Source organism: Staurois parvus, unplaced genomic scaffold (assembly GCF_062004578.1).
Source record: "Staurois parvus isolate SC_StPar_1 unplaced genomic scaffold, SC_StPar_1.0 ptg000025l, whole genome shotgun sequence".
Lineage (NCBI taxonomy): Eukaryota > Metazoa > Chordata > Amphibia > Anura > Ranidae > Staurois > Staurois parvus.
Genome location: NW_028317821.1, coordinates 3384607 through 3456695, shown reverse-complemented (window position 1 = coordinate 3456695; position 72089 = coordinate 3384607). Strand labels below are relative to the sequence as shown.

Below are 72089 nucleotides of genomic sequence, written 5' to 3'. Positions count from 1 at the left end.
CCTCTCCAATCAACTTTTTAATCAAGGTACGCTGTTCTTCTGAACAATGTCTGGAACGACCCATTTTCCTCAGAATTTCAGAGAGAAATGCACTGTAACCAGCATGTACAACATTTGCTGCCTTCCTTCCTTAAATAAGGGCAATAATTGCCACCTGTTTTTCAAAGAATGAATGACCTCACTAATAGAACTCCACACTGCTATTATTTTGAACATGCCCATTTCAATTAGTGATTCAATTACACAGAATCAGCAGCATGCATGTCATGACTGTTGGGTCTGTTGGATTTCTATTACTCTACTACACCTGCTAGTAAATTATTTGCCATGTAGAAATATAATTTCTACCAAAAACAGTGATTGATCAGGTTAGTGATGTCTGACTGCTATTATTGTGAACACAACTGTAGGTCGGTTCCTGACTAACAGAGTGCCCACTAAAAGGTCCCACAAAGAAGAAGTTCTTGTACCTTTTTAGTATTCCGTCAGAACTCAGCCTTTTCACCCAGCAGCTCACAAATAAAAAGGTCTGTGGGCAGCTGAGACTAAGAGATCTGGCTTACAAGTATGTGGACCTGGGGATGGTGGCTTTATTCCTCCCAAAGATCTACAAAGCCTCTGGTTTCCAGGACCCAGATAGAACTTACTAAAGCTGAAGCTTTGCAAAAAAAATATAGCTTTAGCGACCTAACTTACTGTGAAAAGGAGCTTGCTGACTGCATCTTTGCAGAAGACCAAGATGGAAGTTCACCAGCAGGATGAGGACATGCACCTCAGAAGATTTCTACAGGATTCAGCTACTTGCACACCATCCACATTGGACCATACTTCACTACAGATACATTATTATAAGGTCACTAAAGTTACAGAACCTAAACTTCAAGTTTAAAGTATAACTAAAGGCAAATCTTTTGTTTTGCATAAAGTGGAAAGAGAGTAAAACACCTATTTTCACTGCTGTCTATGAATGTATTAGGGAGCTTCACATTCTCTATTTGTTTCAGGTACTTATATAGCGCCGTCAATTTACGCAGCGCTTTACATATATATTGTACATTCACATCAGTTGCTAACCCTCAAGGGGCGTACAATCTAAGGTCCCTAACTCACATTCATACATACACATACTAGGGCCAATTTAGACAGGAGCCAATTAACCTACCAGCATGTCTTTGGAGTGTGGGAGGAAACTGGAGTACTCTGAGGAAACCCACGCAAGCACAGGGAGAACATGCAAACTCCAGACAGGTGGTGGCGTAGCTGGGATTCAAACCAGCAACCCTAGAACTGTCAGGCAGAAGTGCTAACCACTAAGCCACTGTGCTGTTTACTGTTATGACTGAAAGTAAAAAACAGGAGTAGAGGAGATCTCTTCCAATGGAAACACTAGTTCTGGTGATCCTAGTGACAAAAAGGTGGTCATGGAATAGAAAGAAAAGTGAAATCTCCCCAATGGGACAAAGATGGCAAAAAAAATAAGATAAAACTGACATAGGTTATTACCCTCCTATAACTCTATCAAAAAGAGAAAAAAAAGTTGTCTTTGGTTCTACTTTAGGGTCTGAGAAAACAAACATTTGTTTTCTCCATTACAATCCATGTGTGAGAAACCTAGATGACGCATATACACCTTCCATAACCCTGCCAGTGAATGTATATACTGTATATATATATATATACATACACACACTGCTCAAAAATAATCAGGAACACTTTTTAATCAGAGTACAGCATCAAGTCAATTAAGCTCCTGGGATATTGATCTGATCAGTTAAGTAGCAGAGGGGGTTGTTATTCAGTTTTAGCTTTAATGAAATTAACAATAGGTGCACTAGATAGGCAACAATGAGACAAAACAGGAATGGTCTTACAGGTGGTAGCCACTGACATTTTTTTCCCTAATCATCTTTTCTGACTGTTTTTCACTAGTTTTGCATTTGGCTACGGTCAGTGTCACTACTGGTAGCATGAGGCGATACCTGGATCCTACAGAGGTTGCACAGGCAGTCCAACTCCTCCAGGATGGCACATCAATACCTGCCATTGCCAGAAGGTTTGCTGTGTCCCCCAGCACAGTCTCAAGAGCATGGAGGAGATTCCAGGAGACAGGCAGTTACTATAGGAAAGCTGGACAGGGCCATAGAAGGTCCTTAACCCATCTCCAGGGCCGGTATCTGCTCCTTTGTGCAAGGAGAAACAGGATGAGCACTGCCAGCAGGCCACTGGTGTGAATGCACAATAGAGCTCGATTGACATTTGCCATTGAACACCAGAATTGGCAGGTCCACCACTGGTGCCCTGTGCTTTTCACAGATGAGAGCAGGTTCACCCTGAGCACATGTGACAGACGTGAAAGGGTCTGGAAAAGCCATGAAGAACGTTATCCTGCCTGTAACGGTCTGGGGAGGCATTTCCATGGAGGGACGCACAGACTTCCCCAGGCTAGACAATGGCACCCTGACTGCCATTAGTTATCGGGATGAAATCCTTAGACCCATTGTCAGACCCTACGCTGGTGCAGTGGGTCCTGGGTTCCTCCTGGTGCACGCCAATGCCCGGCCTCATGTGGCAAGAGTATGCAGGCAGTTCCTGGAGGATGAAGGAACTGATACCATTGAATGACCCCCGCGCTCGCCTGACCTAAAGCCAATAAAACACCTCTAGGATATCATGTTTTGGTCCATCCGACACCGCCAGGTTGCACCTCAGACTGTCCAGGAGCTCAGTGATGCCCTGGTCCAGATCTGGGAGGAAATACCACAGGACACCATCCATCGTCTCATTAGGAGCATGCCCCAACATTGTCAGGCATGCATACAAGCACATGGGGGCCATGCAAACTACTGAGTACCATTTTGTGTTGCTGCAATGAAAGTTCATCAAAATGGACTAGCCTGCTGCATCATTTTTTCACTTTGATTTTAGGGGTGTCTTTGAATTCAGTCCTCTGTAGGCTGATAATTTTAATTTCCATCAAACAATGGGGCATCCTTACGTTCCTAACACATTACCTAGTTCATATCAGTATAGATATCCATTGAGATCTGATGTGTTTTTAAAGTGTTCCTTTACATTTTTTGAGCAGTGTATGTGTGTGTATATATATATATACACGTACACAGGGGTTAGACAAAAAAATTAAAACACTACACGATTTGCAGGTGTGAAAGTGATGACATGTTTCGCACTGAAAGCGGAAGTGATGTAACATTTTTTTTTCTTCCGCTGTGTAATGAGACACCTAGTTAACAGGTGGGAAGCCTCACTTTCATCATTCACTGTGCGCTGCTAGTAATACGGAGTCTAGTCAGATCTTACTGAGCTTCAAAGAGGGCAAATTGTTGGTGTCCGCTTAACTGATGTCTCTGTGACTGAAGTTACCAATTTACTTGATGCATCACAAGGCACAGTATCAAAGGTTTGGACAGCATATACAGTTTCTGGGAAAATTTCCTCTGATAAGCATAAGTGCGGTCGACATGGTCAATTGGCTGAAAGAGACAAAAGGACATTGCGTGGGATTGTGACCCGGAATAAGAAAAAAAACTGCTGCAAAAGTGACCACAAAGCTCAATCTCAGTCCCGTGAAGACTGTCATCACTTTCACATCTGCAAATCAGTGTTGCCATTTTTTTCTATGTATGTGTGTATGTACAGTCTATGTGTATATATACACACATATACATATATATATATACTGTATATATACAGTGAGGAACAGAAGTATTTGAACACCCTGCGATTTTGCAAGTTCTCCCACTTAGAAATCATGGAGGGGTCTGAAATTCACATTGTAGGTGCATTCCCACTCTGAGAGACAGGATTTAAAAAAAAATTCAGGAAATCACTTTGTATGATTTGTAAAGAATTTATTTGTCTTGCACTGCTGAACATAAGTATTTTTACACCTGACAAAATCAGTGTTAATATTTGGTACAGAAGCCTTTGTTTGCAATTACAGAGGTCAAACGTTTCCTGTAGTTCTTGACCAGGTTTGCACACACTGCAACAGGGATTTTGCCCCACTCCTCCACACAGATCTCCTCTAGATCTGTCAGGTTTCAGAGCTGTCGCTGAGCAACATGGAGTTTCAGCTCCCTCCAAAGATGTTCTATTGGATTTAGGTCTGGAGACTGGCTAGGCCACTCCAGAACCTTGATATGCTTCTTACGGAGCCACTCCTTGGTTATCCTGGCTGTGTACTTCGGGTCATTGTCATGTTGGAAGACCCAACCATGACCCATCTTCAATGCTCTGACTGAGGGAAGGAGGTTGTTGCTCCAAAGCTCACAATAAATGGCCCCATTCATCCTCTCCTTAATACAGTGCAGTTGTCCTGTCTCCTTTGCAGAAAAGCACCCCCAAAGCATGATGTTATACCCTTTCCCTGCTGGCTAGCACATTGGAGCACTCAAGATAAATTCCTCCTAATCCAGGTATAAGTTTCTTCACTGTGTCCCAAGCAAACAATACTGTTAAAATGTAATGGAGTGCAATACAGTTAATTACCCATGGTTAATTACCCATGCTTCACAGTAGGGATGGTGTTCTTAGGATGCAACTCATCCTCCTTTTTCCTCCAAACACGACGACTGAAGTTTAGACCAAAAAGTTCTACTTTGGTCTCATCTGACCACATGACTTTCTCCCATGCCTCCTATGGATCATCCAGATGGTCATTGGCAAACTTCAGACGGGCCTGGACATGTGATGACTTGAGCAGGGGAACCTTCCGTGCAATGCATGATTTGAAACCATGACGGCGTAGTGTTCTACTGACAGTGAACTTTGAAACTGTGGTCCCAGCTCTCTTCATGTCATAGACCAGCTCCTCCCTTGTAGTTCTGGGCTGATTCCTCACCTTTCTTATCATCAGTGATACCCCACGAGGTGAGATCTTGCATGGAGCCCCAGTCCGAGGGAGACTGACAGTCGTCTTTAGCCTCTTCTATTTTCTAACAATTGCTCCAACAGTTGATCTATTTTCACCAAGCTGCTTGGCAATTGCCCCATACCCCTTTCCAGCCTTGTGGAGGTCCACAATTTTGTCTCTGGGGTCTTTTGACAGCTCTTTGGTCTTGCCCATGGTAGTAGTTGGCGTCTGACTGACTGTGGGGTGGACAGGTGTCTTTAAAGAGCTCAGACAGGTGCTACTAAGTTAGATTAATGAGTGTAGTAGAGGTGGACTTTTTAAGGCACAGTAACAGGTCTTTGAGAGCCAGAATTCTTGCTGTTTCTTAGGTGTTCATATACTTATGTTCAGCAGTGCAAGACAAATAAATTCTTAAAAAAGCATACAAAGTGATTTCCTGAATTTTTTTTTTTAAATTCTGTCTCTCAGAGTGGGAATGCACCTACAATGTGAATTTCAGACCCCTCCATGATTTCTAAGTGGAAGAACTTGCAAAATCGCAGGGTGTTCAAATACTTCTGTTCCTCACTGTATATACACACACTGGCCACTTTATTAGGTACACTGAATATCCCCCACATCTATCCACCACCACCAGCCTGGACCGTTGATACAAGGCAGGATGGATCCATGCTTTTATGTTGTTCACACCAAATTCTGACCCTACCATCTGAATGTGGCAGCAACCAGTCTGCCCATTCTCCTCTGACCTCTGAGATCAACAAGGCATTTTTCTCCATACAACTCCAGCTCACTGGATGTTTTCTCTATTTCAGACCATTCTCTTTAAACCTTATAGATGGTTGTGCGTGAAAATCCCAGTAGATCAGCAGTTTTTGAAATACTCAGACCAACCCGTCTGGCACCAACAGCCATGCCACGTTCAAAGTCACTTAAATCCCCTTTCTTCCCCATTATGATGCTCGGTTGGACTTCAGCAAGTCATCTTCACTAGATCTACATGCCTAAATGCATTGAGTTGCTGCCGTGTGATTGGCTGATTATCAATTTGTGTTACCAAGCAATTGAACAGGTGTTCCTAATATAGTAGCAAGGTGAGGAAAACCAGGAGTTAAAAAATTAAACATACACATATGACACCATTTATCAAAAGACTGTATTCCATATACCCTTCTGATTAAGTGTGACATACACTTGAGCCCCATTCATACCTGTGTGTTTTGTATCTTGAAACTCCACACTTTAAAACTCTCAAAAAACAAAATCCCCTGCAGCCAAATGTCCGAAGCTCCAAAAAAGTACACAGGCTACCTTTGAGGCAGATTTGAGCATTTTTTGGCCTCATAGACTTCAATTGGAACACCTGAAAACACTCAAATTATTTGTTTTTGAGGCACATTTCTTTGTACAAAGAAATATGCTTCTAAAATGCTTGTATACGTACACAAAAATGCTCAAATAAATGCCTGAAAATGGATCAGGTGAGAATGCAGCTTCAATGGCTTTTTTTTAGCACCCAAAAATAGTTCTTATCTGTATAACATGTGGGGCAGCACCTCTGCCTGGTAGCACCAGGGTCATTGGTTCAAATCCCAACCACAGCACTACCCGCTTGGGGCCTGCATGTTCTCCCTGTGCCTGCATGGGCTTCCTCTGGGTACCCTGATTTTCTCCCACACTCCAAATACATGCTTGCAGGTTAATTGGATCCTGTCAAAATTGGCCCTAGTATGTGTATGAATGTGAGTTAGGGGTCTTAGATCGTATGCCCCTTGAGGGTTAGGGACTGATGTGAATGTACAATATATCAAGTGCTCCATAAATTGACAAAGCTACTTAAGTACCTGTAATAAATAACATGTATGCATGCATGTACAAAAGTACATGCAGTATAAAAAGAATGGCATGTGTGCCACCTGCTGGCCAAATGCTGCATGTGCAAAACATAGTGTAGACCAGTTCAATCAAAATCTATTCACGATTACAGTTTTCCACTTTAAACAATGTTATCTGACAACTTAAAGGGGATCTTCAGTCTGACAAAAAAAAATTCAAAGTCAGCAGGGAGACTTTTAATAAAAAAAAAAAAGATACCAGCCCAAGCATCCAGCTCCTGTGACCTGTCCCAGAAGGCTGTGGGCAGGGAGGGGGAAAAAAACATCCAGTGGAATTGGTTAGGTGATTCCAGCAGAAGTGAGAGCGAGTACCTGATAAAACTACATACCCACTCCACCACAAAAACAAAAAGTTCTAAAAGTAAAAGGGGAGGAGGACATCATGTAAAACTCCCCCTATTAAGTGAAGTTGTTATTTAAATACCCTGACAGTAACACTCAGTATGTCATTTTATTTTGTATTTTTTACATATCTTATGTTGGCATTCTTTTACAAACAGCTATGCCAAAAAACAAGTGGCATATTCCTAATCAGAGTGCAGAACTATTGTAATGACCATTTTATGCCACAGTGAAACATTGCTGTAGTGTACCAGTCAACCTATTCTCTTCAGTCTCCAAACTGGGAATCCTGAAACACTGTCTTTGTTGTCTCACTCACAGAAAGAAAAAGAAAAAGAAAAAGGAAAAGGAAAAAAAAAAGCCAGCACTGAGCCTCTCAAGATTTAAACCTGCTATGTAAATTGTAATGTGATTGTTATTGCTACAAGTAAAAAAAAAAGTAACTTTACACCTACTGCCTTCTATGGATTTTGTGATACTGTTCTGTAGTGTATTGCATAGAACTCAGATAAATGTACAGAGAAGGAAATAAGTATTTGATCCCCTGCTGATTTTGAATGTTTGCCCACTCATACAGGTAACAAGCTGAGATTAGAAGCAGTCTCTTAAAAGGGAGTGCTGCTAATCTCCACAGGAGCAATCAATCAGATTCCAAACTCTCCACCATGGCAAAGACCAAAGAGCTGTCCAAGGATGTCAGGAACAAGATTGTAGACCTACACAAGGCTGGACTGGGCTACCAAACTATCGCCAAGCAGCTTGGTGAGAAGGTGATAACCGTCGGTGCAATCATTCGCAAATGGAAGAAACACAAAACAACTGTCAGTCTCCCTAGGTCTGGTGCACCATGCAAGATCTCACCACATGGAGTGTCAATGATCATGGGAACAGTGAGGAATCATCCCAGAACTACACGTGAGGATCTTGTCAATTACATTACATTACATTACATTACATTGAGTTTATATAGCGCCAAAGGGTTTGCTCAGCGCTGTACAATAGAGGGGGGGACAATACATGAAACATTACAGCAGCTACGAACAGCACACGAGGGGTAAGAGGGCCCTACTCTTTCGAGCTTACAATCTGGGAGGGAGGGGGTAGTGGTACAGGAGGAAGTGGCTGTGGGGGATGGAGTGGTAGGAGGAATGAAGGAGAGCAGCAGTTAGGTGAGGGTGGGGTAGGCTTCCCTGAAGAGGTGGGTTTTCAGGGAGCGCCTGAAGGTGAGGAGGGAAGGTGACAGTCTGATGGATTGGGGTAGTGAGTTCCAGAGGATGGGGGAGGACCTGGAGAAGTCTTGCAGACGTGCGTGTGAGGAGGAGACCAGGGAGCAAGATAGAAGGAGGTCCTGTGAAGAGCGAAGGGTACGGGTAGGGTGGTACTTGGGAATCAGGTCGGTGAGGTAGTTAGGGACAGTGTTGTGAATAGCTTTGTAGGTCAGAGTGAGTAGTTTGAATTTGATGCGTTGGGCGATAGGGAGCCAGTGGAGGGAGAGGCAGAGGGGGGTGGCAGAGGTGGAGCGGCTGGTGAGGTGGATGAGTCTGGCAGCTGAGTTCAGGATGGTCTGAAGCGGGGAGAGTTTGCACTGGGGTAGGCCGGTGAGGAGGGAGTTGCAGTAGTCAAGGCGTGAGATAATCAGGGAGTGCACAAGTAGTTTAGCGGTGTCTGGGGTAAGGAAGGTGCGTATTTTGGCGATATTGCGGAGGTGGAGCCTGCATGTGTTTGTCAGTGATTTGACATGAGGTTGGAAGGAGAGGCTAGAGTCCAGAATGACCCCAAGGACTTTGGCTTGCGGGGCGGGATTGATGGTGGTGATGTTAGTAGTGATGGATAGGATGGGGGGGGGGCGCGGGCAGGAGGGAAGACGAGAAGCTCGGTTTTGGAGAGGTTGAGTTTGAGGAAATGGAGCGACATCCAGTCAGAGATGTCGTTTAGGAGGTGAGTGATGCGGGCGGAGAAAGTGGAGGTGAGGTGAGGGGTGGAGAGGTAAATTTGAGTGTCATCAGCATAGAGATGGTAGTTGAAGCCGTGGGAGTGTATGAGTTTGCCAAGGGAGGAGGTGTAGATGGAGAAGAGAAGGGGTCCAAGGACAGAGCCCTGGGGGACCCCAACAGAGAGGGGGAGGGAAGGGGAGGTGGCACCATTGTAGGAAACGCTGAAGGAGCGTCGGGATAGGTAAGAGGAGAACCAGGAGAGAGCGGTGTCTCTGACGCCAAGGGAGAATAGTTTATTAAGGAGGAGGGGGTGGTCAATGATCTCCAGGCAGCTGGGACCACAGTCAACAAGAAAACAATTGGTAACACACTACACCAACAAGGATTGAAATCCTGCAGTGTCCACAAGGTCCCTCCAGAAAGCACATGTCCAGGCCTGTCTGAAGTTTTCCACTGAACATCTGAATGATGCAGAGGAGGACTGGTTGAAAGTGTTGTGGTCAGATGAGACCAAAATTGAGCTCTTTAGCGTCAACTCAACTCGTGTGTTTGGAGGAGGAGGATTGCTGCCTATGACCCCAAGAACACCATCCCAACTGTCAAACATGGTGGTGGAAATATTCTGCTTTGGGGGTGTTTTTCTGCTAAGAGGACAGGACAACTGCACCGCATCAAAGGAACGATGGATGGGGCAATATAACATCAAATCTTGGGTGAGAACCTTCTTCTCTCAGCCAGGGCATTGAAAATGGGTCATGGATGGGTGTTCCAGCATGACAATGACCCAAAACACATGGCCAAGGCAACAAAGGAGTGGCTCAAGAAGAAGCGCATTAAGGTCCCGAGTGGCCTGGCCAGTCTCCAGATCTTAATCCGATTGAAAATCTGTGGAGGGAGCTGAAAGTTCGAGTTGCCAAACATCAACCACCAAACCTTAATGACTTGGAGAGGATCTGCCAAGAGGAGTGGGCCAAAATCCCTCCTGAGATGTGTGCAAACTGGTGGCCAACTACAGGAAAGTTCTAACCTCTGTGATTGCCAACAAGGGATTTGCCACCAAGTACTAAGTCATGTTTTGTGAAGGGGATCAAATACTTATTTCCCTCATGAACATGCAAATCAGTGCATAATTTGTTAGAAGTGCATTTCCTTTGAAATTGTTGTTGCTATTCTCACTCTCAATGTTACAACACACCTACCATTTGTTAGACCAGGGGTGTCCAAACTTTTTTCAAAGAGGGCCAGATTGTATGAAGTGAACATGGTGGAGGGCCGAACATTTTTCCGAACATTCTTTGAACCATTACAATTAAATGCAAATAAATTATTTTATGCCAAGTTAATTGCAAACGACATACTTTTCATTTCATAACATTAAGATCAACTGACAGCTGAGTTTTCACAATGTATTGAAAATAAATGTAAAAAAAACTTACCTGCACTAATGTGAAGGATGAAAAAGGTAGCTGGAGCTGAAGTCTCTGCTCGTCAGCCGGGAGGGGAAGAGACTTCACGCTGGAAGCCCGGCCCTGACATCACCGCCCTCTGTCGCTCCCAGCGCGGCGCAGTCACGTATGCGAACTACTCTCAAGCAGAAGACTGTCTGCCACAGAAGGGAGGGCTGTGGGGGGGCCACATTACACAGAGCAGGGAGGGCTGTTGGAGGGCCGTATTAAACCGACCCCCGGGCCGTAAATGGCCCGCGGGCCGGACTTTGGACATGCCTATGTTAGACTGATCATTTCTTTGTGAGTGGGCAAACATTCAAAATCAGCAGGGGATCAAATACTTATTTCCTTCACTGTAAACTGAACATTACATTAGAATAGTGTCTGGGTTTACTGTATAACATTTGTTGCTCTTGGGATGCTCTCACTTGTTACTTGAATGTGCCCTCTAAAAGATAACTGCTGAATCAAAACTGTAGTTTTATAGCACTTGCCATAATGTAAGCAGGGCATACTTCAACATTATGGAAGATTCACTTTTCTGTTTGTCCACCTCCAGTGGGGGCAGTCCATCACTGTACTGCGCTGTCCCTTTTTGCTCCAGCCACTGGTGCCTCCATCTTTTCTGCCACTTCTTCTGTTTCTCCACACTGCTCCATGTACGCTGTAACTCTATGCATGATCTAACTGCCAATTCCATTATCCCTGTCCCCCAGCTGTATTCCTGGCATCTGTAGGGAGCTGGGGTACACACTGCACTGCAAAGTACACGAATTTAACTGCTTGACGCCCAGCCACTGTAGATATACGGCGGCAGGGCGGCACTCGCAGGCAAAACCACGTTTTAAAACGTGTGTTTTGTAAACAAACAGGGGGCGCGCCACCCTATCTGTCCCACCGATCACCGCCGCAGATGTGAGTCGCCGGGTCACAGCCGGTCCTTAGCGGCTATCTCCCGGCGATCGGCGGCAAACAGTGACAGACAGCACAGCTGCAGTAGCTGTGCTGTCTGTCACTTCCCTGTCAGCTCGAGGATGAGCTGATTGAGAAAGAACAGTTTCTCTTTCTCGATCAGCCTTGTCCCGTCCAGTACACACCCCCGCCCCCTAGTAAAACACTCCCCTCACTCCTATAACCCTTCCCTGCAAAATAAAGTTAACCCCTTCCTCCCCATTGCCATTAGTACAGTGTCAGTGTTTTTTTTTTTTTGCACTGATCACTGTATTAGTGTTTTTGGGGATGTCAGTGACCCCAAGTCAGTACCCCCCAATGTCAGAATGTCCACCGCAGTCCCGCAATAAGTCAATGATCGCCACCATAAGTCCCTGATCGCCGCCATAATTCGCTGATCGCCGCCATTATTAGTATAAAAAAAAAACCCTAAAAATCCCAGTATCTTTCCCGCCATTTGTAAACGCTATAACTTTCACGTAAACCAATTAATTTACACGTATTGGGTTTTTTTTTTTTTTCTAGCAAAGACGTCGCAGAATGCATTTTACAGAAATTTATGACTAAATTTTATTTTTGCATTTTTTTTTTACTGGACATGTTTTATAGCAAAAAGTCCAAAATATTGTTTTTTTTTTTCTCAAAATTGTCAGCCTTTTTTATAGCGGAAAAAATAAAAACCGCACAGGCGATCAAATACCACCGAAAGAAAGCTCAATTTGTGGGGAAAAAAAAAGGATGTAAATTTCATGTACCGTATTGCAAGACCGCGCAATTGTCCGTTAAACTAGCGCAGCGCTGTATAGCAGAAAAATGGCGTAAATTGCAGTATCTATACCATAGTTTGTAGACGCTATAACTTCCACACAAAGCAATCAATATACACTTATTGGGATTTTTTTTACCAAAAACATGTAGCAGAATACATTTTGGCCTAAATTTATAACTAACTTTGAGTTTACTATATATTTTTTATAGCTGAAAGTAAAAAATATGGTTTTTCTTTAAAATTTTTGGCCTTTTTTTGTTTATAGCGTGAAAAATAAAAAGCGCACAGGTAATCAAATTACACCGAAAGAAAGCTCTATTTGTGTGAAAAAAAGGATGTAAATTTCCTTTGGGTGCAGCATTGCATGACCGCGCAATTATCAGTTGAATTAGTGCAGCGCCGAGTAGCAAAAAGAGGCCTGGTCATTAAGGGCGGTAAATCCTCTGGAGCTCAAGTGGTTAAAAAAATAAATAAATAAATTCCAGCAGAATACCGATTCATTCCTTAACCACCTGTAATACTCCTTTACCAGGTCAGTTTTTAATGTTGTAGTTTGACTGACAATTACTCAGGCATGCAACACTGTACACAAATGGATTTTATATAGTTTGAAACAGAGTTTTCGTTTGGTGTTATTTTATATATAAAAAAAATAGTTTCCCTTAATTTCTGCTAAGATAAAAAAAAGCCAAGATATCATGAAACCCCTAAAAATTATCAATTTTGAAAAGTAGATTTTTTTTTTTCCCACAACTTTTTGGAAATAAAGAAATATACTGGTGTGACCAGGTTACAACATGGAATTTGGCATCAGTGCACTAGATACATTAATGTACAGCTCATACACAAAAAAAGAGGGAGTGAAGGTTAATGTACCGGTCACAGACAGTAGCAGGATAAAGATGAAGGGGTTAATGTTCAGATGTGCACAATAAGGGAGGTGAAAGTGCTAATATACAGGTCACATAGGGGTTTATTTGATAAAGCTGGTTCACACAGAATCTCATGCGTTTCTGCATAGAAGTCAATCAGTTTACAGGTTTTATTGCTAAAGCTTAACCACTAGCCTACTGGGCACTTATACCCCCTTTCTGCCCAGGCCAATTTCAAGCTTTCAGTGCTGTCACACTTTGAATGACAATTGCGCGGTCATGCAACACTGTACCCATATGAAATTATATTTCTTTGAGACAGAGCTTTCTTTTGGTAGTATTTAATCACCTCTGGGATTTTTATTTTTTCTTAGTTTTTGTTTTACAATTTTGTAAACAAGTGATTTTTCTCCTTCACTGATGTGCACTAATGAGGCTGCAGTGATGGGCACTGATAGGCTGCACTGATGAGTATTGACAGGCATCACGGATATATGACACGGATATATGGCACTGATAGGCAGCACTGACTGGCATTGATGGGTGACATTGAAAGGCAGCTCAGATGGGCACTGATATGTGGCATTGTTGTGCACTGATGGACACTGACAGGTGACACTTCTGGGGCCACACTGATCATCAGTGCCCTGTCCCCATCTTCGGCTCTTTCTGTGATCCGCTGTGTCCGAGGGACACAGCACAACGGCGATCGCCGCGCTGTGCGCTCCCTGAGCCGCGCATGCGCAGTGAGAATGGAAGGACATCATATGACGTCCTATCAGAACGAGAGAACCACCTTGCGCCCGTCATTGTACTATATGGCGGGCGGTGGTTAAAGGATAAGTTCACCTTTTGTAACATATTGCACCCATATTCACGGTATAAACATATAACATGTTACAATCGGACCAACCCCTGCACCTCCCGATCCACATTGTGACAGCTAGCGGGGGATCTTCTCCTTCCTGCTAGCTGTCACAAATTGAAAAGAAAAACACAGTTGTGTGGAACTTCGCCGACCTGGCCGTGTCATTCATTCACAGTATTCTGTGAATGGGAAAACTACAAGTTCCAGCAGCTTTTGCAGCTGTCGGCTTCTAGTTTTCAGTGAATTGCTGGTGCCATGCAGGTCTCCCCCTGACCTGTCAGTATCTGTGGAGCGCCGTGGTAGTTCATTGAGCCTTCCTGCCAGTAAGTATCTGCTTGCCCGTATGGAATGTTCAAGCAAGCAGATATACTGACAGGTCAGGGGAGACCTGCATGGCACCAGCAATCTGTTGATCATGATGCAATATTTTAGGGGCTGCATAAACAAAAAATAATAAATACACATTTTTTTTACCTACAAAAAAAAAAAAAAAAAAAAAAAGTGCATTTATTGTATTTTGTTAAAAGGTGAACTTATCCTTTAATTGAACAAGCTGAGGTTGAGAAGCTGATTGGCTACCATGCACAGGTGCTCAAGATTCTGAGTGAACCACCTTTAGTAAATAATTCCCACAGTGACAGCATAGACATAATATGTGTAGGAGAGGAGGGGGAACGATTGGGTTAAAATCATAAAAATCCCTTTGTCAACTGAAGCAGAATGAATGATGCTGCAGATTCATTCATTCATTCTTTCCCCATTTACAAATACTCAATGTCTCTCCTTCCCCTCTTGTAAGGGATGGGGGCAGGATCAACACTGTAAACAATACCATGTGATTGCCCTGTTGACCAATCACACAATCCCCTTGGATAGGTTTGGTACAGTGCCGAGCCATAAAATGACAGCTTGGTACACAGTAGGCAGATCAGCTCCCTGACAGCTGTTTATACATTGCCGTTTATAAATGGCACTGGGTAAATATAGGGGTGCCGGTCATTTAAAAATGTACCCGAGTAGAAAAGGGGGTAGAAGAAAACCTGACAACCCTGGACAATTGAAGCCAAGCATATGATGCAAATAATGCATTAACAGAGGAAACCTCTGATGAAAGAAACCATAAGACTGCCATTGTGTACTGCCTAGGAAAAGCTAATAGCCTGGTTACCTCTGGTCTCAATATTTTGAGCCACTATTTCAAGACAAACATGCAGCTAGTGAAATTACAGGAAAATCAGACCTTTGAAAATTCTGGTCGTCGATGCAAGGTCTTCGGTACTTTGAGTCAAATGAGAGATCAGGAACAGTTGGCTACAAATGTTCTCAGTATAGGTTTCCTTTCCGTGAAAAATCCCAAGCAAGATATACTGTATATAGGCAGCTGAAGTTCTTTTAAATCTTGGCTAATCCTGTAAAAGTTGAGCTTGATCTTATCCCTCCGATTACCCTATTGAGGTCACCCATTAAATTAAAGTATGAAAAGGGATGCTTGGGCAGTGAGGCTCAGATTTTACAGGCAAAGTCAAATTTTCATATGACGACTGACTGTTTACTTACCTGTCAACCACAGTGCAGAAATGCCGCAAGAAACACGATTTAGTGCTTTAAAAACAGACATATGGATATTCCACCTTTCAAGTTGGCATTCATTCAAACCGTAAAGTTTACAATATGGCATAAATGCAGAAAGTCGTTAAGTATGGCAACCCTGAGCACTGGAACAGCACAGCCATATGGAATATTGGCAGATAAATTAAAAAAAAAAAAAAAGAAAGAAAAAACCACTGCAGGTCATAGAAAATAATGCATTTTTAGTATGGAAAACTGCCTTTTATAGCCTGTAAAGGTGTAATGTAATCACTGGGAGCACTAGGAATGTGGTATGACAAAAAGTAGCAAAAATAAAAAATTTTTTTTAAAGGGGTCCTCTAATCCTGAGTTGAGAAAGAAGGGAAATGAATGAATGAAATCGTTAAAACCAGTAACTGTCTGAATAAGGTTCTGGACAGCAGTATTTGCAATATGAAGACAGAATCAAAAAACTCAAAGACATGACCCCAAACTAGTAGGAAGAAAGTTCAAAACTCTCTGTATGGTTCCTGATATAGACAAAGGTAGCTGGCGGTACAGGAGGGAAAGGTACAAATTTGGCCTTGGTTCAGTTTTTTACTTTAAGACCACACTTTTTATAGGTGCCTTGGTGTGGCAGTCTGGTTTCACACTCCATATATTTAAAAAAAACTTGCATTAAAAAAACAAAAAAACAAAAAAAAAAAAACACAACACCAGGCATTTTCAAATTGTCTAGATTTTGTTTTTCTGCAGACTAGTTGATAAGTGCCTCTAGGGATAACATCGCTGTTGTTAAGCCGGCCATACACAGTTCAAATCTCTGCAGTTTCATGAGGGACCAGCCAAGATTTGAATCATGTATGGGCAAGCTGAATGTACCCAAATTGATCGATCAATCAACTTGGGTACAACCAGCCTGTTGGATTTTACATGCGATTATTGCTAGCATCTAAGGCCAGCTTTAATGTCAGGTCGCAAACTTTAACCTCTTGCCATCGAGCACACACAAATATGTGGCCTCTCGGTGGCTGGGCCTTGGCGCCAAGGGGACGCATGTTTGCGTACCCATTGTAACCAGAAGTTGTGCCGGGAGCTCCCACAACATTTACCGGCGCTTCACAGAAAGGTCCTGATCACTACTTGCAGTTGGGAGCTTTCCGATCATGTGCCACCGTGGTCACATGACCCAAACCCCCCAGTGTCACAAAACCCTTAAAAGGGCAAGGAGACATCAGCGCCAAAGGGTTAAACTAACTTTAAAGTCAACAAATGGCTGGTATCATAGTTGATCACATGTGCAGCACTACGACAACTGTATACCCAAATAGAGGCTAGGATGGCATCGTCCATGTCTTCAAAAGGATAGGAGGGTATAACTGTATGCAACACCTATCTAAATGTTGGCGTAACAAAACGGCAATGTAGTATTAGCTGGGTGAGTAACAAGACAGCATAAGATTTTCCATCATTTTATTAGAATATATAAAATTTTATACAGTTCATATCTAACTACAGATTCACATGTCTGCCTGGAATCCAGGCCATCTCAGTCCTTTGAGTCATTAAATACTTTATGAATTTAGTTAAAAACACACCATGGAGTATCACTCATGTCACAATCCAGCAGTATGTTCAGCACTGTACATGGAGCACCACCAATGGTTAATTCTGATCGAGATTCCACACGATACTGGACGCTGTGTAAACCTCCCTCATGGTCTACTTTGAACTGTTCCTGCAATGTATGGAAGAGAAGAGAGAACATGTAATTATTTGGTAAAACTAAACGTATCCCATCAAACCAACACAGCGTATACAATTTTATAGGGAAACGATCTGCTGCTACAGGTCTTGCAGACTCTGTAACACTAAGTCTCATGTCCCATGTTATAATCTTTCACATTTTTAGGGTTACAGCCTGTAATTAAATTGGCAGTTTACCATTTGGTTTACACAAATACTGTAAATTCCCTGCAAAAGAGGAAAATTTTAATAAAGAAAAAGTGGGTACCCTTTCAAAAAAGGAGAGAGGAAAAAAAAAAAAAAATATATCACTTAATTTATTCCAACTGAAGGATTTGGAATTCTGATGGAGGACCTTTTATGTGAATGAAACATTGGTGCAGGACCAGCAATATTGTCTCTGTTGGACTTCTTCAGGAGTCCTGGATGTGGAATGCCAGTGTGCATCCGGTGAGGCTCTATGTTCCACCTTTCCTGCCTTTTGTAAGCAGATCGTGTGCTGATTTTTGATCGTTGTGTACCAATTCCTTGGTCTCTAATTGCCCACCATTTTTGCACATTGTGACGCTTTATTTTATCTCTTCATATGCTGCACTTGTGTACTAAGTTTATTTCTTGGTCTATACTTCTGTGCATTTTTTTGTACTATTCATCAGAAAACTTGTAAAGTTTTATTTCTTGTTGGTCAGTGCTCTGGTTTCTGACTGTTACTCTGACATTGTCTATTCTATAATAAAATCCATTGTAAAAGAAACATTGGTGCAGGAAGATACATAGAATTATTTGCAGCTCAGGAGGGTTTATACATGCTTACTTCAGACAGGCACTTTTAATAATGGGATGTGCTGAAGTTTTTACCTAGAACAATTTTGAAAACACTTTTGAAACTTTATTATTTATTATGACATACATATATCATTCTCATTTCACTGCATATTTCAGGGTTTTTTTTTTCCGCATTAGTAACAAATGTGACCACAACTGTTACAGAACATTTTTGTTAGCATGTGTCTGATTACAGAACAGAACCCTGCATTTCAGTGCATGCTTCATATAGTACATTGCAGTACTAATTAACTTTGCAAGAGCATATGTCATATTCTTTATTCTCTTTGCCAGTACAAAAACATTGACAAGCTCAATGGTTCTTTTCTATGGTGCTATAAGTATACCTGCTTCTGAGAAGCAATCCGTTTCTGGTCTCTCTTTCTCCATGCGGGGTCATGAATATGCCTGAAGGTTTGGTATCCAGTTGTTATTCCAGAGGGCCTATAGAGCTGAAAAAATCAAGCATTAAGAGTTCATTACATACAGCTGAATGGTCAAATTGTAAATGATCATTTACTGGAACATTTCTACTGTTGCTATTGAAAGGACGTCTGCCCTCCTAAAGCATTTAATACCCAGACCAAGCTTAGCTATGTCCGCATGAATTGCTTAACTTGGTTATAACTCTAAAACTAAATTTTCCCACCAAAAGCACGTTTTAAAGGATAAGTTAATCTTAGAAACATGTTACATGTTCCACTCATTTTTAGGCTGGAACATATAAACATGCTCCCAATGCTACAGCCACTGCTGTACATCCCGTACAGGCAAGCAGACATACTGACAGGACTGCAGGAGACCTGCATGGCACCAGAGATCTGATTGCTGGTGCAATGCTTTACAGGCTCCTGCAGCCAAAAATAAATACACATCAATGCCACCTAATGGTGCCGATCAGAGCTGCTTTTGAGTGCCAACTATCAGTGCCGCCTGTCAGTGCCACCTATCCATGCCATATGAGTGCTGCCTTTCAGTGCCCTTCAGTGATGCCTGTGCCATCTATCAGTGCCTCCTCATCAGTGCCCATCACTGCAGCCTCATTAGGACACATCGGTGAAGGAGAAAAATTACTTATTTACAAAATTTTATAACAGAAACTAACTTTTTTTTTTTTAATTTTCAGTCTTTTTTTAGTTTGTTTAGCAAAAAATAAAAAAGCGGTGATGCCACCAAAAGAAAGCTCCGTCTCAAAAAAATTATAAAAATTGTTTAGGTACAGTTTTGAATAACTGCGCAATTGTCATTCAAAGTGTAACAGCACTGAAAGCTGAAAATTGTCCTGGCAGGAAGGGGGTAAAAGTGCCCTGTAGGCAAAGGGTTAAAGTAAATTTGTGCCCAGAATATGGACAATAAATGATTTACATATAAATTATCTAGCAGCCAAGGAGTTCTTTACCAGCCCCTGACTTCTCTAGCAGGCTTGCAATGTAAAAACTATTCAGTCTCAAACAAATCACAGCAAACAACAGGCCTATGACTACAGAGATGAGGGTTTGTTTTAGGACTCAACTTCAAATGCTTTCAGGTGCGAAGGTGCAAGTACAGCAGCATGCTTTTTTTGCATCAGAGTGCATGCAAACACACAAAACACTTTTTTTTTTTTTTACTTGAAAAAACACACCACACTGAAAACTTATTAAATGCATATTTGACAACAACATTGAATGTAGTGTTAACTAGTCATTAAAGTGTTTTACTTCTTATTCAGAATATGTAAATACTTTGTGCATAATCTGGGTGCAAATTCACTTTAAATTTTAATGTGATTTCACTTTTTTTTTTTTAATTATTTATTTAGAAAGACATTGTGCATATACAGAGAATGTTAACAAACCGTAAACTGCTACAAAGATCCAAAGGCATACATTTTTTTTTTTTTTTTAAGTGTGCTTTTCCATATGTTAATCACAAATTTTAGAATTATAGCTGAGCTACTACAGAGACTACACAAGTTACTTTGATGATCTGCCCAACAGCCGGAGAGATCAGAAAGAGAACTCTCTCTCTCTCTCTCTCATTTCACCTACATTCTTCCCATACATTTACTTGTGCATTTAAGGTATTTTATGCATGTTATTTACAGTGAAGGAAATAAGTATTTTATCCCCTGCTGATTTTGAATGTTTGCTCACTCTTAAAGAAAAGATCAGTCTAAAAATCGAATGGTAGGTGTATTGTAACACTGAGAGACAGAATAGCAACAAAAAATTCAAAAGAAATGCATGTCTAACAAAAATGCACTGATTTGCATGTTCATGAGGGAAATAAGTATTTGATCCCCTTCACAAAACATGACATAGTACTTGGTGGCAAATCCCTTGTTGGCAATCACAGAGGTCAGACGTTTCCTGTAGTTGGCCACCAGGTCTGCACACATCTCAGGAGGGATTTTGGCCCACTCCTCTTGGCAGATCCTCTCCAAGTCGTTAAGGTTTGGTGGCTGACATTTGGCAACTCGAACTTTCAGCTCTCTCCACAGATTTTCAATCGGATTAAGGTCTGGCGAGTCTTTGATCCTTTGCTGCCTTGGCTGTGTGTTTTGGGTCATTGTCATGCTGGAACATCCATTCACGACCCATTTTCAATGCCCTGGCTGAGGGAAGAAGGTTCGCACCCACGATTTGATGGTACATTGCCCCGTCCATCGTCCCTTTGATGCAGTGCAGTTGTCCTGTCCCATTAGAAGAAAAACACCCCCAAAGCAGAATGTTTCCACCACCATGTTTGACAGTTGGGATGGTGTTCTTGGAGTCATAGGCAGCATTTCTCCTTCAAACACGAGTTAAGTTGATGCCAAAGAGCTCGATTTTGGCCTCATCTGACCACAACACTTTCAACCAGTCCTCCTCTGCAGCATTCAGATGTTCAGTGGAAAACTTCAGATGGGCCTGGACATGTGCTCTCTTGAGCAGAGGGACCTTGCAGGCACTGCAGGATTTCAATCCTTGTTGGCATAGTGTGTTACCAATTGTTTTCTTGGTGACTGTGGTCCCAGCTGCCTGGAGATCATTGACAAGATCCTCACGTGTAGTTCTGGGATGATTCCTCACTGTTCTCATGATCATTGACACTCCACGAGGTGAGATCTTATATGGTGCACCAGACCTAGGGAGACTAACAGTTGTTTTGTGTGTCTTCCATTTGCGAATGACTGCACCAACTGTTGTCACCATCTCACCAAGCTGCTTGGCGATAGTTTGGTAGCCCAGTCCAGCCTTGTGTAGGTCTACAATCTTGTCCCTGACATCCTTGGACAGCTCTTTGCCATGGTGGGGAGTTTGGAATCTGATTGTTTGATTGCTCCTGTGGACAGGTGTCTTTTATACAGGTAACAAAATGAGATTAGCAGCACTACCTTCTAATCTCAGCTTGTTACCTTTATGAAAGACACCTGGTAGCCAGAAATCCTGCTGAATGATAGAGGATCAAATACTTATTTCCCTCATGAACATGCAAATCAGTGCATCATTTGTTAGACATGCATTTCTTTTGAATTTTTTTGTTGCTTTTCTGTCTCTCACAGTGTTACAATACACCTACCATTCGATTTTTAGACTGATCATTTCTTTGTGAGTGGGCAAACATTCAAAATCAGCAGGGGATCAAATACTTATTTCCTTCACTGTATCTGTGAAAAAACTCCCTTGTACCCAGAGGCTGCTGTTGAGTACTGTCATCTTAGATGTGATGTCAGCAGCCCCAGCAGACTCAGAGCTGTCACCCCAGGGACACTCTAAAATGGGGGACAGCAACCAGTAGATTGTGATCTACCAGTAGATCTTGGCCACGTGACTGGTAGATCTCGGTCTGAGGTTAGTGACCTGCCATCCCAGAAAATCGAACAGACTGCAATGCAGAGGGACTACTTGTAAAGTTTTAGCTGTAGTAGGGAGCAAGAGCCGCATAAGCCGATTCCTCCTCTGTAGTGCTGCTCCTACGCCCTGTCATGGTTGGTGGTTGTAGCATCTGCCAAGCATGACCCATTCGAGTGAATGAAGCCGCTCTGCAACCTTGTTCAGTACAGCAAACAAAGGGTTAAAGAGGCAGCAGTGTGTTGCTTTCTCACCACCTGCTTTAACCCCTTGGACCCCGTAGAAGCATGTAGTTATGGGGCGCTTAAAAATTGATCCCATTTACTTGTATGGGTCTGATTGGCAAGTGGTAGCACCCACCAAAAGCAACAGGGGGTGGTGTAATTCCTACTATGGCACGTGTACACCTTTGCATACTGACTCAGCAGCTAAAGGGGGCTAGGGATTCAGGGAGGTAAAACCGTGACTCAGCTACAAGATTTTTATCTCCCCCCAACTTTACATGTGAACGAGCCCTAAGGGTGCTGCTGCCAGATGCAGCTAAGAGTTTATCCACAAGTGCAGCAGCCACTGCTGCTCCTCTGCAAAGCGATCTGAGTATGTTTGACAGGCGGTGAAGAGGTGATATGCTGCGTCCTCGCCACCCGATTTAAACCCATGATTGTTGTGCAATGTACGCAATTGTGACACGGTAGTACAGCAATTAAAGGTTTAAATCAGGTGTGAGGAGGCAGCACTGTGCCCGGTGATCTTTGACATCTGCCATTTTGTTCAAGTAGATCTCCACCTCTTTAAGGTTGCCTACCCCTTCTCTAAAGTGTTCTCCATTGCTTACTTTCCAGGAAGGTACATAACTTCACCCAGTTCGTTTGGGTGAAGGGATCGATGGAGGACTTAGGTCAGCAGAGTTGTAATTAGACCCTCAAAGAAGAAGGGAGGGAACTGTGCTAGGGAATTGCCAAATCTTTTTTTTAAGCAAGTTCAAAGAAACTTTGGGAGTGATTAAAATAGGAATTTATGGAAAGTAAAACATTGCAAGCAAACATTTAAAAAAAGCGTCTTCTGCACTTTTATCTGCAGCTATTTGTAAGTTAATAACAGAATCTCTTTTCTCAAGATACTGAGATAAGATATCAACATTGTTTTCAATGAGCTGGCTGATTTATGGACTAGCATTGTGAGTACAACCATGGTTATGGTTACCAAGTGTAAAGGCAAATACAAACTGTACATACACAAACTACATACAGAAATCAGTTTTTACAATATAATAAATGCATATATAAAGAAATTTTGCAACCAAGTGGCAACATTCACGCTTGGCGATAGGCCATTATGGCCCCATATGATCTAGAGGTTACCTGGAGTCCAGCTCCTTTGATTCTTCGGTAAAACTCATCATCCTCACGACCCCATCCCCAAAATCGATTTGACATTCCATTACACTGCAGAGATTAAATAAGATACAAAGAATATTAGTATTATTGCCAATATGTAAGCTAGTCTCCATTTACAGTTGTATATGATCACCCAGCAACACCGATATAATGGACTACAATTATCCCAGAGCAAAGTCTAAAGAAAGGACAAAGAGCAGAAACTCACTCCGACTAATATTTAGGTTTACGTTTTGTTTAGTACATTGCAAAATACTCCCTTATGATAAACATCTTATATATATATATATATATATATATATATATATATATATATATATATATATATATAAATAAATAAATAAATGCTAGAATTTACACTTATACTTTAAAGTTGTTGTAAATGTCAGACATAAAATATGAGCAAAACATGTCCCTATAGTGTGTGCTTGTCTCAATTAAGAGCACGAAGTGTCGTTTCGGTCTACAGTTTCATTCCTCTGCTATCAGCAGAAGTCACTTCTGAAAAGGTTTCGTGGCACCAAGAGAAAAAATGGTAACAGGGGAGGGATCTCCGACTGATTGACAGAATTAGCTCTTTCCTGTGTGCAGGGGGTGTGTCCCTTCCCTCCAATTAGCTCTCCGTGCTGAGCTCTGTAGAGTGTAACTTCAACTTTCCGCCCCCTTTTTGTTGACTGCTCAGACAAACTTTATAACTTCTGAACTTTGAATGGAAGTAGAGAAGAATGCAGAGAAGGATTTGTTTCATCCTTGTGTATCACCTGAGGCCAGTCACTTCACTAGGTGTATGGAAAGGTTTACAGCCACTTTAATTCAAAGGTGCACCTATGGAAAAGTATTTGCAGAGCATTATGTATTTTCTAAGGAGAAAGCACATAACAAGCTGTTTACTGTCAGACATTATAAAAATGAAACTTCCTCTCCGACCTATCTGAACAGGCAGTAAGAGAGGGAAAGAGTGGGGGGGTAAATCAATCCTTTAATTCATTTTGTTGTATATGCAAATGAGAGTTGAGACATTTTGATCTGTAAACAAGATGTTGTTTCTGTTGCAAGTGAAACACTGAACATACTGAAACGAACAAACACAGTACAGCTCTGCACAGAATACAATCAAGTGTTAGAATGAGAATAATGCAGGTAACCATGGGAACTAAATTTATATTCCATAGTCCCGAAAGGGGAAAAAAGTTTAAAGTACTTTGCCAGATTACCTGAGGCAATCCTAGTTTGTAGACAGCTAGTTGTCATATCTGACTAGTGTGAGGAACCTGTAACCAGTGTCTGTTACAGTGTACAGAAAACAAAACGGTTGAACCAGTAAAGCAATAAACAAGAGGTAGAAGGTCCAAATAGGAGTGTCGTGTTGGGGAAGTAGAGTGGTACAGGGAAATGGGGGGGGGGGGGGGGGAGAGAAGTGGGCAGGGTAGGCTCAACTCCAAACTTTTCCTTCAACAGTTAGCAGACAACAGGGTATTCCTATTTTCAGAGACAAGTGCAGAGAATGGTGAAAATAGCAGCTAAAGCATAGGAAAATGAATGGCATTGATAGAGGCAAAAAAAAAGTCATAGCAGAATGAGGGTTGGCTATCAATCCAAAAGACAGACACAGCATGACCGGGGTCGATGCTCAAATGAAGAATGTTTTACTTGTGGGATTCCTTCAAGAAGCCAGTGATGCTACAAAGATGGTAGGACTAAAATGCTTTGTGTAGGAAAACTCAAGGCCTTCAGAATTTATCTCCTCTTGCTTTTGTTTTTAATTTGGGAGGGGGGGATCCTAAATTCAGCAGCCGAATGTGTTGTACGTGCATGTAAAAGATGTGATAAATATCCAGGCCAGCCTGGGAAACAAAAATCAAACAGACTCTCAGTGGCAAACACGGTTAAACAAAAGGTTCTTTCTTCTCCCAAAGGTTTCTGCTTATAAATTAAATTGTTCCTCTTTTACATTGAGAGTTTGCTTCTCAGCTCGGTGTCTTGTCATTATGTGGCACACAAAATAGGAAGTCTGCCAAAGACTACAAACAATAAAGCACACACTGATAATTTATTCTTGACATGCGTCAAAATGTCTTGAGGGGCTTTTGCAGTTCATGACACCGAGCTTTACCCACTATAATAAAAGTCTCCACCACTGAATTATGAGCCCAGAACAGCATCGCTATAATCAGCGTTCTTTAAGGCTTGTCTACACAAGCTGTTTTATTAGTTTTACCTGCTAGTAGCGCAACTTTTAAACACCTTTTCAATCTCAACACTATTGAGAAGCTGAAAAGCATAATGAGAAAAAACAAACGTTTGATTACATTTTTTGAGCCTGTACTATATTTTTCTCTGTGGCTTTAACCACTTTGTCCCTCCAGGAGCACGTCATATGATGTCTTTCCTGGATCGCGCTTTGTAATATGCCCGCAGGGCCCCGCTGTAGCGAGATTTGTCACTTGCCGTGTACCTCTGACACGGTCGATGACAGATCTGTGTACCGGCCCCGTTGCCAGTACCATGTGATCTGCTGTGACCAATCACAGCAGGTCACATGACAGTTGTATACAATGGATGGCTTCCTCTCATGCCATCAATTGTATACAATTGTGTCTAGCTGTGAATAGTCAGAGCGATCACATGCACAGGTTGGGCCAATCACAGCCCATCAGTATCATGTGATTAGCTGTGGCCAATCACAAAACAAAAAAAAAAAAACCTGAATTAATCGATTTCATTCAGTAAAATGCTTGCTTATAGCAACGAGGTGATTGTAGTCATATTAGTGCACTTGCAACAGAAACAATTGAGTACTGACATGATACTTTTTTTTATTTGCACTAACATACAATTTTGAGGACAAGCTTTCGGGGCATGTCCCCTTCTTCAAGGTCCAGGCAGTACTATTTCACAAAGTTTTAGCAGAATGTTAAAAGAGATGTTGAAAGGGGGGAAAAAAAACAAAAAAAACCCCAGAAAGAAACACATACACACAAATGTACACAGCAATGGTTATAAAACTAGGATTAGACTAGAGATAAGTCACAGCAAAAGCAAAGACTGGGGGGGGGGGGGGGGGGGAACAACACTCACAAAGGGGGAGGGGTGGGGGTGGGGTGGGGTCGTAAAACTGTTGGATAATGAGTGAGGAATCCCATGTCCAAATTAAGGCCGTTATCTCTTGTGTCAATTAGAAATATCATTCTTAGTTCAAACGTTTTCCTTTCCTGAATAGTTTTGAAATTTCCTTTAAGAACTAAAATATTGAGGTCTTCCATAGTGTGATAGATATGTGACATGGGTGTATAGAATGTATGTGTGAAGGATGACTGACACTCAATTGCCATAATTTTAGTAGGACACATCAGTGGAGGGATAACTAGAGTTTAGAATAATAAGACAAAGACATTGTTAAAATCTATCAAGGCTAGATCTATGATTCATAGTTACCAGATGTGCAGTTGCAATCAGTCAAGGACTCATAGGGGTTCATTTACTAAAGCTGGAGAGTCCAAAATCAGACTCCCTTCTGCATAGAAACCAATCAGCTTCTAACCTCAGATTGTTCAATGAAGCTTTGGCAATGAAACCTGGAAGCTGATTGGTTTCTATGCAGAAGGGAGTCTGATTTTGGACTCTCCAGCTTTAGTAAATAAACCCCATAGTGACAAGATGTATAGTCGAACAAGTCAAGGTTAATAGTCACAATAGTTACACAGAGTTTACTGCGCATGGCAGTAGCAAGGACACTGTAAATTATGTATATAAAAGACGGGGGATTCTAGGGGAATTTGAGACTTATTGAAGACGTGGCAGACGTGCCTTGCGATGATTTCCCGATCCCCCTTTGCCGATTGTTGAAGTCCCCTAATCGTTGGGCAACGGGTGATGCTACAGTATCCGGTGATGTATTGATGCTTTACGCTTGCTATAATATGATCTAAATATGATTTGCAATTCTGACAATTCTTATGTTATTATACTAACAGAACTTATTCAATAAATCATGTTTTGCTTTAATATTTATTAAGCCTAATCCGTGTATTAGTGAGCGATTGTAGTAGTGTTAAAAACACTTTGTTTTGAGGCAAAACACAGTGTGGTGTGGTTGTGCGAAGTCATCTTCTTTATGTTCCTTGATGGTATGTCTGTGCAAATTCATCCTTGTTTGCAACTTCTGTCCTGTTTTGCCAACATAAGATCCTTTGCTACATTTTCTGCACTGGATAAGGTACACAACATTACTGGAGGTGCAGCTGTATGATCCGGAAATATTGAAGATCCCTTTTGAGTGTCGGATACTTTTTGATGGATTGATTTGGTTGCAGTTTGCAGTGTTTCTTATTGCAGGGTTTGCTTCCATTATTTGTCACCTCATAATCAGAAGGAAGTTTCCTACTGATTAGTTTATTTCTGAGGTTGGGGGGTTGTCTGAAAGCCAGTATTGGGGGTTGCTGGAATATTTCTTTCAGAGTTCCATCCTCTGTTATGATGGGATGTAAATCTTTGATTATTTTTCTTATTCCTTCTAGTGCTGGGTTGTATGTGGTTACTAGAGGTACACGGTTGTTTGTTTTTTTTCTCTTTGTACTGAAGTAGATTTTCTCTTGGGGTTCTCAAGGTTGTGTTTATGCCAGTGTTGATAGTTTTGTCCTTGTAACCTTTCTTATGGAAGGCATCTGCTAGTGTCCCAAGATGTGTATCTCTGTCTCTTGGGTCAGAACATATTCGGTGGTATCTAATGGCCTGGCTGTGTATGATGGCACATTTCGTGTGTTGGGGGTGGAAGCTGGAACTGTGGAGGTAGTTGCATCTGTCAGTGGGTTTCCTGTATACAGTGAGGAACAGAAGTATTTGAACACCCTGCGATTTTGCAAGTTCTCCCACTTATAAATCATGGAGGTGCATTCCCACTCTGATTTCCTGAATTTTTTTTTTTTATTCTGTCTCTCATTGTATGAAGGAACATAAAGAAGATGACTTCTGCACACCTGCAGGACACCATTTCACACAACCAGACCACACTATGGAAGACCTTAATATTTTAGTTCTTAAAAGGAAATTTCAAAACTATTCAGGAAAGGAAAACTTTTGAACTAAGAATGATAATTCTATTTGGCACAAGAGAAAATGGCCTTAATTTGGACATGGGATTCCTTACTCATTATCCAACAGTTTTACGACCCCCTCTGTGAGTGTTGTTCCCCCCCAGTCTTTGCTTTTGCTGTCTTATCTCTAGTCTAATCCTAGTTTTATAACTATTGCTGTGTACATTTGTGTATATGGGTTTTTTTTTTCCCTCCCCCTTTCAACATCTCTTTTAACATTCTGCTAAAACTTTGTGAAATAGTACTGCCTGGACCTTGAAGAAGGGGACATACCCCGAAATCTTGTCCTCAAAATTGTATGTTCGTGCAAATGAAAAAAAAAGCATCACATCAGTACTCAATTGTTTCTGCTTATAGCAAAGAAAAAAATATTGATCATTTCCCCAAAGTAGTACAATGTTACTATGGCAACAATATACTACTTTGGTCATAGTGCAATATGAAAAAGAAAAAAAAAAAAATTAAAAAATAATAAAACAAATTGAAAAAAAAGTTTTTAAAAATTATCAATTTTTTTTCTTGTACTGTCACCAGTCAGTGTTCCTGATCATGGCCACACCAGTTATATGATGACGCTGTACTGCACTGGTGACCGTATGTATAAAATAAAAAAAAAATTTCTAAAAATTTTCAAAAAAAGACAAAATTACAACTTAAAAAAACTCAGACTGTCGGACAATCTACTTTGCAAAAAGGGGTCATTTGGGGGATATCTGTACTGTTCTGACATTTTTGGGCCTCAAGAAATTAGATTGGCTGTCAGTACTTCAGGATTGATCAATTTTCATATATATCCCATTGTTTGTGAACTCTATAACTTTCCTACAGACTAAATAATAAATACTGATTTGGGTTATTTTCACCAAAGACATGTAGCAGAATACATCTTGGCCCAAATTTATGAAGAACAATTATTTATTTGCAAACTTTTATAAAAGAAAACAAAAACGTGTTTTTTTTTTTCAAAATTTTCAGTCTTTTTTTTTAATGTAGCAAAAAATAAAAACCCCAGTGCTGATTAAATACCACCAAAATAAAGCTCTAGCTGTGTGAACAAAATGCTAAAATTTTAGTTTGGGTACAGTGTTGCATGACCACACAATTGTCATTCAAAGTATGAGAGCGCTGAAACCTGAAAATTGGCCTGAGCAGGAATGGGGTAAAAGTGCCCTGTATTGAAGTGGTTAATGTGGAGCACCAATTTTTTTTAATGACCTGCCATGATTAGTACATGCACTACTTTTGTTAGCACAGCAGGTTGCAATGCAAACCACCACATCACAATGCAACCATAGTGAGAAGGACTCTATTGCAATGGCACTTGTGACATTTCAATAGAAGATCAGTGTACCAGCACTGTATTACACATAATATTCAGTGAAAGTAATGCCACAGAAAACTAATAGAGGTTGCAGAGGTGTTACAAGAGATAAAGACTGCAAACATACTATAGTTATTGTTGGAGACTGGTAACATGCTTCAAAAGACAGCAATAGACTGGGGGCACAATATATGATACTTCTAAGGATCACTGCTATTATAGTCCCTTTACAAATCAATGCTTACACTACAGCCCACTTAAAACATTACTTGTCCCAGATACTCCTCTCGGAAAAGTTCCATTATAAAAGATCCGATGAAAAACAACATAAAAAACAGCAAAGGCAGACGTCTAAAAAAACATCTTTCCTTCACTGGTTTGAGTAAGCACCAAAACACAAACTACTGGACAATAAATGCTATAAGGGCTGCAGATCGGGCACCAGCACTCTAAGAGATACCGGTTACATGATGGTTATAGAGGTCTATACACTAAAGCAAGGCTCATCTCTCAGACACACTGGGGGAGATTTACTGAAATTAGGGAGTGCAGAATTTGGTGCAGCTCTGCACAGAAACTAATCAGATTCCAGGTGTTACTGTCAAAGCTTAACTGAAAAAGCTGAGGTTCACCCGGTGGCACTATTATTCCCAATACACTAGATATGTTCAGGTGATTGTGCAAGAAATGGATAAAATGCGCACTCACCAGATGCGCAAGTAATAAGCGCATTGTATCATATATAGGTGGTCTGCCAGGTTTCCCTACTTAGGGTAGGTCTGGATACAGCTTGGGGGTAATCGGCCCTCCTTTTGGTTACAGGATAAATCAGGTCAGCCAGGACTCCCCTCTAGGGCTCTAGGATGGTCAGAGGAGGATAGCTGGGGGGTTAAAATGCTTGGTGCGGAGCAAAATGAAAGGGGATTCCCATAGTGTAGTATTTTAAAGATGAAATGCTTTAATAGTAATGCATATTAAAAAGGTCATAAGTAAAACATACACTGTGACTAGTGCAAGCGAAGTATAAGCAATACAGTGAAAATCGCTCAGTATGACACTGACCGGCTGGTAATGTAAAATGGCCGCTGGACCTCCGTGATCCAGCGGCGTGGCGTCACAGCATGCAGGGCTCCTTCCTTGACGCATTTCGAACAAAGGTTCGTTCTCAAAAGGGGTGTGCTCCATGTGCAGCCAGACACCATTATTCTGCCTTGTATATAGATGGTGAATTGTGCTCTGATTAATGAGCGCCATTTTGCCAGAGACCAAGCACTAGAGTGCATGCGCGAGTGTGCGGGCACCATTTTGCGTTGGTCAATAGGCAAGGTATAGTGTGCTCTGATTACCAAGCGCCATTTTGCCGGAGACCACGCGCTAGAGCGCATGCGCAATAGCGTGGGAGCCATTTTGCGTTGGTCTGTAGGCAAGTTAACATTGAACTGAAGCTCAGCGGGGAATGCGCATGCGCCATTTTCCCTGTGTATTCTTGGTAATGGACACGGACAGCTGCAAGGATGTAGTCTTGCTCTGTAAATATATATTACAAGTATGTAGGATGTAATCCCGTCCTTTGAGATGAATTCTACTTTTTCAGACTGTTGGAATATTGTATGAGTGTTGTCTTATGATGGACATACTGTACAAGCGAAAGGAAACACCTGAAAGACAGCATATGTAATGGACTTGGAGTATTCAGAGTTGGAGAAGCCGGACTATGGGGTGGGCTTCCTGGCTGCTCAGCGTTCATCACAATATTATTCATCATCACAAACTGATCTGCACTCTCCATGTGATCAGAGGCTAAACTTAGCTCTTTTCCATGCTCTGACTGGGAGAAGCAGACAAAATCCCTGGTCTTCTCCATGGAACAAAATCAGTTGGTAGAAGCCTAGCTCCTAGTCCCCTCAAAACTCCTGTGCCCAGATTGGGTCTGTCACAGGCTGCCTTTCCATTTTTTATGCAGAAGACTTGTACTCCTGGGAAGACAGCAAATATCTGTAGCCAGAATTCTAACTATCATAGTGGGCTTCTTTTTTTTTTTGTCTTAAAGAGGAGCTCCAGCCATTTTTGTGTTTATTAACAGTCAGCTACAAAAATTGTAGCTCCTGACTTTTAAAAAACACGCGCTTACCTGTCCTAGAGTCCAGTGATGTTGTCACCCGTGCCATCCCTGCTCTCTTTCACGACGCTGGAATCTCAACTGTGGGCACCAGGCTGTGACAGCTTGCGGCCTCACAGCCTGGTGCCCACTGAGCATGCATGAGTTGCGCTGTGCCTCCCCGTTGGTCCAGCAGTCTTCTGGGACCTGTGAAAGTTCCCAAGAGACTGCGGGAGGAAGGAGGGAGCCGAACTTCTGGCTCACTTCACCACGGCAAACTGAGCCAGAAGTGGGAGCGGGTACCTGTCAAAACCAGATACCCACTCCCCCCTTCCCCCCAAAAGGTGACAAATATGGCAGTGGAGGGGGGAGGAAGCGGAGTGTCTGCTTTTGAGTGGAACTCCGCTTTAATATCTATCATGTTATTAATGAGCATATACACTTACCGGCCACTGTATTAGGTACACCTGCTCAATTGCTTGGTGACACAAATTGCGAATTAGCCAATCACATGGCAGTAACTCAATGCATTTAGGCATCTAGATGTGGAGAAGACGACTTGCTGAAGTTCAAACCGAGCATAAAAATGGGGAAGAAAGGGAATTTAATTGACTTTGAATGTGGCATGATTCTTGGTACCAGACAGGCTGGTCGGAGTAGTTCAAAAACTGTTGATCTACTGGAATTTTCACGCACAACCATCTCTAGGGTTTACAGAGAATGGTCAGAAAAAGAGAAATATCCAGTGAGTCAGTTGCGTGGACAAAAATACCTTGTTTACGTTAGAGGAGAATGGGCAGATTGGTTTGAGATGATAGAAAGGCAACAGTAACTCAAATAACCACTCATTACAACCAAGGTATGCAGAATACCATCTCTGAACACACAACACGTCAAACCCTGAAGCAGATGGGCCACAACAGCAGAAGACCACATTGGGTGCCACTCCTGTCAGCTTACAATAGGAAACAGAGGCCACAATTCACACAGACTCACCAAAATTGGACAACAAAAGATTGGAAAAACGTTGCCGGGTCTGATGAGGAGTCTCGATTTCCCTAGAGATGGTTCTGCATGAAAATCCCAGTAGATCAGCAGTTTTTTAAATACTCAGACCAGCCCATCTGGCACAAACAACCATGTCACATTCAAAGTCACTTAAATCCCCTTGCTTCCCCATTCTGATGCTCAGTTTGACCTTCAGCAAGTCGTCTTCACCACGTCTAGATGCCTAAATGCATTGAGTTGCTGCCATGTGATTGGCCGATTAGCAATTTGTGTTACTAAGCAATTGAACAGGTGTACCTCATAAAGTGGCTGATAAGTGTAGATCTAAAATAATGTGTGTAAACATCTCTCTGAACTAGGGTGGTATTTAGTAAAATGTTATTGTATGGTAATCTGGTAAAAGGTTTGTGGATGAGTTTTTTGGTGAATTTTTATGTTATGATGATAATGGATTTAATGCATTACCCATATTTTCTAACCACTTTCCACCACTAGTTGGGTGTAGCTCTGTGCATTGTTTGGTAGTTACAGGCTCACATACCTTACTAGGTATGAGTCAGTGGGGTGTTGGAACAAAAAAAAAAAAATGTAAAAAGAGAAGAGAAACTGGAAATTCCCATACCTACTTATGTGACCCTTTTCACTGGAGAAAAAAAACAAATATTTTAAGTTGTAATTAGTACTATTATACTCATAATAAAAAGCATTGTTGTTTTTTCTGGATTTAAGTAGCTGTGGCCCCAAGTAGACACAACAAGGTTTATTTACTAAAGGCATAAAGACTGTTCCATTATCAAAAGTGAAAATTATCTTGAAAAACTGTATGCTTGCATTGCAAAATCAAGTAAACCTGTACTCACTTATAACTACATATGTGCCAGCACATAACTGATTGAAAAAGGAACAGTTTCATCTTATTTACGAAGCTCAGCAAACATTCATTTTGCAAAGTCAGAAGTCTTTGTAACTTTAGTAAATCAATCCCAATGTGTCGCCTTAAATATTTCACTACTACCATTACATTCCCTGTCCACCACTAACAATCTTAAGCAGATGTCCCACTAATCTCTTATATAAAAAAAGATTTAAAGCAGAGCTAAAATACTTTATTTTTCATTTTGGATGGAGTAAGGGAAGGTTATAACCTCTGTCAAGTGGTTTGTTTTTTTTTGCCATTTGTGTCCCACGGCGGAGATTTCCCTTCACTTCCTGTCCCATAGCCAAAGCAAAAAGTGAGAGAAAATCCCTCCAAAGTCAGTAAATTCTTGGTGGTCACCAGGGTAAAGATGGGAAGAAAAAATTTTTTAAAAAAAGTGTGAAATATGTTCTTTTAAAATGATAATATATCTATAACACGGTATTTAAACTATATAACATGAAGACGTTAATGAAAGATTCTGAGACTTTATGTAATGTTCTGTCAGCTGAAGACAAGCAAATCCTGGAATACAATTTAAGTACACTGTACTTCTCAATGCAGCTCTCAGACAAGAGAAATGTGCATTTCTGCCACTAGGGGACATAACAGGGGAAAGGCTCCAATTTAGTTTGCTTTAACCGCTTTCCTGCAGCCCTATAGCAGAAATACTGCTACAGGGCGGCAGGAGTGCACAACATTACGTATACATACGTGATTTTGCATTTGAGAGTAGGGGACAGGCGCGTGCCCTCCCCGCACCGCTAATCACAGCCTCAGCTGTCAATCACCGGGTCTCACCCGGTGATTACTTGCTGGTACCCGGTGACTACCAAGTATTACTGATAGGGGGAGAGAACTGTATGTAAACAATACAGTTTTCTCCCGTCAGCTCCGGCACACTGCTTGGTATGGCTTTGCATAGCAGAGCCACACCAAGCAGTGTGCTTGCAGTTGTAAGCACAAACTGTTTACTGTAAAACTGCACACAGCTAACCAATGATTGCCCCACATGTTAACCCCTTCCTGCCCAGTGCCATTAGTACACTGTCAGTGCTTTTTATTAGCACTGATCACTGTATTGGTGTCACTGGGGATGTCAGCGACACCAAGTCAGTTCCCGCCAGTGTAAGAAAGCCTGCCGCAGTCCCACTATAAGTCGCTGATCGTCATCATTACTAGTAAAAAAAAAATAAAAAATTCCAGTATCTATACCGCCATTTTTAAACACTAACTTTCACGTAAATCAATTAATTTACACGTATTGGGATTTTCTTTTAGCAAATACATGTAGCAGAATACATTTTGTCCTAAATTTATTACAAAATTTTAATTTTTTATTTTCACTGGACATGTTTAATAGCAAAAAGTCAAATATATTGTTTTTTTCTCAAAATTGTTGGTCTTTTTTTTTTATAACGCTAAAAATTTAAAAAAAGCACAGGCGATCAAATACCACTGAAAGAAAGCTCTATTTGCAGGAAAAAAAAAGGACTTAAATATCATTTGGGTGCAGCGTTGCATGACCACGTAATTGTCAGATAAAGTATCGCAGCACCGTAACGCAAAAAATGGCCTGGTCCAGAAGGGGGTAAATCCTGAGGAGGGCAAGTAGTTAATAAACACAAAAACGGCTGGAACTCCAATTTAACTAGACAATCCTTGATTGGCTTCATCCATAAGTGCTCCTGAAGAACAAGAAAGTAAAGCGTACTCACCAGTTCATAATGCTGTTTGGTGAGGAGGAGGATCCCTCCAACATAGGTCTTGTAATGATAAAGGGGGTGAAGTTCTGGGGAAGCCACGTGGAAAGGTCCCCTTTCTGGAAACCCATAATCCAGATCTGGGTTAAGAGGTAGCAGGTCAACATCATGCATAGCAATGTAGTCCGTTTCATTTCCACTCTCTAAGAAGCCCACATTTATCAAAGAAGCCCTGTTAAACCTGAAATGTAAAAAATATGTAACTTTAATGAACAAAGAAGTGGAATTTCAGTGACGTGAAACAGTATTTTTCTGAACGATAGCCAACTCTTTATCATAGTAATTACAGGCAGTGGTCTTTTAGGTACAGTATAATCAGCTACGTATTCTAATTCCACGTAGAATATGGTTTTAATTCATATGTAAATTAATTAAATATTACTTTCTGCCAGGAGTTCAGCTTTACATTTTACATCTGAATAGTGCATAGCATGTTACAACAGGAAAACTACATGTTGGGAGCTATTGCTTTTTATTGCCTCTATTATCCAATATAATTTCTTACTAACCAGCAACACAGTAAGCAATTATTTCAATGCTAGCAAATTGAGAATATAAGAAGCCTCAGCAAAGCCAATTGGGATTTTGTAATGTGAGCCACACAGTATATGAAGTTTACTTGCTGTAATTGCAGGATTTTTAATGATCATACCGTAGGACTACAAAACAATAAAATAAACATTTGTAATCAAAATTATCCAGAATGCAATCTGTTCAGAAAAAAAATACCATTCAGAAATACAAATTAGTCGGACTATGACTCATGGCCATATGCAATGCCAATCCTTTTTAGAAGTCTCCTTTGAACCTCTCAAGAAGCTCTATATTTGTACATCCAAAGTTGAACCCCAGCAAACATTTACAGAGGATGACAAAAAAATGGAAACACAATGATTTTTCAGGTGTGAGAGTGACAACGTTTTGCTTTGAAAGAGGAAGTGATGTAGCATTCTTTTGCTTCCGCTGTGTGATGAGACACCTAGCTAACAGATGAGAAGCCTCACTTTCGTTATTTACTGCGTAAGCTGCTAGTAATACGGAGTCATGTCAGAGCTTACTGAGCTTCAAAGAGGGCAAATTGTTGGTGTTTGTTTAGCTGATGCGCCTGTAACTGAAGTTTCCAATTTATTTGCGGTGTTGCAAGGTACAGTATCAAAAGGATATGAATGCATATACAGTTTCCAGGAAAAAGCCATATGTGACAAAGAGAAAAAGACAAAAAGGGTATTGTGCAGGATTGTGACCTGGAATGAGAAAACTGCTGCAAAAGTGACTGCAGTGCTCAATCTCAGTCCCATGAAGACAGAGTCCCGTGAAGACTGTGACTAAGCTCGGCAGTCACTTTTGCAGCAGTTGTTTTCTCATTCTGGGTCACAATCCTGCACAATGTCCCTTGCTATGTGAAACAGGTAATCACTTTTACACCTGCAAATAATGTAGTGTTTCCAGTACATTTATCCAACCCCTGTATATACACAGATGAAATACATATAAGAGCCATTTTACCTTGCAAAGGATCTACTGTAGATTTCTGTCTATTCATTCCTGAAATTTACACAGCAAGATCAAGAAAACAACACCACTTCCCGCACTATAATTAAAGTATAACTAAAATATTTTTTTTTCCTTTTAGTCATAGTGGAGAGGGATTAGAACACCTGTCAATTTTGTCAATAGCGGTCTGTGCCCATTAAGTAGATTTACCCTCTTCCAATGGGAACATTAGTTCTGGTGACCATGATAACACCACAGAATTCCCTCACTTTGGAGGGATTTCCTCTTCCTTCCTAATTTGGCTGTGGGACAAGAGGTAAAGGGAAATCTCCCCTATGGGACAGAGATGACAAAAAAAAAAAAAAAAAAAAAAAAAAAAAAAAAAAAACTTACAGGGGTAATAACCCTCCCTTACTATATCCAAAATGTTACACTAACAAAAACACTGACGACTCCACCTGTCCAATGAAAAAAGTGAGGGAGAAGCAGAAGATTGAGGAAGTCATCTCTCTGATTACTCCTCCAATCAACATGTTCCTTGTAAGCACATATTCATGCAGCCAAGCTGAACAGCTCCCAGAGGTGCTGTACAGGAGAGTACAAATGCCTGCAATCAAGTCACGTTCAGGTAAAAGGTACTTACATTAGTTGTAGTTAGAAAAACACCATTTAATTAAGTATTAATGCATGTCTTTTAAATCTGCCTGAGGCTTAGCTGTAATGTGTGAAATTTAAGTTTTTTGTTTTTTTTTTTAGTTTTCTGTTTATCCTAGTACAATCCTAGTCATATTTTATTTTCTTTCATTAGTGTTCCTTTTGGGCGCTCAGTGACAACAATTTTGCTATACTTGTATAGAGCAAATATAATCCTGTCTGTATTGATAATCAACATGCATTCCATGTAGTTGTAAAACCAGTTTTTAAGAACACAAAAAGTGCATCTACCAGTTTTACAAAACAATTCTTAACATGGGAATTATTTTCTTGCTTGAAGGAAGAATCTCTAAAGAATGGTAAGAAGGCTTTTCTGATAGGATAACTTTGTATGATGACCTGCCTTATAACCACCTTTAAAGATTGCTTTGCTTTTACATTTCAACTGATGAAACTATGAAGTATAGCACACAGTTGCCGTCTGGACACTATGGGGTTGATTTACTAAAACTGAAGAGCGCAAAATCTGGTGCAGCTGCACATGGTAGCCAATCAGCTTGCTTCTACTCACTCAATTACACTTTGAACAATAAGGCTCTGATCACACTAGTGCAGTTTTGCGGGCCGCAGCATGACAGCCCATTAATTTGAACAGGCTGCCGTGCCTGGCAGAACATCTTTGCACCTTTCCAGAAATCACAGCCCGCACTAGGAACCGCACCACAGTGTGGTTCCCAGTGTGGGTGGCATGCCATTAAGATTAATGGCACCCATCTGTGGGTCCTGTGTTTTGTGTGCAGGTTTTTGTTGCTGCAAGATGAAGTGCGGGTCCTGCACTGGCTTTCACCTATACTAGTGTGAACTGAGACTAAAACCTGGAAGTTGATTGATTTTTACGCAAAGCTGCACCAGATTTTGCACCTCAAGTTTTAGTAAATTATCCCCTATATAATCTTTTATTTTTTAATTCATCTCTTTATTATGTATTTATACAAACAACCTTAAAACATCTTCCTATACATCATATGCTTTCTGATTTTCCCATAATATACATACATTGATTAACCCACCCCCTCCCACTCCCCCCCCCCCCTTGTCATCACAACCTTGTCTCTATCTGTATCCATTTTCCCTTATCTTTCCTTTTGTCTAATGTTACTATGACTTCTTAATCTGCCTCCTTTGCTCTAATTAATTGTGCGTAAATTTCAGAGTTTTTAAATGTCCTCCATACACTCCATGTTCTTTCAAACGTTCCCATCTTATCCTTTTCTAGACATCTCAGTTCTTCCATTCTAAAAGTACCTTCCACCCTCTCTACCCAATCCACCATCTTGGGGACGTCTGCTAATAACCAGAACTTTGGTATTAAGCCCTTTGCTGCGCTAATTAAATGGTACAGAACTTTATTCGTATATATTTCTATTTCTAAATTGAGCTCAAAATAGTAGAATATGCATTTCAGTGGATCTTCCTGGATATTTACGCCACTTATTTCCTGGATATAGTGAGCTATTTTCCTCCAATAATCTTGTATCCTCGGACAACTCCACCAAAATGTGTCCCATGTTACCCATTTCTCCACATCCTCTCCAGCACCATGGGGAACACTCCCACTGCTGCTTATGAGCTATAGTTGGTGTTACATACCATCTTGCCAAGCACTTAAAGTTCATCTCTACAGTACACGTTTGTTACTTTATGTGTAAGATATCTTTCCTCTGCTGGGGATTGATTTTTATTCCTATCCCCTATATAATCTAAGAGTAAAACTGTGACATTAAGTAATGAAAAACTCCAGTCAAATGGAAAAGCAGAAACAGTTGTTGAAACTAAAAGACATTACAAATTTAATTTTGCCTTATTTTCTTAGCAAACAGTGTAGGAATAGCCAACATGCAGTCATGACACCCTGACATTTGCTGTGCCCAACCCCTCCACTACCTCATGCCGATTGACAAGCTAAATCCAGCAAGATAGTCACATGCAAAACAGGTTATATATTACAGACATAAGGCAGGGGTCTCCAAACTGCGGCCCGAGGGCTGGATATGGCCCTTTGCTACCCTTTATCCAGCACTTGGGGCATGATTCCTCCCACTGTGACCAACAATGTGGCAGCGCTTCTTCCATTGAAACGAATGAAGGTGTACTATTCTTCCCATTAGAACCAATGATGGGGCACTACTCCTTCTACTGACAAACCCTGAGGTCATGTTTATTCTCATTGATGATGTGGCCAGGACTTTTTCTATCCTCACTGGCCCTAATCCGGTCCTTCTAAAGTCTGGAGGACCGTATACTGGCCCTTTGTTTGAAAAGTCTGGAGACACCTGTAATAGGGTATATCAATGAGCACAGCCCTGGAATCCAGTGTTATTTGATTTCATCTTCTTACTATGGGTATCAGGTAATGTACTCTAGTGTGAGCAGTAAACTAACAGCAAAATGGCATTCCTGATAGCACCACACACAAAAAAACAAAAAAAAAAGTACATGCATTGTGCAGAGCCAGTCAAAGCTACTATTTTTTTTCTTTTAGAGGCAATGGAAGAGGACTGACCAGACACAAGTATTAATTTTCTGTACTCTTCTAAATGTTAAAGGGAACTAGCGAAAGAAACAAGTAAAAAAACAAAATGTAAACCGAATATATTTATTAAGCTCTAAAGCTCTAATAACGTCTAAAAGAGCAAACTGAAAACCTCAAAAATCTGTGGCACCGTGTTCTGCACATTTCCAGGTTACCCAACAGTGTTAAAGGCTGGCCTGCCACCTCTCTGCTTTTTGCACCTTCCCATATTTATCTGCTCGTTAACATGATACAACTTTCTGCCAATTGTGTTTTTTGCGAATGGAGAAACCGTCAACAAGAAAGTGATTATATTCTACCAAGCAAACGCTGTTTGATTTTTACTTCACACAAAGGGTTTCAGTTGTATTACAATTACATATTACATTTTAGTTTTGAATAGAACAGGGTCCAATTAAAACCCCTATCTATTGCCCATTAATAGATTTTTTTATTCACTTACCATTGCAAAGACACAATAGATAGTGAGTGGAAATCTCTAAAGAGTTAAGAGACATCCCCCCCCCCCTTAGACAGCTGTCACCAGAACAGGTTAAAAAAAAAATTCCTATTCTATTCAGAGTACACTTTGAAATTTTCTCAGTGAATGTAAAGTGTTTTCTGATTGGATAGGGTGGAGAAGTGAGGCAGTGATATCATAATCTCCACCATCAGAGAAAACTTTGCATTCATTGAGAGAATGCAAAAAGGTCTGAGTGGCACCAATGCCAACCGAGTGACCTCCTTTGTTCACTAAGGAGCAGAGCAGCCATTCAGCATGGGACCCAAAAGCTAGTAGAAAACAGTGTGGCAGCAGTGCCTGCTACAGGGATTTCCAGATTCCACAGGGATCAGCCAGGTATGGCACATACTTACTATGGTCCAAACTGGACCAATGTAGCTATGCAAAAACAGCCATATCTGGAATTCAGCGTTAATGTATGATTAATTTGGCATATTCTAAAGTTTCAAGAAGTACCATTTATGATTAAAAACAACAAAATGCTTTACATATTTTACTTCTTCAAAGTGAACCTAGATTCTTGCCCATAGAGGTTTTCACCTTTTTCACACTCTGATGCCCTAGTCTGTATAACTTTAAAAAAAAAAACCAATGGGTATTGCTGCAGCCTCTCTGTCCATTGAGGAGAGAGAGACAAGAGAGACGCTCCTTTTGTGCACATCACTGGATAGAATGCATAACCGGTAAAACTTCTACCCTTAGAACCACTTTAACCCTGTCTATACATATCCCACTATCAGTTGTAAACCAGATATGAACACCATGCTTCCTAACAGTGTTATAGACCTGAAAGTTGGGTTACTACATTATATGTTACTGAGGGGAAACTCAGTGTATCCTTCTTTGACAGTGGAGGCAGATTGAGTTTCCTCTCATTTCACATTGTTAAGAAAAGCTTGCAGTCTGCCCAAAGCTTGCTGCAAATCAAACATATACCTGTAGAAAGGTAAGACTTTTTTTATAATGATTACTTTTAGGTACGCTATATGCATGGCAACACATAAAAAACATAGTGAGGTCCTTCAAACTTCACTGCAATAGTGGAAGTAAACTTTAAGAAAGGTACCATCAAAGAGCATGCATAGAGAATTGAAAGCATACAAACCTATAATGATCCACTTGATTTATTATAAATATATGGTGGCGGATTTTCTTCTCAGACAGGTACTGGTGCATGTGGGGTACAAAGCTTAGGAGTTCCTCAAATCGTTCCCTAAAAGGAATAAGTAAGGCAAGACGATGAGGACCCCATGAGGGATCCTCACTTATAGTCCTAGGAACTGGTGGACAGGGCTGCTTTGGAGATCTCTCTTCATGCCTCTTGACATCTCCTGTGCAGCTAAATTGCAACCAGAGCATTGATAAGAATCCCAGTAGTAAGCAAGTCAGAAACAGTTTGAAGATGCTGCATTTCCTTGGCAGAATCCCAAGAAAAAGGCCAGACCTAAAGACATAAATTGAAAAGTTGATTAAAAATAACTTTTCAGCATAAACATCCTGTACAAGAAGGCTACCTACATGGAAGGAGAGCTCATGCATCATAGCAAGTTACATCTGAATGTTGATAATTTATATTATTGTAAAGTAAGGACACAATGTAAAATCAGGCTTGTGTGTAAAACTACCCATGCCTATCAGTTGGATATAGGAGAGGTATAACCTACACTAAAGAACACAACCCTTAACGGTGCATGCCACATCAGCAGGGGCATATTTACCACAAGGCAAACAAGGCATTTGCCTAGGGCAACATCTTTCAGGGGGGCAGCACTACCCCCCTAAAGAAGAGACACACACAGCATGGGGACCAAGTGGGATCTGAGAGAGGCTGCAGGCTTCTTGATGGTGTATGCAGAGCCTAACTCTTGCTTCCGGGGATGTCCGGAGTGGTGAAGGAGAGTGTCTTCTCTCTCGCCGGGGAGGGGGGTAAGCAGTGTATGGGGGGTGGTGGTAGTGGAAGGCTCTCTTCTCCAGTGGGAGGGGCTGGGGTGTTGCTGGTCAATGTCAGGCACTCTTCATGGGGGAGGAGGGTGTTGGTCAGTGTCAGGCTCTCTGGGGGGGGGAGCCGATTTTTGTGTTGCCTAGGGCAGCACAAAACCTAAATACACCACTGCGCTTCAGGCAATATGTAAATAAGTATTTAATGTAATGCGGTCCAGAAAAATCCTGCAGCCATTAGATGCCGGAAATGAGAAAACAATCAACACAGAAGTGATTTTGCTACTATGCAAAAGAAGTTTCTCAGTTGTGCAGTAACAGGATTGCAAAATAGCAAATCATGAAGGAGGACCATACACTACTTGATTGATGCAATTAATCCAAATGTCACTTACAGAAATCAGGCTGTAAGTACAGCATCAAACGTAAAATAGGATTCTGAAACATATTGGTAACTCTTGCTGTCAATGAGCAGTCTTCTCTTTTTCTCTAAGCCCCTGTTCACACTTGAGCATGAACATTTTTATGCAAATTTGAAAGCATTTTTTTTAAATGTTTTTCATGCGTTTCCATACTTCAGATGTTTTTTTGGTCCAATAAAAAAAACCAATATCATCTGACATCATGTCATCATCGTCCTGGTATCTGCTTCCTATTTTTTTCTGTTTGGTGTTGTGGTCTTTTTGCTATTGGAGCTGTACAGCCATGTCCATTTTGCCAATTTCTTCCCAAGCCCTCTGCCACTGTCCTTGTAATTGGCATCACTGGACTTGTAGAGGTTCTTGTAGGTCCTCAGCGGGCAGATGAAAGTCTCCACATTCAGCATGGAAAGTCCAGGATCCTACTTTTTTTTCACATGTTAGGTTTTTAGGAAGAAGAGAAGTGGTTGTTATGCAAAAAACTCAAGAAAAACAATACTGAACATTTCCAGGAGGTCTGGCTGAAGTCTATGGGACCAAAAACATGCAATTCTATTTGGAAAGAAAAACATATGTACTCTTTCACAAGACAGCACAATGCTCAGGTGTAAAAAGGCACTGTTGAATATAATGCCCATCTGTAGAGGCCCTTCCCGCTCTCACAGGCTTTGCGGAGGCAGCAGCAGCCATTGGCTTCTGCTGTCAGTCAAATCTTGTGACGAAGGAGTAGAGGGTTGAGCAGCGCTGTCTGGGTCTATGGACGCAGGCAGTGCGTCTTAAGATTGAGCCCAAGTCTATTGCACAGAGCAGGTATGTATACCATATTTGTTATTAAAAACCACTTTACAATCACTTTAAAGGCTAACTCCACTTTTAGCAACATGTTACAAGTTACAGCTCCAACATGTAACACATTTCACATCGCTAGCTGTCAAATTTTTTTTTAAAAAAAAAGTGTCTGCATCACAGTAATCTGTGAATGAGAAACTACAAGTCCTGGCAGCCTTAGCTGTCCGCTTGTAGTTCTCAATAAACTACCACGGCGAGATGAAGCACTGCGGTAGTTCATTCAGTCCTCCTGTTAGTATATCTGCTTGCTCATGCATTCCGTACAGGCAAGCAGATATACTGACAGATCTGCAGGAGACCTGCATGGCACCAGCGATCTACTGATCGCTGGTGTAATGGTTTCCATGCTCCTGCAGCACAAAAACAATAAATTTACCTGCAAAATAATAAAATGCATTTATTATTTTTTATCAAAAAGGTGAACTTATCTTTTAAGAAGCCAAACTGGCTCCTTTCCTACATATAGTTGACCCACTACTAATTCAGATAATGGCAGATTCTGGAACCAGGAAGGATGAATAGCAGCAGGCAGAACATCTACTGCCCTTCATTCTTGATTACAGATCTCCCTATGCATAGGCTTACCTTTGTGTTAAGCTAAGCAGTTTTACACCTCGGTCACATCGAGTGCGACTTGGCATGCGATCTGCATGCCATGCGACTTGCAAATCATATGCCAAGTCACACCCTATTGTCCACAATTACAGCAGTCAAATCGGTGCGGTTGTGACTTGGTTGGAGCCGTACCGATTTCTAAACTAGTACATGTACTACGTTTGGGGCGATTTGCATAGACATCTGTGTTAGATATCTTGCAAATCGCACCTGAAATTGGCATCTCACCCGACTGTGTGCTGATGGCTGCTATGTTTTATTCTCTTGCATACCCCTGCAGCTGTGATCTTCTGGTGCTGTGAGGGTTAATATGAGCGGCTGTACCCGTGACGGACACTCGTCAAGTTCCGACTATACCATCCCTTTTCCCTCCTTCATTTGTAGAAGTCAAACTATCCATTCCCACAATAAAAAGCATTCTGTGATTGAAGGAGGCAAACCTTTTATTCATCCTCCTTTCATAGAATGCTTTTTATTGTGGGAACGGATAATATGGCTTCTATGAATGGAGTAGTTCTGGGGTATGCAGGGTAAGAAGAATTCGGAGTACCGTCATTAATGGAGTTTTTTTTTTCCAGGAAACTTAAAAAAGAAAAGCAAGGAGAGTTTAGCGTTCAGACGTTTCTTACCTGCTGTCTTCCCGGAGATACAGCGCCGGTTTCCTTCGTGTCAGATACATGTCTGCTAGCACACAGCTCACCGATTCCTGAACCTCACATACTCAAAGCCTTTTCCCACCAGCAATTAAAGCAGCCTGCTATCTGATCTACATCTGTCAACACATCATACAAGATCACTGACTCCCCCACCACCCACCTCAGCTATCCCTCCATGCCACAATCTGCCATTAATAACACCATAAAAGTAAACAAATAAAACAACAGCTAAAAAACAATGCACCTCTTCTAAAACTTTTCTCAAATCATCCTAGAATGAACTTGTTAGAAATAATCATCCTGCCAGCCGTACACACAGCACTAGACGAGTCACCGATGTGTACTAGGACCATGGAATGTTATAATGACACTGTACCAGGCAAGTATTTACAATTCTCAGTACAGCGTGCACCTACATAACTCTTCCCCCCGCCAGTACCAGAGGCTGGATATCTAGCACCCAGAGCCTGTCCCCTCTATCACCCTCTCTACACCCCTGTCCTGTCTGTTCCGCTATTCCTGATCGTCCTATCTCCCTTCAGCCCGTTACACGCTGGCTATTGAGAAACCCGATCCGTCGGAATACATGTCCCCTCACAAACATGGCGACCCTCTTAAAGGTTCCGGCGCTAAACGTTCCTACCTGAGATATGTTGTGCTCATCCCTTGTGTGCCCAGAATAATCTGACGAGGTGCGCTGCAGCACTCACATATCTTGCTTGAGGGCCAGTTCACACTACATACATTTCAGCTGTTTTTTTTCTGCATCCAAAACGTACAGAAAGTAGGTTATATGGTTGTCAATGTCATAGTTCACATTAGCGCTTGCAGTTCCAGTGCGTTCCGGTTGCAGAAAAAAAAAAGTAGAACAGTCTGCATTTTTTCTGCACAGAACTGTACTGTAAACCGCATCAAAAATGCACTGGAACACTCTGGAATGCACATGTCCCTATTTAAATTGAAGAAAAAGAGGGGAATAAACTGGAACGCTCCAAAAACGCACCGGAACACTCCAGAAACGCATAAAAAATGCGTATGCAAAAAGACATCCAGAACGCATCTGGACTCAGTTTCTAGAGTGTGAACTGGCCCTTAGTCTAGGTTCCCACCTATGCGCTTTCCGCAGCATTTTGCATTTTTTGTTCTATACACCTCAATGGAGATGCTGCATTTTGATGCGTTTTAATCTGCCTAGCAACAAGAAAAAAAGCAAAACGCATCAAAAATGCATGTGCAAAATGCAGCAGAAATGGCTCAAACGCAAACTGCATAGGTGTGAACCTAGCCTTATCGTAAACAAATTACCTCTAAGGCTAGGTTCACACCTGTGCAGGTTGCGTTTGAGCCGTTTCTGCATTGCATTTTGTGTTTTTGCACTTGTGTATTTGACATATTCTTGATGCATATCGCATTTTTTTTTTTCATTTTTTTTTTTCTTGTTGCTAGGCAGATTTAAAACACATCAAAAAACACAATGTATACTTTTCTGCAGTGTTTCCATTGAAGTCTATAGAAACGCAACTTTTTGCGGTCAAAAAAGTCCTTGACCCTGTTCAAAAAACAGCACAGGTGTGAACATGTCCCATAGGAACTCATGTTAAATGGACTGTACTGCCTTTCTGCTAAATGCTACAGAAAACACTTAGGTGTGAACCTAGGGTAATAACGTGTTCCTCATATTTGCCTGCAGCAGAGTTTGGTAACATGATTGTAGATTGTAAGCTCGAAAGAGCAGGGCCCTCGAACCCCTCGTGTAGTGTATTGTTACTGTCTTGTTTCATGTTATGTCATCCTTGCTACTGTACAGCGCTGAGCATACCCTTTGGCGCTATATAAATACTGTATAATAATAATAATAACATGGAACTTAAAATGGAGTTCCAGTCACACTATAACAAAAAAAATAAAAGCCAGCAGCTACAAAAACTGTAGCTGCTGACTTTTTAAAAAAAAAAAAAAACAGCTACTCACCTGTCCTTTGATCCAGCAGTGTTCTCCCTGCAGCCCATTTCACCGATCAGCCGGTGTTCCTGGCGCCAGCATCTTCTATGTGGGCACCCGGCTGGGGCAGCTTGCAGCTTCACAGCTGGGTGCTTACTGGTCATGACCAAGTAGCGTTGCACTTTCTGAATGGTCTTGTCACGTGTCCCAGAAGACTACAAGGTGGGAAGGGGTAGACAACTTCTGCTTCTAATCGCCTAGGCGATCGCAGCGGAAGTAGGAGCGGGTACCTGTCAACTGCAAATAAGAAACTATCTGGATACACAGAGTGAACACACTCATCCCAGATGGCCTCCATGAGGCCACTGAAACTTTCTACTAATCACTTTGTCTTTGTTCATCTAGTAGATACCCGACTGAACTACTGCATCCCCGTCTTGAATTTTATGTACAGTTGTGTTCAAAATAATAGCAGTCAGACGTCACTAACCTGATCAATCACTGTTTTTGGTAGAAACGATATTTCTACATGGCAAATAATTTACTAGCAGGTGTAGTAGAGTAATAGGAATCCAACAGACCCAACAGTCATGACATGCATGCTGCTGATTCTGTGTAATTGAATCACTAATTGAAAGGGGCATGTTCAAAATAATAGCAATGTGGAGTTCTATTAGTGAGGTCATTCATTCTTTGAAAAACAGGTGGCAATTATTGCCTTATTTAAGGAAGGAAGGCAGCAAATGTTGTACATGCTGGTTACAGTGCATTTCTCTCTGAAATTCTGAGGAAAGTGGGTCGTTCCAGACATTATTCAGAAGAACAGCGTACCTTGATTAAAAAGTTGATTAGAGAGGGGAAAACATATAAAGAAGTGCAGAAAATGATAGGCTGCTCAGCTAAAATGATCAGCTCCAGGAAGATCAAAGAAGGTGTACCTGTGAGTACTGTTACAATTAGAAGACGCCTATGTGAAGCCAAGCTATCTGCAAGAAGCCCCCGCAAAGTCCCACTGTTGAAAAAAAGACATGTGCTGAAGAGGCTACAATTTGCCAAAGAGCACATTGACTGACCTAAAGAGAAATGGCGCAACATTTTGTGGACTGATGAAAGTAAGATTGTTCTTTTTGGGTCTAGTGGCCGGAGACAGTTTGTCAGACGACCCCCAAACACTGAATTCAATCCACAGTGCACTGTGAAGACAGTGAAGCATGGTTGTGCAAGCATCATGATATGGGGATGTTTCTCATACTACGGTGTTGGGCCTATTTATCGCATACCAGGGATCATGGATCAGTTTGAATACATCAGAATACTTGAAGAGGTCATGCTGCCTTATGCTGAAGAGGAAATGCCCTTGAAATGGGTGTTCCAACAAGACAACGACCCCAAACACACCAGTAAACGTGCAACATCTTGGTTTCAGACCAACAAGATTGACGTTATGGAGTGACCAGCCCAATCCCCGGATCTTAATCCAATAGAAAACTTGTGGGGTGACATCAAAAATGCAGTTTCTGAGGCAAAACCAAGAAATAGAGAAGAACAGTGGAATGTAGTCCAATCATCCTGGGCTGGAATACCTGTTCACAGGTGCCAGAAGTTGGTTGACTCCATGCAACACCGATTTACAGCAGTTCTCAGAAACAGTGCTTATACAACTAAATATTAATTAAGTGATTCAAAGGAAAGCAAAATCTTCAAACATTTTTCAGTTTATATAGTGAATGTTTGAGTTTGTAAAGAAGAATACAAACACTGCTATTTTTTGGAACAGTCTAATATTCACTTTTCTTCAATTTTTTTTAGAGGAACAACACAAATTTGATATATTTTTCTTCATGTTTTGATTTGGAATAGAATGTGTAGTGTTCCCAATGCATTTATGTGTATGGAAATAAAAGCTATTAGAAGGATTTTGAGCTTTATTCACTTTTTTCAGCACACTGCTATTATTTTGAACACAACTGTATATGTAAAGCGCTGCATAAATTGACTGCACTATATAAGTACCTGTAATAAATAAATAATAAACAAAAAAACATGGCATAACAACATACACTTAGTAGGCACCAGCCTACAGACAGGATTGCCTCCTGAATGCCTAACAGCAGCTACTTAACCACACTCTGAAAAGCCATGCACTGTACATCGCTTTCAAAGCATGGGCTAGTGTGAACCTAACCAAAGGGTTTGTGGTGAGTTTTAGGGTCCATTTATTTCAGAAACAGCTGAAACTTTTAAAAAAGAGGAGATTTGTACCTACCAAAAACAGTAAAATTATTGAATCATTAATACTCTTGATCATATATGTATATTCCAGTTTTGTTTTTATCTAGTTTGCACTAAGCTTTATTATTTTTATCAAAATTGAAAATTGCTATTTCTGATTTTTTGCATCATATGCCTAAACAGAAAATAAATAAATTACAACCAAGGGCAGACTGACCATTTGGAAACTCGGGCACTGCCCAAGGGCCCGGGGTCAGTAGGGGGCCCCATGAGATGCCCCTGGTACCTTTTTCATAGGCTTTTTTGAGTTTGGGCAAGGACACGGGCCCCATGATCCCCTATTGCCCGGGGGCCCCATGAGTTGTCAGTCCGCCCCTGATTACAACCAAACACTTTCAAATAAATTCATTCATTGCTGATGGAGGTACTCACATCTGGGTCTGTTAAGTCCATGCAGCTGCTACCTTTTAGATGTGGAAGGTCCCCAGGTCATTGCAGCTGCTGTCCCACAAAGGAAAGCTTTCTGGATTGTACGCTCTGTTATCTAGTAGCTCATTCAGCTGACCCAACCATAAAATTTCATACAATGACAGAAAACAGGAAATACCTGTAATACTTATCAGGTACACTAAGTACAAACTCTATTCAGCTAACAGCTTCTGGTCATTGCTGGTTTCTGCAGTTCTGCTAATGCAGTAAGCTCCAAAGAATGCTTTAAAGAGTCAAAGGACTCTCCAGAAAACACGTCAGTGTATTGCCGCCTTCTTCACCAGCCCTAAAATAACTTTTAAATTGTACCTCTAGTTAAAATCTTTTTAACTTTTTGATAGAGTGGGGAAAGGTTAGACCCTCTGTCACATTTTTTATATAAGTCTGTGTCCCCATTGGAGAGATTAACTCCTCTTTGTACTGGTGACAATTGTTTTCATGAATGAAAGTGAGGGAAAAGCCACAATTTATCACCACAAGAGATAAAGAGAAATCTTCCAATGGGACATTGGTTCTGAGATCATTTGTGTGAAAGAAACATTCCCATCATTTTGGGAGATGTCCTCTAAGTTCTTGTTGTATCTCTGAGACAGGAACTGAGCAAAATCTCTCAAATGGGGCAACAAAATACGTTTGCTTTGGAGCCTTTGTTGTTCTAGCTTTTATTTGCTTCAAATGGGTATTGAATTCTCTTGTGTGTATTGGAACGCAAACCTCGCTCCTTATACTATTGTAACTAAAAGTTGTTTTTAATCTTGGATAGATTGGAGAGGGATTGGAACACCTGTCAGGTGTTTTTATTGCTGTCTGTGCTCCTGTTAGGGGAATTCACCCTCCCTTTATCCTGATGACAGTTATTACCAAAACGGAAAATAAATCCCACATATTGAGTGTTCACCAGTACAGGAATAGAGGGGAAATTTTCTAATGGAGACACTATTTTTGGTGACCCTGGTGACTACCAAGGATTTCCTTGGGATTTCCTCTCATTTCCTGGGCTGACTATGGGACCACACAAGTTTTTGATGAACCCCCAACTTGTAAAACAACCCATTCAGTTGAAAATAAAAAATGAAAGGCAAAATATTTGTGTATACATATAAGAAAATAACTTTATATAGACCTTTTCCCCATTTTTATAAGTGATCACATACAGCGAGAAAAATAAGTATTGAACATGTCCCCATTTTTCTTGGTAAATATATTTCTAGCACATATTTCTAGCACAGAGGGACAATGTTCCACTGACCACCAGCACAGAGGGACAATGTTCCACTGACCACCAGCACAGAGGGACAATGTTCCACTGACCACCAGCACAGAGGGGCCATGTTCCACTGACCACCAGCACAGAGGGGCGATGTTCCACTGACCACCAGCACAGAGGGACAATGTTCCACTGACCACCAGCACAGAGGGGCATTGTTCCACTGACCACCAGCACAGAGGGGCAATGTTCCACTGACCACCAGCACAGAGGGACAATGTTCCACTGACCACCAGCACAGAGGGGCAATGTTCCACTGCTCACCAGCACAGAGGGGCAATGTTCCACTGACCACCAGCACCGAGGAGCAATGTTCCACTGACCACCAGCACAGAGGGGCAAAGGTCCACTGACCACCAGCACAGAAGGGCAATGTTCCACTGACCACCAGCACAGAGGGGCAATGTTCCACTGACCACCAGCACAGAGGGACAATGTTCCACTGACCACCAGCACAGAGGGGCAATGTTCCACTGACCACCAGCACAGAGGGGTGATGTTCCTCTGACCACCAGCACAGTGGAGCGATGTTCCACTGACCACCAGCACAGAGGGGCATTGTTCCACTGACCACCAGCACAGACGGAAAATGTTCCACTGACCAACAGCACAGACGGTCAATGTTCCATTGACCACCAGCACAGACAGGCAATGTTCCACTGATCACCAGCACAGACAGGCAATGTTACACTGACCATGGGTACAGAAGGGCAATGTTCCTAATGCTGCAGATTTAAATGCCAGAGGGACAGTACAACATTAAAAGAATGTCAGTCTCAGTTAAATAGGTATAAAAACTCACATTCAGTGCAGCAAATCGGCATTCTTGTTTGTAGCAGCTAGCTGCTGTAGCAGATCCACTGCTGGCTGACTGCGCTGGCTGAAAGCACGCTGAGGAGCGGCTAGGGAGGTAGTTGCGGCTCATGACGTCATTGGCAGGTGCTGCAACCACACATGCGCGGGACCTGATGCTCAGCTGCAGGGCAGTAGTGGGGAAATTTGGCTCACATACCGGCAGTGAGGGCTCTGAGGGCCCGCTGCGGCACGCGTTCCATATGTTCGCCACCACGGAGCTATATTCTGAAGCAAATTCTTTCCTATTACTGCTAATTTGACCTGCATAGTTAGATATGTTGTGGTCTATTCCTATACAGGGGCGGACTGACCATTCGAGCACTCGGGCACTGCCCGAGGGCCTGGGGTCAATAGGGGGCATGAAATGCCCCTGTTACCTTTTATAGGCTTTTTTGGGTGTGATTTGAGTGTGGTCAAGGACACAGGGGCCCCATGATCCCCTATTGTCCGGGGGCCCCATGAGTTGTCAGACCTCCCCCGTTCTTATATACAAAATGTTTTCAGTTCACGTATGCTTTTCGGTGTCTTGCTTGAATGTTTGGCTTTAGGCCATGCCACAGGATTTCAAGAAGACTGAAGTCAGGACTTTAGCCATTTTAACATGTGGAATTTCAGTTGCTCCTCTTTATTATTTTCTCTTGAGTTTGAATTATTGCTATGTTGCTTTATTAAAATGTATTTTCTTAGGTGTTCTCTATGCCTTTTTACATGCTGCTAATTCAGATTGAGGTTCACAGAATGCTAAAGTTTTAAAATAGTATGGTTCCAGCAAACGCCCTGGTCCATTGGTCACATGGGGGTTTATTTACTAAAGCTGGATCACTCAGAATCTCATGCACTTCTGTATAGAAACCAATCAGCTTCCAGGTTTTATTGCTAAAGCCTAACTGAACAAGCTGAGGTTAGAAGCTGATTGGCTACCATGCACAGGTGAACAAGATTCTGAGTAAACCAGCTTTAGTAAATAAACCCCATGGTGTCCCCAATCAGGGGCATAAACTTTCAATGACAAGGAACTCACACCGTCATCTGGGCAGTGGAGATGCAGAAAAATCTAATGTACCCTCAGCATTGGTCTGGGATATTTTGGAGGGGTGGGGCCTTCCTTTTTTTCTTTTTATATCTTCCTTCTTAATTACCATTCTGGTCCTTATGGAGATATTGGGTGGAATCAATGCAACATTAATTGAGAAAAAGTTTTATGAGCAGGACTGGTAGTCCTTGCAGGGGGAAGGGAGTTCAGGCATTTTTAATTAAAAATTACTTACAAAATAAAAATGCAAAATCAACCCTAACACCTACATTTTGCTATTTTTCACACATTAGAAGAGATTCTTGAATTAGGTGCTAAGGCAAGAGAAATATTTCAGGTATTGTTACAATACATTAACATCTAAAACCTTTTTTCTTAGAGGCTGGTGATAACACTGCTTAATTTCACCACTTCACAGTTCAGGTGTACAATATGTATTTCTATGTTTTTGTGAATTAGGACCATAATGCATGACAGCAAAAGTAACATAAAGCTGTATTAAACAACCTGATGTGCTATAAATGTTGAGCTAGGTAGACATCTTGTGGAGAGTAGTAATCACTACAGTTGGACTTTCAAGGATTCTGCTCTACCAGCTCATTAAGGTGTCCTTTTATGAAACAGAGATGAGCGGCGATCCTGTGGATCATTACTGATCTCGGATCATTAGTGGTTTAGAAAACAGAGATGATCAGCGGAGAACATGTTCTGCACTGATCATCTCAGCACACAGATGGCCTGTGTATGAAGGAGTGATGTCAGACCTTCACTGGAGATCTGTGTTCTCCCTCCAGATTCTCCAGCCCAGAGCTAGAGAATTGGAGGAACCGCAAACAAAGCAGCGGTAATTTACCGATGCTTAGTAAACGGTGTTTGACCGATCTCTTACTGTAATGTCGCAACATTATAGTAACAGCCGCCATTTTCCAGCGTTCAAAGCGTTTGTAGATCGCTTCTCCCTTCATTCGGAGAAGTGATCTACACCGCTTCTTAAAAAGGCATTCAGAGGAGAACTGTCTCCTCTGAGAATGCCGGAGAACTGAGCAGCAGTCATTTACCAATGCTTGATAAAAAGAAACCATAAACAGACCTTTACTCTCTCCATCAACATTGACTATTTTAAATCCTTATGCTGCTAGCATTAGCAAATAGATAGGCAGGTATATCATATTTACTCGTTTTAAACTTTTTTTTTACTTATTTATTCGCTTACTTTTTGGTTTTCAGACCTGTGCAAATTATACCATACATGCCAGGAGTCTTCAGGAGAGGAGGAGGGATTTTCTCAGCTAAGCTCACCCTCCTGCTTGCATGCCTAAGCTAAGGGCAGATGAATTCCAGGAAGTAAATGCTACATGAATAATCTACCCTTACTTAAGATGGCCATGGCTAGAAATGCTAGGGTGTGTTTTTCAATGTAATTTCCCAACAAAATAAAGCATGGAGACATGGATGGATGGGGGAGTTTGATTTGAATAATAAAAATGAATTAAACAGCATTTTTGGTTTTTGATGCTAAGATGCAGTGTAGTTCTGCTACACTGGTTATGCATTATTAAATGGCCTACATTTGAATGAAATACTTGTGTATCAAAATGACCAGGAAATTCTATAACATCTAGTTTAAATTAGTTTATTTGCTAAATAAACACAATGGATAAATTACTTCTGGAGTGCTTGTATTTTTCCCCTAGTCTCCATATATTCTGTTTTATATGTTTTTTATGACAGAAGAGATTCTGCATGTATGTAAATACCTTTTCTTCCCTGCTGGCAATTTATATCAGTTGTACATTGACTACCAAAGGGTGTAAGTGCCAGGACAAAGTATGTCCCATGAACATGTGGCCAATAAACTAAAAAGAATACTTCAGACCCAGAGGAGAGCACCCAGAGGTAAGTGTCCGCTAATTCCCAACAGCTCCGGGGGACTAAACTCAGTAACATTCCAACCATTTGTCACACACTTCAAAGCCAAAGCAGCACAATCGCTAAGGTTGGGTATTTGATGTATTTGATGACCACATAATTGGAAACTTCTCTGTTTTAACACTGCAAGCTGGAATCAACAGTAGTCAATATAACAAACACTATTAGGACACACATACATGGCCACTGTCTAAAGCAATCTGGAAAACCATAGTCTAGAGCAGGGGTCTCCAAACTGTGGTCCGAGGGCCAGATATGGCCCTTTGCTACCCTTTATCCGGCCTTTGGGGAACTATTCCTTCCACTGAGACCAACAATGGGGCAATACTTCCAAAGATGGTGTACTATTCTTCCCACTAATACCAATAATGGGGTACTTCTCTTCCTACTGACCATCAACCCTGAAGCTATGTTCATCCGCACTGATGCTGGGACCAGGACATTTTCTACCCCTGCTGGCCCTAATCTGGCCCTTCTAAAGTCTGACGGACAGGATACTGGCCCTTTGTTTGAAATGTTTGAAGACCCCTGGTCTAGAGCAGTGTTTCTCAAACTTTTTTCAGGCAAGGCACCCTTTAAAATTCTGCACAATCTTTTTTATAAAATGTAAAAAACGAATAGTTTTAAAGAATGCAGCAACATCTGCACATTCAGGACACCCAACGTTAGAGGTGGTACTGACTAGTATTCCATTGTTTCTCTTCTCCCTCAGGTTCTCTCACACACTCAGCTTATGTGACCCAGTGCTGATAGAGAGGGGCAGGAAGGGGCAAGCAAGGATGTTGTGCAGGAGCCCAAGGTCCTTCTTATCAACTGATGACTTATTTTGTTGTTATGTTGCTCCTATATGGCAGCTGAAATGTGCTTTAAAGCTAAACTCCAGGCACAAAAACCTTCATTTAATTATGTTCCTCAATAGCCAAAAAGGGAAATAATTCCTGTTGTGTGACCAAATTCCTTCATAAATCCAGATATAACCTTGTAAAGGTAGTGTTGACATCATCACTGTACTGTACATAGCATGTGCAGAGAGCAGAGCTGGGGGAGGGATCCAGCAGTTTCACCTACAACAGGCTGCCTGCAGAACACTACAGTAGGGGGCGGAGACAAGACCAGTCACCCTGCACAAGGAGAGAGAGAGCAGCAGTGGTTGGTCTTTATTACAGGAAGCTCCTGTATAAATTGCAAAGCATTATGGTGGATAACTGGACAGATCTGGAAATAATCCACAAAACACACCAATATTCAAGAAAGAATAATCATGCTTCTTGTATTTATGCAGTATTTGCTTATCCTGGAGTTTAAGTGATATTGAAACATTTTTTTTATTAATGAGATGCTTACAGCAGGATTTACATACTCTTGCTATTGTTTTGCAATTTTTCTTCCCTTGCTCCACTAACTGTATCCAAGTTACACTGGCCAAATTTAGGCATGTGGGTGCTTTACTATAGAGTCTCACCGGAGTCTCCACTTCAGGCACACTCCCATTTAGAACTATAAATTTCCAGACATCTGCTCCCATCATGTTTACATAGGCAAAGTAAGAGACACAGAACCAAAGCCATACCTCTCCTCTCCTTCACAGAGGTGATTGACATGGCTCCTGATTTAGTAGTTCTATGTCTCTTGCTCTGCCTGTAGTTCCAAACAGTAGCACAAAGTGGAGCCTCTTGGGAAACTCCAAACGTCCTGGCAGGCACAAGGGGCACCCACAAACTCAGAGTTGGCCAGCATGGCCAGTAAACAGCAGATCAAAAACAGAGAAAAAAATGATAAAGAATAGTAGGAGCATGCTTAAGCCCACTGTCAGCTGAGATCACGGAGCTGCTCCAGGCTCTGGAAGGATCCAGACCATATAATTGGGATCCACCCAGATGTCTGACTGGCAGCTAGATTTTCCTCTCAGCTCAGTACTGAGATCTTGAACCCACCCCCCTCCACAGCCCAGTGCTCCAGTGAGTACTGGAGGGGCAGAGCAGAGAGCCATGTGACCAACAGTCACCGCTGTCTGCTCAGTGAAGAATGAGAACTGAGCGTTCAGCAATCATGTGATTGCTTGGTTCTCAGTCTTAGAGCTGGCAGGGGACAGATGCAGCATCAGACGCACTTCTCTTTTAATACATCATTAAATGTCTTTTACCCAGACAGTATATTGAACCATGGGGTTATTTTCCACTCTGGACAGGGCATGAAGAGTTTATAAGGAAAGCGCTGGAAACCAGCCCAGAGAATAAATGATGGAAGAAAGGGGATGGAACAAATGGGAAAAATAACAAATAGACTCACTGTACCCCCCTCTGGAATATAATTATAGCAATAAAAAGCTTCCACCCATCATGTCTTGACCAGCAGAATTTAATTATTTGTTAGCAGTTGTTAAGTGTCAGAGGATGTAAAGTCTATCCATAATGCCTAGATTTGGTAGAATAAGTCATGTTTTTCATTACACTTGTGCTTCCATTCCTTTACTTCCTTAAAGCGGAGCTCCACCCAAAAGGGGAAGTTCTGCTTTAAGGACTGGTCCCCCACTCCCCAAAGGTGCCAATCCTTAATGGGGAGTGGGGGACCAGCCCTTAAAGCAGAAATTGACAGGTACCCGCTCCCACTTCCGCTGCAATTGCCTAGGTGATCAGAAGCAGAAGTTGTCCTCCCCCCTCCCTTCCCGTAGACTTCTGGGACTAGTGACATGTCCCAGAAGACTATGGGACCATTCGCAAAGCACAGCGCTACTCGCGCATGCACAGTGGGCACCTGGTTTCAGCCAGCGCCGGGAACACATGGCGGCTGGTGAAATGGGCTGTGGGGAGGGACACCACGGGATCGAGGGACAGGTAAGTGTATATTTTTTAAAAGCAGCTACAGTTTTTGTAGCTGTTGACTTTTATTTATTTTCACTGGAACTCTGCTTTAATCTCCTGAACCATTAACACTCAATCTTTTGTTCTGGGGATACTTGATGTTTTCCATCTCATAGGGGTCAAGCTCTTCCCATCATTTAAGAGGTGGAGTATCAACTACTTGGAGGTGTTCATTGCATGAAATGGCGCTGGCTATGGGTCATCTGATAGTGAGCATTGTGTAATCTGCTTGATTATGTATCTGATCCCTATCCAGTAAGGTTTTACATGGGGTAGTTTCACCACCTTGCTAAGAATTTGTAGCAGGATTCCTGAGTTTTTGAGTTGATGGGAGGATGTGTGAGTTAGTTTGCTTATTTTATAAAAATTGATTTCCGATATTTGTTTACCCAGTTCTATCTCCTATTCTTTAATGTAGTATAGAGTGGTTTAGTGGTTTGGGAGTTCTGTTCTAGCAATAATTTATAGGGTGTGGAGACTGGTTTCACAAAGGTATCCCTTGATAGATAAATACACTATATTGCCAAAAGTATTGGGACGCCTGCCTTTACACGCATATGAACTTTAATGGCATCCCAATCTTAGTCCATAGGGTTTAATATTGAGTTGGCCCACCCTTTGCATCTATAACAGCTTCAACTCTTCTGGGAAGGCTGTTCACGAGGTTTAGGAGTGTGTCTATGGGAATATTTGACCATTCTTCCAGAAGCGCATTTGTAAGGTCAGGCACTGATGTTGGACTAGAAGCTTGCAGTCTCCGCTCTAATTCATCCCAAAGATGTTCTATCAGGTTGAGGTCAGGACTTTGTGCAGGCCAGTCAATTTCCTCCACCCCAAACTCGCTCATCTACAGTTGTGGCCAAAATTATTCAACCCCCAATGCTGTAAAGGGGTTTAGGGACTATAGTGTACATTTGGAATTGTATTCAGAATCAAATCCTACAAGGACGTTGTAACTACCCAAATGCAACTAAAATGACATCAATTGTTTATGTAATACAGTAGTAAATGGTTCTTATGTGGTTTCTTCATTGCCACAATTATTCAACCCCTTAAAGACTACCACTCTGAAGAACAGAGGTTCATACAGGTGCTTTCCATCAGGTATTGAAAACACCTGTGGATGTCACCGAGCAGCAATCAAGCATAATAAGCACCAATTAGGCAGCTTTAAAATGACTGTGATACTCAGCTCCTTCTAGACATTTACTGGTGTGGTTACAAACATGGTGAAGGCAAGAGAATGGTCCAGGAAGACAAGAGAAGAGGTGATTTCTCTTCACAGGAAGGGCAATGGCTATAAGAAGATTGCAAAGATGTTAAACATACCAAGAGACACCTTAGGAAGCATCATTCGCAAATTCAAGGCAAAGGGCACTGTTGAAACGCTACCTGGTCGTGGCAGAAAGAAGATGCTGACTTCGACTGCTGTGCGCTACCTGAAGCGTAGAGTGGAGAGAAGTCCCCGTGTGACTGCTGAGGAACTGAGAAAAGATTTGTCAGATGTGGGTACAGAAGTTTCAGCCCAGACAATAAGACGCACACTGCGTAATGAAGGCCTCCGTGCCAGAACTCCCAGGCGTACCCCCTTGCTGTCTCCAAAGAATAAGAAGAGTCGACTGCAGTATGCCAAAAGCCATGTGGACAAACCACAAAAGTTGTGGGATAGTGTTCTGTGGACTGATGAAACAAAATTAGAACTGTTTGGGCCCATGGATCAACGCTATGTTTGGAGGAGGAAGAACAAGGCCTATGATGAAAAGAACACCTTGCCTACTGTGAAGCATGGTGGAGGGTCAATCATGCTTTGGGGCTGTTTTGCTTCTGCAGGTACAGGGAAGCTTCAGCGTGTGCAAGGTACCATGAATTCTCTTCAGTACCAGGAGATATTGGATGGAAACGTGATGCAGTCCGTCACACACCTGAGGCTTGGGAGACGTTGGACCTTTCAACAGGACAATGATCCCAAGCATACCTCCAAGTCCACTAGAGCATGGTTGCAGAGGAAAGGCTGGAACATTTTGGAGTGGCCATCGCAGTCACCAGACTTAAATCCGATTGAGAACCTCTGGTGGGACTTAAAGAAAGCAGTTGCAGTGCGCAAGCCTAAGAATGTGACTGAACTGGAGGCCTTTGCCCATGAAGAATGGGCGAAGATACCCGTAGATCGCTGCAAGACACTTGTGTCAAGCTATGCTTCACGTTTAAAAGCTGTTATAACTGTAAAAGGATGCTGTACTAAGTACTAAGATTGAATGTCACTTGGGGGTTGAATAAAACTGATAATGCTGTGAGCACAGAAAAGACATTTGTGGTTATTTCATTATAACTGTTATGTTATATTTGTCTGACCTACAAGTGCCTCTTTAATGTAAATGTAAGCAAGATGACTGAATGATCAAAAGCAATGTCAAACTGGCCAAAACACTCAATTTCAGTGGGGGTTGAATAATTTTGGCCACAACTGTATGTCTTTATGGACATTGCTCTGTGCACTGGCACGCAGTCATGTTGGCCTCCTCTCTGAATAATGCTCTCCTTGCCCGGCCTATCAGTTTAGGTGGGTTTTGGTAGGTTTGCAGTTGTGCCATACTCTTTCCATTTTTGGATGATAGATTGAACAGTGCTTCATGAGATGTTCAAGAATTGGGATATTTTTTTTATAACCTAACCCTGCTTTAAACTTCTCCACAACTTTATACCTCACCTGTGTTGTGATACTTGGCCGTCATGATGCTGTTTGTTCACTAATGTTCTCTAACAAACCTCTGAAGGCTTCACAGAACAGCTGTATTTATACTGAGATTAACTTACATACAGGTGGACTCTATTTACTAATTAGGGGACTTCTGAAAGCAATCGGTTCCACTAGATTTTATTTAGGGGTATCAAAGTAAAGGGGGCTGAAAACAAATGCACACCACACTTTTCAGATATTTATTTGTAAAAAAGGTTGAAAACCATTTATCATGTTCCTTCCACTTCACAATAATGTGCCACTTTGTGTTGGTCACCTAAAATACATTTACATTATTGGTTGTAACATGACAGAATGTGGAAAATTTCAAGGTGTATGAATACTTTTTCAACGCACTGTATATTATGTTAGGGGGTTATTAGAAATTTTCTAGCAAAAAAATACTGATTGTTACATGTAAACAAATAAGCCAGAAAAGGCCTGGTCTTCAAGGGGTTAACTGAGCAAACACTGGAGTTTGATTTGGCTGCTCAGCATGCGCTTGCACTGAGAACCCAAGTGCTTCCTAAGGTACCTAAGCAGCACCCAATCAGTGCTCACTACACTGCAAGCTCTCACCCCTTTCTGGTAGTTCCCAGGTGCGGTGCTGGAGACAGGCAGGGACATGGAGGGGACAAACAGCACTATGTTATAAACATTAAAAGTTTAGGTGTTATTTTTAAAAGCACCTCTGCCTAATAAACATCAACCCAAATGACGCCGGCACCATTTTATCGGAGATTTACATGGCACCGCTGCTGTGAGCAAGCAGAGAGAAACAGCCATTTCATTTCAAGGTGGAGAATATCCTCTTTTGGCAACCTTTATCCTTGGTGGAGAGGTACTAGCAGAGGTGTCCCTGTGTGCTGTGAAGGTCCAGTGAGTGAGGTCTGAAGTTATTCCCTGTATGCTGTCAGTGTGCCAGTGGAGTTCCTTTTTTCCTTTCCTGAGCCCAGAAGTTCACCGGGGATAAATTGGTTATATTATTATACAGGATTTATGTAGCGCCAACAGTTTGCGCAGCACTTTACAATATAAGGGAGACAGTACAATTACAATACATTTCAGTACAGAGGGAATGTGAGGGCCCTGCTTGTTGAGCTTACAATCTAAAGGAAGGGGGAGGTGATACAAAAGGTGACAGCTGTGGGGGATGATCTGGTGGAGGTGATTCAAGCAGTTCTTAGGAGGTGGGGTAGGCTTCCCTGAATAAGTGAGTTTTCAAAAATCGCATAAAAGCAGACAGGGTGGGGGCTGAGCGGACATGCTGTGGTAGAGAGTTCCAGGGGATGGGAGAGGTTCTGGAGAAGTCCTGGAGGCAAGCGTGAGAGGAGGTGATGAGGGAGCTAGAGAGGAAGATATATTGGGAGGAGCGGAGTGGGTGATACCTGCGGATGAGGTATGCGCATTATCATTGCGCTTCCGGTGAGTGCAATCATACTACAAACCCTTGTCACGGAGTCACGTGCACGGAGATCTTACAGAACACTTTGGACTCATTTTTTCATCTTTACATTTATTCATCAATATTTACAAAGTGTATCACTGCAATTATTTGATTGAAATTATTCACCACGGTCACTATTTGAAATTCCAGTCACTAATTTTCTCGTCAACTTTTGACGATACACTATATGTGTTGTGGTCACTTTAGCTCTCAATAATTTTACACTTCACCTTATCTGCATTTGTCACTTTCAGAATTTAGCGCTGCATTATCTATTTATTGTCATATTTGAGGATATAGAGGATCATCGTTCATGCTAGCTGCTTGAAATAATCGTGCGCTCGCTTGTTATTTATTTTTATTATGGAGAGACAAGTAGACGGGGACCCAGATTGTCCCTTGGGCAAGTAGCTTATTTTTTTTTACAAAAAATTTCCAACTCCTGTAGGCAATAACGTCTGATAATCTTTGATCAATCAGAAAATGGGCAGCACAGTGGTTAAATGGTTAGCACTTCCGCCTGGCAGTACTAGGGTCGTTGGTTCAAATCCCAACCATGGCACCACCTGCCTGGAGTTTGCATGTTCTTCCTGTGCGGGTTTCCTCTAGGTACTCCTGTTTCCTCCCACACTCCAAAGACATGCTGGTAGGTTAATTGGCTCCTGTCTAAATTGGCTCTAGTATGTATGAACGTAAGTTAGGGACCTTAGATTGTACACCCCTTGAGGGTTAGGGACTGATGTGAATGTATAATATATATGTAAAGTGCTGCGTAAATTGACAGCGTTATACAAGTACCTGTAATAAACAATAATAAATGTTCCACCACATACAGTATGCATTTCACATCAGTCAGGTAGAAAAAAAGAAAAGTAGCAATTATTCATAACTACAATGAACTTGACAGGAAAGGCACATCTGCAAATATATAGTCTACCGTAGATTACATTATTTTCTACATATCGTAGATGGTTATATGCATGGTGTTCAACACAGGAGAAAATGTATGAAAAATTCAGAATTCACATGGCTGAAAACCGAAACATCTGCATAGGTGGGGGTGGGGAGGGGAGTTTTTTGGTTTTTTTTTTAACTTTAATGTGTATTTTTATTTATTTTTTAGCTTATGATTTTAATGCTATCACACAGGGGACCAATCACCCTGTGATAGCTTTTGAGTGACAGGTACTCGTTGTGGGGGAGAGGAGCAGTGTATACAGTGAGGGAGCAGTGTATACACTCAGGCTCCCTCACTGGCTGCCCCTATATGTCACTGGCAGTTTTTCAATGTAATTACCATCTTTTTTCCCCCCTTCACTATAGCTCCAAGGAGCTGGCATTCTCCCCGCCACACCTCCACTAACACTAGGCATGCGCCAAGGCATCACTGCGCAGCTGCACCTCCCTCCCGAAGGAGGGGGCAGTGCAACGCACATCTCTCCCTGGGGAGGATGGAGCAGGGCGGAACCAAGTTGCCACAGCCACACCTACTCTCTTCGTTATTGCATGGCCAAAGGATCACTGTGCAGCCACGTCTCTCTCCTGTAGGAGGGGGGCAGCGCAACCAACATCTCTCCCGGAGAGAACAGAGCAGGGAGGAACCAAGTTGCCTTAGCCACACCTACTCTCTCTCTACTCAACTGCACTGGGCAAAAGACACTGGATAGCAATGTTTTCAGGCACCTGTATCGGATGGTATTTTTATATCGGCAAAATGCTGAAAGGGCTGTTCTCGGATGAAACAATTCGGCAACCGAAATTTCGGTGCACCTCTATTATAAAGTGTTTCAGGTAAACATATGATGCTTTACAGAACATAGAATTCTTATGTTCAGCCTGCTGTGTACCCCAAAATATTTTTATTACTATATAATATGTAACAAACCTGATGTGAGAGCATATTCATAAAGTCAGTACAAGCAAGCCATGAGCCAAAGTGGAGGAATATGTTTTTCTTTTATTTAAAGCAAAACATGAAAAATATCAGACATTCAAAAATCAGTAACTGCAGGATCCGCATAGGCCAGAATCCCAGTGGCTTAAATCCCTGAACACTAAAGGGAGCCGATATTGAGAGTCTCTGAGAATAACTGTAGGTGATATTTGTATTTTGGCAAGTGTAATTGATCCAAGGAAAAAAGAAAATCTCATTCTGGTTTATAAGCAGGAACCAGGTTGATTTCTGGGAACTGTAGTTCTTTGCTCCCACTAAACATATTTATCTTCCAATGAACTGATTCAATCAAATGCCGTGGCCATTTCCTCCAAAGCAGTGCAAACCTAAATCAGGTAGCTATCCCAAATAATCAATATCCCCCCCCGTCAAGTTTAAATGCAAATAAAATGAACCCAAAGACCAATTCACCATAAAATCAATCATACAGGCAATAATAAAATGGACTTTACTGCACAGGCTGCGCTTTCCCTGATCAAATGAAACAGAAAAGGGGAAGATCAAGCTTACGTCAGGAACTTTTGTAATCTGTTCGTTTGTAAAAAAAAAGTAATATCTGAATACTATCAATGAATGGTAAACAAGGAAAAAAATCTCATTGATATTTTAAAAAAGGTTCCAAAATTCTGTCATTGCTTGGGACAAAATGTGACTGAATTTCAAAGCAGAGTGTCCTGGTCCCACGTGCTAAAGTCACCTTGTAACAGTTCCATCCAGCAGATCTTAGAGGTGTAAGAAGCAAAAGCTGGATGTGGTGGGGTCCATAATTTCTGGCAAAACAAACCCTGCTTTCTTCGAATAGCTTACACCAGTTTCTTTGCTTCAAAGAAACCTTTAAGATGCCTCATCTGCCAAATTCCAATGGCCACAAGTATCAGAGTCTGGGCAATAGACCACCACAGAACACGCTGGTTAGTGCTTTCACTGGTCTGACGGAACCTTTCCTCCCGCCACTAAATTGGAACAGAAATAAAAAGGTCAGAAACAGAGAAAGATTGAAACCTTGATTTATAGAAACAGTGTGTCAGCAGAAAAAAAAAAAAAAAAAAAAGACAAAGTGGTCCATGGAGTCTGTCTATATTTTTCCTGAATATAGCTAGGTTTGTCCCGTGCATGTTTGAATATACTTATTGTTGACCGATTCACTACCTCTGCTGTAAGCATATTCCAAGCACTGCTCTTTGATGCTTGGAATAGCCATCCAGCAGAGGTAGTCAACTATAAGCATTTAAACATGCATGGGACAAACATGAATCTATACTCAGACAAAAAGTTAAATAAATAAAATGGACTGACTTGGTCTAAGCCTGAAATGTAAAACACTGCTAGCAGATAAATATACTGACAAGAGCCAGGTGCTGTGGAGTTTATGATCATATAAAAACACCTTTTATGGAGGTGTGCCTTTAATAGAAGAATGGAGAATAACAGGGTAAAATACGGTAAATGCACAAGCCTGTGGCTTAAGATGCATCCTGAAGGACGGCCCGTCCGCTCAGAGGGGAGCTGCGGAAGAGAAGAACGCCTGTCAAACAGGGACCACAAGGTCGCGATGTACCGGGTGACGTCACCACAATGTCAGGGAGATGGAGGGGAGGAACCCACGCTGAAGCCGCAGCATAGGAAGAGGACTTGAGAAAGCACATGCGCGAGAAACGTGTTGTCCTGGCAACCGGCCTCCTCTTCCTAAGCTGCGGCTTCAGCGTGGGTTCCTCCCCTCCGTCTAAGCAGACGGGCCATCCTTCAGGATACCTGGCATCTTAACCACTTCCCGACCGGCCGTTGCATATAAACGGCCGGACGGTAGCACTGCAGGGTCGGGTGGCCGTTCATAAACGGCCTCCCCGCACCCTGCTTGTGCACGCTCCCTCGGAGCGCGCAGCACCGCGATCCGGTGCCCGCTGTGTCCTCCGGACACAGTGAAACACCGATCGTCGGACGGGACCTCTGTACGAGGTCCCGATCACATGCAAAGTAGTAAGCAAGATGTCACTTCTGACATCATTGCTTACTACGTGTGAAATCTGTGAATGATCACAGAGGTCACATGGTACAAGGCTATTCACAAAAGCCTTGTACCATGTGACAAGCTGTGACCAATCACAGCTCACTCAGTACTTCTCAATGAGTGCAAGAATGCAGACAGAAGTGATTGCTTTTACATCCTATATGGGTGTAAAAGCAATCAGTGTAAAAAAAAAAAAAAATCATCACCCCCCACAAGTAGTACAGTGTCACCATGGTGACACTGTACTGCTAGGGTGACAGTATGTAAAAAAAATAAAATAAAAATAAAAAATATAAAAAAATAAAAATGTAAAAAAAAAAAAAGTTTAAAAATTATAATTTTTGGTTATAAACTAATTTGGATTTTTTTTTTTTTACTAAAAAGATAACGGAATAAATTTTGGCTAAGATTTATGATGAAATATTTATTTGCAAAATTTTATAAAAAAAACACTTTTTCAAAATTTTTGGACATTTCATTTACATAGCAAAAAAAATACAAATCCCAGTGGTGAATAAATACCACCAAAATAAAGCTTTATCAGTCTCAAAAAAATGGTAAAAAATTCATTTGGGTACAGTGTTGCATGACCGCGCAATTGTCAAAGTGTGATAGCGCTAAAAGCTAAAAATTGCCCTGGTCAGGAAGGGGGTAAAAGTGTCCGGTCTGGAAGTGGTTAAAGCCACAGGCTTGTGCATTTAATACATTTTACCTTGTTACACTTCATTCTTCTATTAAAGGCACACCTCCATAAAAGGTGTTTTTATACAATTATAAACTCCACAGCGCCTGGCTCTTGTCAGTATTCCTGGATTCACTCATGTGATTTACTATGGCAGCAGTGGTTTTTCATTACTGATGACAGTTTTCATTATCTCCTTTGGGACATGTCTGTGCACTTATGACTGCAATGTTCATAGCAGATAAATATGTCTCTTTTGCCATAAAATCATTCCCCGCCTGCTAGTTTTTTGTTACGCATTGATTACAGACAGCCGTACATGCACAGTTCAGTGTACAAGGCTGACATCTTACAAACTGCTGGGTGCACTCATTTCTCATTTGACATCATGGCATTCAGGGGTACCTAAAAAATGTAATTCCACTTTAAGTAAAAACACTGTAAATGGGCATTTGTAAAAATCTGACCCTCCACTCATACATTGGGTTTGTTTATTTGCATTATCTACTGAAAAAAAAAAAAAGTCAACTTTGTCAGAGCCCCATTGAGACAGAATGTTCTCCTGCCTCTACTCAGGGCTTTTAACTGACACCCCAATTAACCTGCTGGAGGGTAAAACTGTCAAGTAACAGAATCTATAGTTTTTTTTCATTTAACCTTCAAGGATAAGTTCATCTTTTGGATATGTTACATCCATGGTTAGGGTGTAACATGTTCCAGCATATGTTCCCCTCACTCCTCAATCTCCTTTCCCCCAAGCCTCCTCCCTCACAGTCACACAATTCATTCACAGGGATCAGGGAATGAAAAAAACTGCAAGTCTCATCTGTTACCACAGAAAACAGTTTGTACTTAGACTGCAAGCATGCTGCTCAGCGTAGTTGTAGTCCATTCACACTTCCTGTAGCTCTGAAACAGACAGTATGTATAGACGTACAGGCACAGAGCTGTAGGAAGCTGATCAAGGTGAACGTAGCCTTTAAATAGCCCACTTGTTCTATGAGGGTCTTTTGTGTATCATTATCAACAGAATGGTCAGGCAGAACGTAATCCTGCAATAAAACCTGACACTTGTGCCATGATGGAGAAAAGATGATATCATATTGCCCTCCAAAACAGCTAATTTTAAGCTCATTACGAGAAAGTCCCCGAATGGACATCTTGCTGAGCAACTAGCTCTACATTATGTACAACCTCTATAACTTGACAAAGGCGGATGCTCCTACAAAATGCACTTCCTAGCTGTCCGATACCATATGCCACTGAACCACACTGATGCTGCTGTTCATCTTCAGGTGGCCCTCTGTGCTGTATTGAAAACTGAGCGGATACCAGCCCTCTGGCATGCAGGGCTGGTTTTGGAAACTCTTACACAAGGCTTATATACACAGCACATCTGGTGACACTTGAGTGCAATGCTTTATTTTTTTTTTTTAATTATCCATTTTTGATGCACTAGGTCTGTTCTTATTTCATATACAGTGGACCTCCCCCATCTTTGACCTATGGTGCTACAAGACCAGTCATTACTGGGGCATTCCTAGATACCTTATTTGATACCAATCAATAGCACAGTTTTTAATGCTTTAGCAATCTACTCATCTGAATGCAAATAACCCCTTTTTCCCCATTATTTTGCATAAACAACAGCAAGATGGAGATCCTATCTGCACAGGGATTAAGAAATACATTTACCATATGTGTTACCATATAGAATCATCCGGCAAGGTCAAAAATATTTTAGCAGAAAAAAATGGCAATAAATAAAACCAAAACACATGTGCGCGCACACACATACACGCGCACACACCAGATTAGCTATTCCCTTACCCTTTGGTAATTTTGCTCCTTTTGAATCTGTTCCACTTGCTCTATCAGTTGTCGTACACGTAACTGTAACTCGCTTAATTTGTCCTTAGCAGCAATCTGGGCATAATCATTGGTATGTTCCCCAACCTGGATGTCAAGGTGAACCCTCTGTAGAGAAAAACACACATATCAGAAAGTGTTGAAAATATGCCACGTAGGCAAAAGGTGGCTTCAAGGACACAAATTAAGCCAAGTAAACTGGTCAGCAGTCAAAAGCAATGAATAACTCATATGCTGTTCGCAGTAACATGCCTGGATAAAAATATTCAGGTAAATGAGCCCCAGGGAGCATGAAATGCAAAAGCTTAAAAAAAAAAAAGAAAAAAAAGAAAGGAAAACAGATTTTATGTTATTGACTTGCCCACAAAGACAGGATAGCACCAAAGGTGTCAAAAGGTTAAAACATGGGTTTTCATGTGTAAAGAAAAATTAAAACTGCCCATGCACAGACTGTTAAAAAGAATGGAAAATTTAGTCATCAAGCAACCTTATCTCATTACATCAAATAGCTATATTTTACAAAAAGACATGTTTCTAAATGTTAAAAGATCTGTCAACCATGATTCTTGTGATCTACATTCAAATGTTAATGCACCTCCTAAGCCTTACCCATTTTCAAAAACGTACACCATAGCAAGATACTGACCACCCGCTTTTCACTGCATACCAAACGTTACAGCTTGGTCAGGAGTGCAATGGGATAGTGAAGGATAGCACTTGGTCAAAGGATGTATGTGCTCTCTACTTGATTTAATTCTAGTGCTGTCCATTCCCCTGTCTGAAAAACAGCGGAGCTGGGGCTTACATTAGGTCTAATACAAAGAAATTGCAGAACTATTAAAAAATACATTTTAATACTTGCCTGACTGCATTGTGCCAAGTGTAAAGTTTGGTGGAGGGGGATTATGGTGTGGGGTTGTTTTTCAGGGGTTGGGCTTGGCCCCTTAGTTCCAGTGAAGGGAACTCTTAAGGCATCAGCATACCAAGACATTTTGGACAACTTCATGGGAACAGTTTGGGGATGGCCCCTTCCTGTTCCAACATGACTGCGCACCAGTGCACAGAGCAAGGTCCATAAAAACATGGATGAGTGAGTTTGGGGTGGAGGAACTGGACTGGCCTGCACAGAGTCCTGATCTCAGCTCGATAAAACACCTTTAGGATGAATTAGAGCAGAGGCTGGGAGCCAGGCCTTCTTGTCCAACATCAGTGCCTGACCTCACAAATGTGCTTCTGGAAGAATGGTCAAACATTCCCATAGACACACTCCTAAACCTTGTGGACAGCCTTCCCAGAAGAGTTGAAGGTCTTATAGGTGCAAAGGGTGGGCCAACTCAATATTGAACCCTACGGACTAAGACTGGGAAGCGTGTAAAGGCAGGCGTCATAATACTTTTGGCAATCTAGTGTATGTTTTAAAGGCCAACTCCACCTTTTGCACTATATTATCACCATATTTAGGATGCAACATTGCGCAAATGAACCCCCCACACCCCTAAACCAACATCAAAGTGCATCTACTGTTTAAGCGGAACTTCACCCAAAAGGGCCCCCCCCCCTCCACATTTGGCACTTTTGTGAGGGGGGGGCGGGTACGTGGTTTTGACAGGTACCCACTCCCAGTCAGATGCGCTGCAGCAATCTGAGCCGGAAATTCAGCCCCCCCCACCTAGCCTTCTGGGACACTTCACAGGTCCCAGAATACTGACCCATTTACAAAGCACCGACAGATAGGCGTCCTTAGATTAAAAGTCAGCAGCTACAGTATTTGTAGCTGCTGACTTCGTTTTTTGGAGGGAACCTGGATCTCTGGGTTGATATAGTCAGCTTAACAATCCCAAGCTTTAATGCACAGAAGAAAAGTTAGACACACAACAAAACTTTGGAATCTATTTTCTATCATTGAGAAACTAAATCAATGTTCCTTGACTCTCTTCATGTACGAACTGGTTTCTTAAATCTACAATAATTTGTTAAACCCTGCAATAGTTATTGTGTCTATTACAGAGGATCCAATACTCACCAGCATGCCACCAGCAAAGAGGGAAAATTTAGTCGAGTTAGAATGCAGGCATATCTGATGCTCTCCTGGAGTGTGCGATGTAAAGATGAAGCGCCCCTCTGAGCCATACTGACGAGACAGAATAACCTAGAATGGAAACATTTGCCATGAATTAGAAAGGACATTTTTATAGCTACAACTCAAAAACTAGTTTGGAATGATGTACTCACCTTATCATCAGGATCCTTCACCTCTACTAACATGCCAAGCCCGGGTGTTGCAGGCAAATACTCTTCCCTCTGTTTGTCATACAGCTGCGTGCGGTAATTACCTGCAGTGACATAAAGACACCTCTTGCTGTATGTATACTTTTCAAGTCACGATCATGCACCTGTTATTTACAGATGTCACAAGACCAAATACTAATGTTTGTGGTTCCTGTTGAAGGCAGAGCCAATCATTTTCTCAAGTAGCTGTCCTGTTGGAAGTGGAGAATATACCATAGCTAATCAAAATATAAGTGTGTCAGCCCCAGAAGTATTCTCAAAAGTCTTCGAAATACAAAAAGGTAGGCATGCAAACACTGTACTAGCCATGCGTATAGAATGATTTTCTTTTGTCTGCTGCAGAACATCAGAAACTACCTGAATGTCAAACTGCTTACAATCACCTTTATTTATATATTTATTACAGACACTTACACAACACTGACAAACACACATTCTAGAATGGATCCAATTAACCTACCAGAATCGGTAAATCAAATGGCTTCGGGAGGGGGGGTTGGTGTGTGTGTGGAAAAGGGAACTCATGCAAGCACAGTGAGTGCAACATGAAAACTCCATGCAAATAGCATCCTGGCCAGGATTCAGACCGAGCACCCCAGTGTCACCTAAGCCACTGTGCTGTCCCACTTTAGAGCTTTTCCACAATATAGTTTTAGTACTGTGTTTTTAAGTTAAAGTGGTCATAAGGGCTTACAGTTTTTACTTTATTGCACTTCCTGCATTAAAGGTAAAAAGTTAAAAAAAAAAAAAAAAAAAAAAAAAAAAAAACACCTTCAATGGTCAGCTCCCCCCCAATAATTACCTGAGCCCAATCTTGATCTAGCACTGCTCTCTCTTCTCACAGGAAATAGAGGCAACAGGAGACCAATGGCTCCTGTAAGGAGGGAGTGGGGATGAGTTGTGCTGTGTGTCAACAGACACACACAGATCGAGTGGCTTGCTAGGGGCACTCAGAAGGGTGTTATGATGAGGTGTTTAAAGTATTATGAGTAGCTCAAGTTATACCCCTGCAGCAGAATACTGCCACTGGAAATATACTAATGTGCTGTCAGCTAAGCCAAGCTTTGGTAGCATTACAGGCAGCAAAGCTAAAGCACCAATGCCATTTTTAATTTAACAAAAACAAATAAAAAAAAAATATATTTTTTTTTTAATCCTACTGACTAGCATGTAAGACAATAATAATAATAAAAAACAATATCTGCTGTCCCCAAAAGACTCTTGGCTCCATCCTTCCTGGGAAAGATGGAAGCTGCACATCATTCTAGTGAAC

The 72089-nt window shown here is 41.6% G+C and overlaps 2 protein-coding genes across 3 annotated transcripts in view; both read right to left on the bottom strand.

Annotated features, from left to right (window-relative positions):
- Positions 1-16977: 16977 nt before the first annotated feature.
- On the bottom strand, positions 16978-49983 carry B4GALT7 (beta-1,4-galactosyltransferase 7). 2 transcript variants are annotated; one of them, XM_089693835.1, is made up of 6 exons: positions 49829-49983; positions 41852-42190; positions 35459-35684; positions 23269-23352; positions 18440-18544; positions 16978-17259 (listed from the first exon to the last, which is right to left on the bottom strand). In XM_089693835.1, coding segments are annotated over exons 1-6 (912 nt in total). In that variant the 5' UTR covers positions 49831-49983; the 3' UTR covers positions 16978-17103. The 2 variants fall into 2 exon arrangements, with proteins under 2 accessions (XP_089549961.1, XP_089549958.1); XM_089693832.1 differs by lacking the exon at positions 49829-49983 and adding an exon at positions 45197-45809.
- Positions 49984-63951: 13968 nt separating this feature from the next.
- Positions 63952-72089, bottom strand: part of TMED9 (transmembrane p24 trafficking protein 9) — an 11429-nt gene continuing 3291 nt past the window's right edge. The window contains exons 2-5 of the mRNA XM_089693817.1: positions 70760-70860; positions 70551-70676; positions 68489-68635; positions 63952-64921 (exon numbers count right to left, since the gene is read on the bottom strand). Coding sequence (XP_089549943.1) covers positions 64772-64921; positions 68489-68635; positions 70551-70676; positions 70760-70860 — 524 coding nt within the window. The 3' untranslated portion in view covers positions 63952-64771. The remainder of the gene's footprint in view (positions 64922-68488; positions 68636-70550; positions 70677-70759; positions 70861-72089) is intronic.

Coding starts and splice junctions, on each gene's coding strand:
- B4GALT7 (XM_089693832.1), bottom strand. CDS start 45,246: ATGTATCTGACACGAAGGAAACCGGCGCTGTATCTCCGGGAAGACAGC. Junction 42,191..45,196: donor TATCTCCGGGAAGACAGCAG/GTAAGAAACGTC, acceptor TTATGTCTTTAG/GTCTGGCCTTTTTCTTGGGA. Junction 35,685..41,851: donor AATCAAGTGGATCATTATAG/GTTTGTATGCTT, acceptor TTTACATTTCAG/GTTTAACAGGGCTTCTTTGA.